Source organism: Mus caroli, unplaced genomic scaffold, assembly GCF_978045245.1.
Source record: "Mus caroli unplaced genomic scaffold, Mus_caroli_1 scaffold_1, whole genome shotgun sequence".
Lineage (NCBI taxonomy): Eukaryota > Metazoa > Chordata > Mammalia > Rodentia > Muridae > Mus > Mus caroli.
Genome location: NW_028227256.1, coordinates 191,662,609 through 191,734,697, shown reverse-complemented (window position 1 = coordinate 191,734,697; position 72,089 = coordinate 191,662,609).

Here is a 72,089-nt window from a genome sequence, read left to right as displayed (position 1 = left end):
GCTTACTTGTATTGTGAGACAGAGGTTCATTCCTACTACCAAATTTTGGTTCAGGAGTACTAAAAGACATTCAGTGTATGACCTGGGTATTGAAAATACTTCTCTATTCTGGCTGCATAACAGTACCCCCAGATGTTGATAAGGAGTCATAGATGGAACCCACTAAAATATGGATCACTTTAAATCTGGTATCCTTTCCTGTTGTGAAGTGTGTGGGTCAGGAATGTAATACTCTGTTCCTACAACCCAAAGAGCCCCAGCAGGCACTCTGCTTCAGTTTTCATGCTGGAAACTGAAGCTTTAGTAATCTGATCTTTATATTTGAGAAAGACATGTAATTCTCATAAGGTTACAAACCAGAGACATTTTATGATCACTTTGGCAGTATTTATTAAAATGTAGCCTGGGATTTTGTTGAATCTATAGATTGAGTTGGGGGGATTGATCTCAGAGCAATATTGAGTCTTCAGATCTATTATCAGTTTCTAACTGTCTGGGGCACATGATTCTTAACAGAGCCTTCAAACAGCATCTGCTTCCTGTTCATCAGGTTCTCTAAACACACAACACCATCAATGTAGTGAACAAATGAGGTATTCTGCCCAGACTTCCAGATGGTGTCTGCCTCTTCATACCATATTTTAACAAAGGGCAGAGGAGTTAACACAGCCCTGGAGCAAACTCATAATGTATCTCATTGTCTGTTTTAAATAAATGGAAGCCTATACACTTTCCTCTCTTTCTAAAGATGGAAAAACATATTTTCTAGATCAGTGGTTATGTAGCATTTATCTGGTGCCATGTGCTGTGGTTAAATGTAAAATGCCCCCCACAGGCCTGTGTGCTTAAATACTTGTTCTCTAACTGGTGGTGATGTTCTGGAGAGTTGTAGATACTTTAGAATATGAAGTCTTGCTGGAAGAAGTAGATCAGTGGGAGTAGGCCTGATGTTTTACAGACATTCCCCACTTCCTGCCTGCTCTGTGTTTCCTGACTGTAGACACAATGGAACTAGTTGCTGCATGCCCCATGTGCTTGTGCCTGCCCTACCACAACGGATTATGCCCCTTCTCAAACTGTGAGCTAAAACATTCATCTTTCCTTTAGTTGCTTCTTGTCAGGATTTGGTCACAACAATGAGAAAAGTCACTAATACACCATGTTAATCTTCACTAGCAAAATCATGTCTGCCTTAATCTACACTCAGGCTGTGTTTGCAGTTGTCCACTCTAGTGAGCCAGGGTGGTTTTTTTTTTAAAGATTTATTTATTTATTTATTTAATGTATATGAGTACACTGTCGCTGTCCTTCAGACACGCCAGAAGACAGCATCAGATCCCCATTACAGATGGTTGTGAGCCACCATGTGGTTGCTGGGAATTGAACTCAGGACCTCTGGAAGAGCAGTCAGTGCTCTTAACCACTGAGCCATCTCTCCAGCCCGCCAGGGTGGTTTTTGTAGGACCCATTCTGGTGAGGATAATGAGGACTGATGAGATCATCATTCCTACATCCTTTAACAGACTTTAATGTAGCACTCACTCCAACCACTCAGATATGACAATGATTTGCTACTATATTTATTGGTTGGATAATGATGGATAAGGTAGCTTTATAGTTTTCTACTTGCCCCACTAAAGAGCTGTGATACTATAAGACGTAGGATAAAGTCTATGATAACTGCTAGGCAACTCTATTATGGTTAAAAATTATGAACTGGGTAGTTTCATAAACATGTTGGAATATCTATGACCTGGCCTTGGGAGTCCCAGATCTCCAGGATGGCAGAGGGACATGATGACATGTTGGTATCCATGACAATTGGGACTCCATGGAATGTCTGCATATTCATTTCATGTATGTGGGGTTGGGTGCAAATGTACAAATGCATATTTGCAGAAGTCTGAAGCCAACCTTAAGTGTCCTTGCTCAAGACACTCCCTGTTATTGAAGACAGTCTCTTACAGGCCAAGTAGCCAAGGGTGTTGGCTAGTGAGTGCTAATGTCTGCCACTTTCCATGACCCTTAATTACCAGTTCTGTAGGAGCTTCAAAAATAAGAATGTTGAGAGCAGTGTAGACAATGGAGGCCTGGCTTGTGAAGTTTCAGGGGGAAGCAAAGATTCTTCCAGGCCTTTTGTGTGATGAATCTGTGATGTTTGGTCAATGAAGCCAAGGAACAAGCTGTGATTAAAAAGAGACAAGAACCACTAAAGTAAAACTTTTGTCTTACTGGGACTATTGATGCTGTTTGCTGGAGCTAAGAAACTAGTGGTAATTAAGGAGAAACCAGCTTCTATGCCCCAGTATAGGGGACTGCCTGGGTCAGGAAGCAGGAGTGGGTGGGTTGGTGAGCAGGGGGAGGGGGGAGGAGGAGAGGGATAGGAGGTTTTCTGAGGGAAAACTAGAAAAGGGGATAACATTTGAAATGTAAATAAAGAAAATATCTAAAAAAATATATATATGAGCAGGGAGGAGGTGGAGGAGGAGGAGGAGGAGGAGGAGGAGGAGGAGGAGGAGGAGAAGAAGAAGAAGAAGAAGAAGAAGAAGAAGAAGAAGAAGAAGAAGAAGAAGAAGAAGAAGAAGAAGAAGAAGAAGAAGAAGAAGAAGAAGAAGAAGAAGAAGAAGAAGAAGAAACCAGCATCATTAAGGTGAAATGTCTGGGAAGTGTTTCCTTAGAGTAACACACAGAAGGTTATGCTGCATACTGGCAGCCAAACTTAGAAAAGAGTTACCCAGATTGTACTTGTTTTGAAAGCATGAAGGGGTCATGGAATGCAAATGATATGTGGCACTATGAGAGGCCAGGAGAGGCCATTGACAAAGCTGCAGCCTCTAGAACAGTTGAAGGCTCAGGTCTGAGGGGGTCATAAATAGTTGAAGCCTGGCACCATGAAGATAGCCTATGAGAGGCTATTGGTGAAAAGTTCACCCCAGTTGCAGCAGAAGACCCCCATCATTTTGGAGATGCCAGCATTATGGGATGATTACCAAGAACAGCAGCATTAGGAAGTGAAGGCTGCTTCAACTTAGAAGATAAGCTCTGTGTACTGCAGAGGGCAGAGCTGGAGAAGTGTCACAGCCCTTTGGAGGAGCCCAGAAGATCATAAGTGAATCCCAGGCATTGGACATTGCTTTGATCTGATTGTGACTATGCTCTGGCATTTCCCTCTTGCAAAAAGGAAGTGTTTAACTTATTTTTTGCTTTACAGGAGTCCACAGTTGAAAGAATGGGTTTTAAAATGAATTTTAGTTTAAGAGACTTTGGATTTAAAAGATTGAATTGGTAAAGAGTGGGAATTTTTAAATTTATAAAATGTTTTAGATTGTAGCATTATTAATGTGTGATCTTGGAGATAAAAAAATGAAAGGTTGTGACTTAACATGGATATGTGTTTGTGCATCAGTTTGACAAGGGGTCAATTGCGCTGGATCTGAAAGAACAGAACCTCAAATGAAAAAATGCTTCCATAAGACTCAGCTGTAGGGTTTTTTTTTTTAATTAGTGATTGATTGGGAAGGGCCCAGCCCATTGTGGATAGTACTAATCCTGGGATGGTAGTCCTGGATTCTATTAAGCAAGCAAGCTAAGGAAGCCAGGAGAACAAGCCAATAAGCAGCACCCCTTCATGACCTCATCAGCAAGTACCTCCAGGTTCCTCCTGCCCTGTTTGAGTTCCTGTCCTGACTTCCTTCAGTGATGAACAATGATATGGAAGTGTAAGCCAAAATCCTTCCCTCCCCAACTCCATTTTTGGTCATGGTGTTTCCTCTTGCTAATTGAGAAGTTGATTTCCATTCTATTTTCCTTTCTCTTGAGCAGTATTTCTATTTATAATCTTAATACACACAGTTGACTGAACTAAGACTAACCAGTTTCTTTCCAGTATTATAGAACAAAAAGAAGTTTACAGTGATTTATCTTTGAGCATCCCTCACCTGATGCCTGGTGCTCTTGTATCATAGCTTGTTCTGCATTGACACACATCTCTGCTTCAATTGAGTGTGAGAATAACATGCCCCATTTGTTTACCAATCCACTGTGGTGGCAAAGACTTGTCACACCCATCTCACTTCCAAATTCAGCTACATCATGTTCCTTTCTATCTAAATAAGCACTGAGCACCAATAGAGATGTTTTGCCATTTGGTTGGTTCATCACAGTGACTAGAAGGGTCCTCTGTCTAAATGCTCCTGCATCCTTGAAACCAAGTAGCACTTAGAAAATCCATGTCATTCATTCACTTAAGCCTTTCATTCATTCATAAGCTGTCACTTGGACATTTACCTAAGAATGATGTTACCGTTGGAGTTGGAAAACTCACTTCTGTGTATCTAGAAAGTATTTATTCTGTTTCATAAATGGTAGGACGGGGTATACTTTGCCTGGGGCTTTTGTAGTCATCCATTTCAGTTAAACATCCCTGGGAATAAATGCTCCCCTGAAATAGGACAGGCCAGTGAAGGCTCTGCAGCCACTCTGTCAGAAATGATAGCAGAGTTTTGATTCTAGCAGGGGGCCTTAGGGAAAGAAAACCTGTGCAATGAAATTTAACAAGAAATTGAAAACTTACTGCAACCCATGTGCTTTGCCTTCAATTTAACCTGTCCTGTCCTCATTCCTGATGGAATATACCAGGCCTTTCAACATAGCTCACTCCTTTGGGATGGTTCCCCAGAGCCCATGGCTCCACTCAGGACACTGGTGTGTACTTATATCTCCTCAGGAATCTGTGATTGATCTCTAGTGAAATGGGTTGAGATGCTGTTTATTCTGATTTTGTTACTCAGATTTCTTTCCCAGTGTTCTCACTCACTAAGTGAGCATATTAGAAATCACTGTCTTCAGTTATAATCTAAGGTTCTCTGGGAAATGAGCAAGGGAACAGAAGAACAGAGGCACACCCCACACCCCTTTTCCAGGGCCTCCTCTCTACACACTTGACCCCAGAAGCACATGACCTTTCCTCAGCTCTGAAGCTGGACCTTGGGCTCCTTGAAGCTTCCTGTCAAATCTCAGTGGACTGGCTTCTCCTTCTCAAGTTCTACTTCAGCTGGGTAGATCTTAAGCATGGCCTCCTAAGGGATAGCACCTCCTGCCCCCCTGATATCTCTGTCTCCTTAGCAAAGCCCTGTGTACTGCAGAGGGCAGAGCTGGAGAAGTGTCACAGCCCTTTGGAGGAGCCCAGAAGATCATAAGTGAATGATTAATGCTTTAGCAAAGCAAAGTAATTGAAGCTTCTTGGATCCTGAGTTCCATACACATCTCCCCTTACTCTGCAACAATTCTCTCTTTTTTTTCACTAAACTACTCTGTAACTAAACTCTCACTTGATCATACCCAGGACAGTACCAAAGGCTCATCATAGTTTATTTCTAGCCTTTGACAGAGAAAGAGAAGTTTCTTTTGAGGGGTCTTGACCCAGGTGGCCTAAGGAGTTTATCAACTAATAACACTGAGATGTCAATTTGTTTGAAGAATTGTACATTAAAAACTGAAATGTAAGGTCATTGTAGTCAATCTGCATTTTAATATGATACTGTGTTTAATGATAATCACAACAGCTAAATGTTAATGATCTATGTGCCAGGTATTTGCTAAATGGTTACATTGCATTATTTAAGTTCACCCTCACAAAAGATTTGGGAAATAATTGTTATTAAGCTCACCTGAAGAAAAAGAATACCTTTTTAAAGAGAGGAGAAGCACAAAGAAGTAAATTATCCAATAAAATTCCCTGTGAGTAAAGAATTTTGAGTTTAAGACCTATGGTCTTTCATTGTAACCACCTTCAGAAAGGACAACTGATATATTTTTCCAGACAAAGCCTATTCTAGTACTAAACTCAGCACAGTATGTGACACACTGTCATTCCTGGCAGTAAGCAGACACCAAAAATGACTGTGAGCTTTCAGGTTTTCAAAGTGTCTGAGACCAGAGGCTGAATAAGCAAAGGCATGGGTTGTTCTCCATTGAAGATCTTGTGGGGTCTACAGAATGCTTCTGTCATGGGTTAAGAAATTCAACTGCAGGACAGGGGACAGCAGTGTGAGGATCTGGTGTAGGTGGTCACTGCAGTTGGGCAGATTGTTTCTGGATATATAATGTGTTTAGAGAGACCATCTTGACATGTGTCCTACAGAGGACACAGCTTCAACTCTGAAATAATGCAATTAAATCTTGGTAAGCCCACACTGTTCAGACAATTCTGGTTTCTGTGGGAGAAAAGTTCCATACTGTGCTAAGGTGTTAGAACCAGGTAGATTGTGGGGGCCTCTTATGCTTTATGGAAGATTGATTGACATAAGATAGGGTCTGAAACAAAAATCAAAATAAGAAGACTTGTTACTCAAAAAACTATGTATTATAATGACAGTTGCTAAGGATTTTCAGCCAAGAGAACAGAGGCCACCACTTGAGGATATGTAATATAGTTGTCACAGTGATGTGCTCATAGTGAGAAGTAAGCAAATGAGCATTGGAGTGCAGAGGAGAGACACAGCACTCATGGGGAGCTACAAAATGGGCTCAATATTTAACTGCCATTATCAAGCAAGGCTTAATTTCTTAGGGCTTCATTTTTCCTATCATCAAAATGAGAACTTTGGATTGTATCCAAGTTCTCAGTTTTAAAATAAAGTGACAGAAAATGCAATCATTTATGATACCACTGATTTAATAGTGCTTGATTTACAAAATTTAGCACAGAAATGTAGGCTAACTTCTCTGAAAACACCCACTTTCTTTTTTTATTATAAATTTGTATCTTAAATAATGAACACCAAGATAAAATGCAAAAATGGTGTGAATATAATCTTCAAGAAAAAATGAAACCAATGCATGTGTAGGGAAATGACATAACTGAAGTTATCATGTTCAGACAAATTCCATGTTTTCTTACACATGATGATAGATGATATATGATATATGATAGATAGATAGATAGATAGATAGATAGATAGATAGATAGATAGACATATATGTATGTAGTTTGATAATACAGCCCTCCACTCCTCCAAGATTCCCTACCCACTCAACTTTATGCGCTCTCTCTCTCTCTCTCTCTCTCTCTCTCTCTCTCTCTCTCTCTCTCTCTAACGCATGAGTCCATAATGTTCATACTTTCCAGGACTAAGTCACCAAACCAGAAAAAGGGGATCCACGAAAGGAGAGGAAGAAATCCTAAGGAAAGTGTAAAGCACGGGAATAGGTTATATACAAAGCAAGAATGTCTAGGAGAAGAATGGGAACCAGGAATGGATAAGAGCAAACTACAGTGACACATATGTGTGAAAATGTCATGATTAGATGAGATCAGGCATTTAAGACCATCAAAGGAAAGAAATGATTACAAATCATATCCATCTTTGTACCCTTGCACACTATGAGCTATAATAATGACTGAACTGACAAGATATGGCCTCAGATGCAAAAGTGGCACAAATATTATAGAAGTAACCAGTCACTTATGATTGAATTTATGAGTCACTATGTGAGGTGGAACCCATACCTGGCACTGTAGCTAGATGGGTCATGAGCCTAGAGGAGAACCCATTACTATTCTTCTGCCAAATGAACACAGCATTAAAATGACTCCTAATAGCATGTTGCTTTACCCATAGATCAGTGCATCTTTCAACTCTTATCACAGAAGTACTTATTGCAGTAGAAAGAGGGACCTATAATTGATAACCCTGCAGAGAATATGAGATGTGTTTACCTCTAAACAGGATATATATCACATACCTCTCTAGTTGACTATGCTCCAGGACAAGCTCAACACCCTAGAGTATGTGACCAACACAAATTGGACTTTATAGAAATCAAAAGAGAGAGCATATAAAGTTGAGTGAGTAAGTGAGTGTACATGAATCTGGGAGGAGTTGGGGAGAGGTAAAGAATATGATAAAAATACATTGTATACATTTTCCAGAGAATAAAAATATTATTTATAGAAAGAAAATGATGTGAAACCAATTACTTTATTTGCTATTTTAAAAAAATAATAAAAGTTTATTAAAAGAAATGAAAATGTCCATACTTAGAGAAGGCACTAGGAAGGGGCATTAAAGAGTTTCCTTTACCCTTTCTTCTTATAACAAAGACACATCAAAATAGTTTGTGACCTTTGTATGCATCTGAGACTATTCACAGAGGAATTAAGGTTCCAACAGATGAACAAGGAAGGACAGGATTCCAGAAAGAGGGCATTAATAGCATGAATAGGGGTATATAGATGACCCTAGAATCTCTACCATGTCTGGAATTTGCTCTAATTAAAGACCCCGCAAAGTCCAGGAAGCTTAGGAAGCTAGCTGGTGCCAAATTGTATTTATTGAGTCTAGTAATTTCATTTGTAATTTTTCTAATTTGAATTTGCATATTAAATTGAGATATAAAACAGTTGGATAAAAAATAAATAGGGGAAAATCAGTAACATGGTGCTGGATCAAGAGAAGGAAAAAAATGTTAACAGTCCACTTGGAAAAGTATCCAGAAAGTAAAGAGAAGTGATACAGGGAAAGTATGATACAAGTCACTGGGCTTTGTGCTGAGTCATCATTATGGCCCTTGCTGAGTCATGAGATCACTGTTCCTGAGTCATCACTGGTTGTTTGCTAAGTCATCATGTGATCGTGATCGTTTTCTGAATCATTTGGAACTTTGCAAAGATACCTTTCAGACTTTTACCAATTCATTTTTTCTATTTTGATGAGTCATCATTGGACTTTCTAAGTAGTCATTTTGCCTTTCTATGTAATAGCAATGAATTATTCTAAGTCATTGATAGGTTTCAGGGTGTGATCATTTTGCTGAATCAGTTTTTCTTTGGCCTGGGCTACTTCCCTTAAAATTTTGCTCCCATAACCTAAGGTGCCTTAGAATTATCTTTATCATTTTCTTGAGAGAGAAAAAAAAATGCCATACAGCTATTTTGGGTGAAACATCTCAGTTCATCCTTAGTTTATGTGTAGGCATGCTGGAACAGCTATCTGGTTTCTGCTTCCTCTAGCCTACAATCCTATCCCTTGTAGTAAAGACTCTAAGTGAACAGAATCACTTCAAATCTACACATAAAGGTGATGAAACCCAAGTCTCAGCAATATATGACAATTCACGGGATTATAAACTTGGCTTGCATCCTCCATTCATGGTGTTTTTTTCTACCAGCTTGTGTTTAGCTCAGGTTCTAAAGGCAATGGATCTCTGGCCATATACACTCTACCTCATTCACAGTCTTGTATTCCTAACTTCCTTCAGTATTTTTGAACACATGCTCTAAAAGGATGTGTAATAGGATGAGAGTTTGGCTCTCAGAATTTCTAGTGATAGTTTCCCAGCCCACTCAAGCAGCACAATTGCTGCTTCTGAGCAAAGCTATGAGGTGGATTAGTCTCCTGGTCCTAGAAAATGACCACAATAAATGGCTTCTTGCTTCAATTTCCTTATCTGTATAATGGGGATTAAAAAATTGGATCTACTTCAGTGTTGCTGACAACATTGAATGAGTTCATATACAGTAAAGTGTTTAGAATTTCTGGCATTTGACATTAATAGGAGGCTTACAGATCCCACATCTTTGTTTTATGCAGTTATACCTATGCATTACAAACCATAGGGTAACCACTAAAAAACATTTTTAGTGGCATAAATAATAAACTAACCAAGGAAGTAAAATGGAATTATAAAATCACTCAATGTGAAACCGAAAAAAAAAAAAGAGGTTTTAAAAATAGAGAACTTGTGAAAACAACAGCAAACCCAAATGCAGGACCCATGTCTATTCTCCCTCTGTGTAGCCAGGCTGATTGCATTGTGAGCTGGGCTACAGGAGGCAAGGAAGCTTAACCTGGTGCAGATGGGTACAAGCAGGACCTTGGTCAATGATGAGTGCCCAAGCAAAGAACACATGCCCAGGAACAGCTCTAGAGAACTGTTTCAATTTAATGGAGTGGAGAAAGGGTTATTTACATCCCTGTGGGTAGGTGGTCATGGGGCAAGGTTTGTGAGGCCATGTACAATTGGCCAGGACAGGGATATCTGCTAGGTATGGTGATGCATGTCTTTATTTAGAAGAAGCTCCATCTGCATATTCAGGGGCTATAGGGCGTGTGAAAAGGGTGGTGGTGGTGGTGGGTAATAAATTCTAACTAAGGTTGATAGTGGGACAGCCAACTTTATGGTGTCAGAATGGGAGGGAGTAGGAAGCCAACTCAGCTATCCTCATCTGAGATATTAGGTTGAAGCTCTCCTCTCCCCTTCCTCAGTAGTCCTGGGCCATTATTGTCCCACACCAAAGCAAGATGGCATATCAATAACTACATCTGCTAGGTATGGTGATGCATGTCTTTATTCCCAGCACTTGAGAGGCAGAGGCATGTGGACCTCTGTTAGTTTGAGGTTAGCCTGGTCTACATAGCTAGTTCCAGGATAGCTACATAATAGATAGAACCTGTGTCAAAAAATTTTTTATCAACCACATCAATAACCACATTAAATATGAATGATTTAATGCATCAATTAAATAGCAAGACCAGCATTTTGACTCAAAGAAAGCAATCCTCAACTATACACTCCCATCAAGAAATCAATTTTAGATAAATTTAAAAAATGAATCTAGATTAAAGGCTAGCAAAAGGAGAAGAAAATGTGATCCTGACATCAAGCAAATCGACTTCAAAAAAGAAAGACTGGAAATAAAGAAGGACATTATGTATCAATAAAAAAACATTTAATCATAAATGCACATGGTCTTAATATCAGGAGGTAAATCCACATGGAGCCAAGAGCAGACTCACTACCACAGGTTGCTGGAGACACACCTGCCCATCTCTGCTACTGACAGTGCATTCAGAGAATCAGTAAAAATGATAAGTGGTGAAGTTGTCAATTAATTAGGCCTCCTTAATGATGTTGGGACATTAATCACCAAGATAAATTGTGTAAAGAGTAAAATTATACTTTTGCTTTTATACATGTAATATTTGCTAAGCAAGATCATATCTGAGCAACAAATCAAACTCAACAAATTAAGAGAAGAAAAGTTGTAACAAGTGCATTCTCAGACCATAGAAGAATTAAACTAGAAATGAACATTAGGAAGAGGCAGACACACAACTGCAGCCAGATGCACTCTCACCTGTCTATCACATGAGTCTACAGACTCTTGTAAGTGAACTGCCCAGTCACAAATAACCTGTGGTCAAAGAGGAAGTCTCTAAAAAAGAAAACGTCTAAAATGATTTTTAGCTGAGTGAAAGTAAGCATATAATGCCTCCAAATATGGGGAACTTTCCAGAGTATCATTTACACTGGGTATGTGTGTTAGAACCACCAAGTGGCTTCCATAAGGAGAAGGAAGTGGGCTGACACGATGGTGTCACAGAGAAAAAGACCAACTGCCAAGCTTGGAAATCTGGGACCTGAATGGTAGATGGAGAACTTGAGTGTCATAAATTGTCCTCTGACCTCCACCCAGGCTCTAGCATGCCTATCCCCCAAACCCAAATAATTAGATGCCATGAAAATACTTTAAACTAAAAGAAAAAAATTCAAATCACTGGCATAAGCTCTTACCTTGAAAAACATGGGGGAGGGAGAGCTAGCCAAACCTAAGGCAATCTGACAAAAATATATAATAAAAATAAGACTGGAAATCATTAAAAATAAATAATGAAAACCAGTAATCATTAATAAATGTAGAAAGATTCAATAATTCAACAAAATCCAACCTCTTTTTATTGGTAAAACAAAACAAAAACCTTTGAAAATGAGGAATAAAAGAAAATTTTCCTAACCCCCAAGTGTTCATGGAGCATTAAACATTCCAGTGAAGGAGGAAAAATGCACCTCCCCCCTGGCCAACCCACTACTACCAGGACAAGCCTAGTATCTCTCCCAGCTGTTTTCTGGAAGTCCTAAACAGTGCAATAAAGCTAGAAAAAGTGTAAAAAGTTGCACATCAGATAAAGGAAATCATGTGTTCAAAGCAATGAGATGCATCAGCAGATGTCTAGTGACCTGAGTTTGGTCCCTGGGCACTTAGGAGAGAATCAACTAACACAAGTTGGTCTCTAAGTACCACACATAGCATGAGTGCATACATAATACACACACACTCACACACAAATAAAAATAAATATAAAATTTAAATGTCACTTTAAAATCAAAGTCATTCTTTTACACTGCAAAGAACTAAAACCAGATGCTTTGACTAAGAGATGGGGTGGTAAACTTGAATGCTTTGCTAATCACTTGGATATCCTTGGAAATAAAGAATTCTACTTAAAATGGGATATAACAAAAAAATTAAACCATGTGCATTTACAAGTATGACATTGACTAGGCGAAAAATTCCCCCAAAGAACTCCATAGACATATTCTCAAACTAATAAAGGACCTTGACAAAGTCACAGGCTGAAGTTAGCTATGCAAATTCAAAGTAAGAATGGTGCTCTCTCACGATGCCAAAGCATATCTAAATATATATATATATATATATATATATATATATATATATATACATATACACATACATACATAAATGATCAATATGTTTCAAAACCACAGAACACTGATGGGGAAGTCGAAATGTAAATCCACTCGAAGCATACTCCATGTTAAGAGCTTTGAAGGTTTGATGGGGCAATTCTCCTCTGCTCAGCCCATGGATTCCACAAAAGCTGAGCACACACCTTTGTAACATTGCCACCGTGATTCTGACATAAGGAAAGCAAAGGGACCAGGAAAGCCAAAATTATGCAGAAAGAAGACATGAAGAAAGAGGAAACATATTTCTTGATTTTCTGTAAAGCTACAACACTCAGCAACCCTGCGTACAGAAAAATGATAGACACATAAATCAGTGGGTAGACAGAGAAAGGAAACAGATGGAACAAAAAATGCAGAGGGATGATTAGGAAGGTACACATTTCAGTTGACAAAGGAATTATAGTGTTTTCAACAAGTTCAGAATACTTGCAAATAAGCAAAAATAATGTCACCTCTCACCTCACATCATATGTGCCATTAACTCTAAATAGATTCTAGACATAAATATAAAACATGGAACTAAAAACTCTTAGGCTCACCAGGGGCAGGGTGGGGGGAATCTGTGAAAACTTGCATTAGGGGAAAAATCTCTAGCATTGAAAGCCTGGTCTTAAGTGAGGAACCTGGAAGCTCACCAGAATTAGAATGGTATGAAGCTCATCTGGGCTGCACAGCATATATATATATATATATATATATATATATATATATATATATATATCAGTTTGGTCAAGTTTAAAATAGACAAGAGATCTGAAAACACATTCAACCAAAGGAGATTTGTGAATGGCAAATAAACCAGGAGCAGATATTCAATGTGTTAGTCATGGGGAAATGCAAATTAGGGCTGCCATGAGAGTCTGTGATATGCACAATTAAGACAGTGCACATTCTAAATTTTTTTTCTTTTCAATCATATGTATGCATGTGTGTCTATGAAGGGGAATATTTACATGGATGCAGGTAACCAAGGAGCCCAGAGGTGTTAGATCTCCTGGAGCTGGAGTCAGATCTGAGGAGGGTGATGGAAACTGAACTGTATCTCTATAAGACCAGTGTAGCTCTTCCTGCCTAGCCATCACTCCTGCCCATGTGTCACTTTTTTTAAAACATAGCTACCCCAAGTGGTAAAAACCAGCTATCACCCTAGCACATAGGCACTGAGAATGCAAACAACTGCAACCTCTTTGGAAAACAGTTTTGGAATTCCTACAAAATGAAATGCACGTCCACCATATAATCCAACAACACTATTCTAGTTATCAATCCCCCCAAAATCAAAACAAACAAACAAACAAACAAACAAAAACTTGTATAGGATAATTCTCAGAGAGAATAGCCAAAGTCATCAAAAACTGGAAAACAAATGCAGACACCCTTCAGTCAGCAGATAAAATTGGGTATGGTACATTTCACAGTGGAATAACACACAACAATAAGAAGGAGCAAGCTATTGATTAACAAACCAAAAGATCAACCTTAAATACATTTTGGAAAGTTTGATGAATTTGATTCAAAACACTCCCTGTGAAATGATTTCATGTACATAATACTCCAAGGAAGGGATATAGAACAGTGGCTCCCAGGCTTCCCCAGTTTTCATGATGGGGAAGCATTGTCTATAAAGTGGACAAGAACATTTTGGGGGTGAAGAAACTAGTTTGTAGTAAACTCAACAGACACATGATATCTTCACCTCAAAACCATCCACACCTTCATCAAAACCCATAAAGCTAATTACCAGAAACAATAAATTTTATCACATTTAAAAAGTTTTGTTTTTCAGTATCAAAATTATTATGCAAAAAAGTTATTACATTACAAAAGGCAACTAGAAACTATACTTTCCATGTGGAGAATCCTAGAGACTAGGTCTTCAGCCAGTGACCAAGATTAACACTAGTATAATTAGACCTATTTACTTCCCACCTAAGCCCTGGTATAACAAAGGAACAAGATGGGCACATAGTTTCTCAGATATGCTTCCCTACATTAGAGTCATAAAACACAGCAACATCAAACACTCTGATATAAGGAAGCAGTAAGATGGCCATCACATCCTTCAGATACCCTTCCCAGGATGTATGCCTTCTACTGACCTGGGAGAAAAACTCATATAAATCCAAGTCTTTCCTAAAAATATCTCATGGACATTCTTATATAATTATCAAGATCATAAAAGACAAAGGAGGTAAACAAGAAAATCAAACAACTTGAAAGAGACTGAGACCAGTATGCAAAGTGGTACCTGGAATGATAGATACCCTTGGACAGAGAATAGAGACCAGTGGGAAAAGTGGCTATGTATACATTCTGTGGGTTCTACTTCTGTGGGGGAGCCTTTGCTGACAGAGAAAATGAAGCTGATTTTGAGACATGCACTAATGGGTGAATCTCTACCTCCTATTGCTGATCCTCACTTGGCCCCACCAGACACTACAAGGCTAACAGCTGTGACATCCATGCTCAAAAATATGGTTCTGCTGGGAAGTGGTGGCAAACACCTTTTTTCCCAGCACTTGGGAGGCAGAGGCAGGCAGATTTCTGAGTTAGAAGCCGGCCTGGTCTACTGAGTGAGTCCCAGGACAGCCAAGGCTACACAGAGAAATCCTGTTTCAAAAAACAAAAACAAAAACACAAACACAAACACACAAAAAAAATGGTTCTGCTCCACCTGGGTCTCGGAAGAATAGTGGGAATAGGACAGGTCAGGCTTTTATTTTCTATTGATTCCTCATTATTCCATAGATTTGAATGCTGCACTGAGTTCAGAAACAACTTGGGAAGAAAAAGCTATTTCTATGGGGAAGATACAAACATTTAAATAAGCAATCCCATGTGTATTCTACCCACAGGCTCCCTTTCTTTCGCCTCCCATGGGTCCTCTTCTCAAAAATATCTTCTTCTTCAGATAGCACTGATTCAAATCCTGCCATTCTGTATGATGAGTCCCATAGGATTTAACCTAACATGGAAGGTGCTCTACCATCTCCTTATGTCAAGGTAACTCATGCTAATATATAACAATACAACCCTTAAATCTAGGTTAGTTCTATGAAAAAAAAAAAAGATAGTACTACTGTATGGACATTATTTCCACGATATGACATAATTTACAGAGACAACCCCCAAACCTGTAAAAACATACAAGATTTTTTACTGTACCTTTCTCAAGCCACACAGTGCTCCTGTGAACTGCCAAGTCAGGTTGAAAAGCATCCATCCTGTACCTTGATCTGTATGCTTTCTTCATGGAAAAATGCTCTCCAAACATTCAACTGGCAGGAACCATTCTTTATACTTCATGCTGCAATCATTGAGGTCCTTGATATGGTTTCCTTGGGAATCTGAGGAGTGATAACGGATTAAAGCCTCATGCTTTGGATTATTTCCAACTCAGATAAAGCTTCCTTAATATCAGGTTAAGGTAACTGATCTTGTGACATACTTCATGTATGGTACAGAACACTAAACAAACTTTCTTCTTCGCCTGGTATCTTGCTCTTCCAGGAGATTTAGGCAGCCTCTCCATTCTTTGTGGTTTTTTCTCTCTCCTAGCACTGACCCACTGTGCCACGTTCACCTGTCTGGTGGTCTTTTCCATTGATCCATGTATACATCATACTCTCTGCATGCCATCAGTCTAGCAGAACAAGTTCCCTATACTCCTAAACACTGCAGTCCATGATGCTCCTAAGCAGGGCAAACAACTGCCATTCTTCTGTTTGAAGCAAAGGAGCTCTTAGCTCTAGCAATTTTCCTCCAGGCATTGGAGACACTCTTGTCTGAGATTAAGAAAGATTTTTAAAAATAACTTCTATCTGAACCAAGATTTATGCTTTATATGCTCTAACACACTATTGAACCTTCAGTGCAGATGCCAGGGTCTAACCACCTATAACAGAATCCCAGACATATGGCCTACAAGCTGGGTAAACTTAGGAAAGTTATCCAGATGTTGTGCATCAGCAAATGAGATTGCTGACTCAGTCTGTTGCTGGGAATATTACATTATTGCTCAGAACATGTCGAACACCTGCCCAATAATCTCTAGTGAGTTACCTGCAGATATTAGCACTGGACAGAGACTCAGCTTTCTGTGCCCCTCTCTATGCCATAAACCCACTTGGCTGGTTTATAACATACATCATATGTCTTCCCTATTTCTATATCCAGTGGTGTATTTTGGGAAAATCTCATCATTAAGGACGTATGTCTTTCATGGACCCCAGGATGACCAAGAAAGAACAGGTAAGCATTTAATAGCAGGAATTACCTTCACTATCTTTCAAGTCCTTGAGTTCATGTGCAAGTTGGTCCGTGGGATCAACAAAGAAAAAAATCCCTCATCTCACCATATTTGTTTTTGTGTTTTAAAAATAACTTTGCAGTTTAAATGAATAATGATTTCTACAAATTTAATGATGAGTGCTATTGCCCAAAACCCTGCCTTGATACCTTTACCCTGGGCAGCCCAGAAGGCTGCTTGGAACAGTCTTCTTCTATCCGTCATATTTCAGTTTTCTGATATAGGAACCCTAGGAACCCATTCAGGAGCTGGACCACAGCACCCAAGAGAGGTTGTGCAGCTTACTCCTGAGTATAATGCACCCTGCAGTCCCTGACTGATGTGTATAAAGTGCCCCGCAGTCCCTGACAGAAAGATGCCATACAAATGCAAAGAATTCAGTGTGATCTTATCTGTGGGGTTAAGTTTAGGTCAGAACATCAGGCAGGATTTAAGTCGTATCTCCTGCTCCCTTTGCAATTGTGGATTAAAGTCAGTCCATTTTAATGTTCCTAAATGTAATTATTTTTTTCTGGGGATAGTGAGACATGCAGCGCTGAGAAGGATTTAACGCATTGTGCTGTCACCAGGCTGACGCTGTGCTGGGTGTTCAGAGGAAGCTGTAGGATGCTAAGTTCCCTCTATTGCGATTCTAGCGATGTGATATAATTAAGGGGAAGCAAGAGGGCACCTAAGCAAAGTTAAGATGCTGGACAGCTTGAGAGAAGGGTCAGAGAAGGTTGAACTCAGAGAATGGCTCCCCGGTGTGGGGTGTTATCAGCCCAGAATGGATGAGGATGGCAAGACAGACTCAATCAGCAAGAGGATTGCTCAGTGTGGCTAACGGCTGGAGGGAGATTCTGAGCAAACCACAAAGTATTAAAAAAAATTTAAAAAGCACCAAGGGATTAATTGTCATTCCACTGGCCTGTGAGGAAACTGATACCAAATATAATTGAATTACTTCTCAATTATTACTTCGGTGTGTTTAGCTTCGGCTAGTCTTTGGAGAAAGGCTTCTCTCTTTTTTTTTTTTTTGTTGCTTCCCACTGCAAATGGATTTTGCATTACGGGCGTTGTTCCTCCTTACTGTATTATCTTGTGCAAACTATTCTGGTTTGTTTCCCCCTCTTCCTTGCCAATGGGGTTGTTTACTTATCGGAATTAAAGTCAGAAGTGAGCATCTCTTGCCAGTAGGACAGAATTTCTAATAAATATGTAAATAATGCCTCTCTCTCAGCCATGGCCCCGGGTATTGCTCTCACGTAGTCCACTCAGGTCACTGTCTGAGGCTCCAGTAGGATTGGAGATGAGGAGAACATTTTTATCAATCTAAAGATTGGTGAAAAAATGAAATTAAATTACGTGGCTAGGAAAAGGGGCTTACATAATCCAGGGAGGATCCAGACAGGGAGGGGGAAAAAGCTTTCTTTGGGGGCAGGCTCCAATCATTTCTATAACAATGTAAGCATTACATCAGTTACCAATCAGCAGTCAGCTACAGCTGTCTCCTTCCAAGGACTTTGTGTCTGTGGTAATTAACACCTGGTGTTCACACTACATCATGAACTCAAAACCTTTTCCCATTTATCCTTCTGCAGAAGACAAAATAAAGACAAACCTCTGAAGATGTCAAGGGCATATTCTTTTATGAATAGTAGTAGTAACTATAGTAGTAGTAGCAGTGTGTAGGTGTGTATGAGTGTGTGTGTGTGAGAGAGAGAGAGAGAGACTGTGTGAGTGTGCACATGAGTGTGTATGTCTGTGCATGAGTCTGTGTGTGTGTGTGATCCACATAGAACACATGTGGAAGTTAGTTCTCTCTTCTATCCTTATGTGGGTTCTTGTAATTGAATCAGCTCACAGATTTGCACTGAGTACTTTTACTCGCTGAGCCATCTCTCCAGACCATGGACTTACTCATGAGAGAGTTAAGAATATATACTATGAAACCAGGATGGAAAAATTTTGTATTTTACTGTGGCACAAATTATTTCTGTGAAATGGGAATTCGTGCAGTCAACACTGTTACACTGTGCATGCTCTAGGATATAGTGATACAGTGGGTTACAAGGTAGAGTTCTGCCTTCAGAACATCTACTGTAGTTTGCCACAGTGGCAGCTACCACAATGAGCTGTCTTGTAATGAATCAATTGGGCCCTAGGAGTCAGTAAGTCCTAATCACTCATGTAGAAGGGCAGATTCCACACAGAGGGCTCCTCAGCTTAAGGGCTAATCACTGGTTCATCAGGCTCCAGACACATTGTAGAAAGACCTGCCATGAAGTTGTAAAAAAAGGATCCACTGCTTTTTTTTTTTTTTTTTTTTTTTTTTTTTTTTTTTTTTGGCCTCCATTAAAGGGCTCAGTGGGCTTTGGTTACTGTTAGTCTGTATCTTTGTGAAAGAAAGATAGAGCAAGAGAGGAAGAAGAACCTCCCTGCCTAGTGCTTTGGATCTTCTTCCAGCTTGATGGGTTTTGCAAAATGAGTTTCCAACAAGGAGATCCAGGGTCGGGTGGCATGCTTGAGTGACTCTCTCTCCATGATAAAATGAAGAATTAATTAGAGCCATAAATTATGGATTACTAATCACTGCATATTACATGGCAGAGACAGGCAGCTGACTAGGGCCTCTTCCCTTCTCTCAGGGTCTGACCTTAGTGATATCTTAGAGGCATTACTGGCTTATCCTCTAGAAAAACAAGTATACATTAGTGTCATAAACTGCAAGAAAGGAGGGATGCTAGAAGTGCTAGAGACATCCAGCTAAGTTCTGTTCCATTTTGGATAGAGGCCATAGCTTGAGAGAAAGACAATCTCGTTACATATTAAACAGAATCTTCGAGTGTCACCAAGCCATAGAGACAGGAGGTAACACTCCTCACAAGTAAAATTATTCATTTTGATATTAGGCATGAAGTCAAATTTAAAAATGAAATTTCTAATATCATTGAATGTGGAACAGCTATTAAAATGATATTTACATAGAGTTTTTAATGATATGGAAAAATCATATCCTTAAGCAAAAATAGGGGAATAAAAATTACATTAATATACAGAATGATCTTAATATGGTTTTAAAGCATGGGGGAAATGTTTGATGGAAATAAGCCCAAATTTCAGGATGGGGGAATTAAAGATGAGGGTTTTTTTTGCTCTTATTAAAATGTATGCATTTTCTAAATTGTTAAAATATTACTATGTATTACATTTCAAAGTAATGTAAGGGTATGAAAAAATTAAAACTGGTAATAATAACCAAGTTGATTTGAGGCAAAAATCTGTTCTCAGCCTTAAACTGAGATGCCTACATTGAAATGAAAAGGACAGCAAATGCAGAAACTCTCCTTGTTTGCTTCTTGTTGCTATGATAAACAACGTGACTATAAGAAATTTAGGGAAGAAGGGGCTTGGCTTACAGCTCTATTTCACAACCTACCTACTATTGGGGCAGGGGAGTCAAAGCAGAAATTCAAGCAGGAACTGAAGCAGAATTCATATGGAAATGCTGCTTACTGGCTTGCTTCCTCTAGCTTGCTTGGCAAGCTTTCTACTATACCCCAGAACCTCATGCATAGGGATTATACTGCCCATAGTAGACTGAGACCCTCTTATTTCAAATTAGCAATCAAGAAAATGTCTCCACATATATTCTTACTAGCTATTCTAATTTGGACAATTGCTCAGAACATATTTGTACAGGTCAAAAGGTGGGTACATATTTTGGATAGATGCTGTTAACTTTCCCCAAGTAGAAATGAGAGGCCTTTCCCCAATGGTTGGTAGCAGAATGGGACAGCTGGCAATATTTCAGTCAGATAGCTAAGAAGTGGTACTCAGGGCTAGATTTTGTTTGTTGTTTTGTTTTGTTTTTCTTGTGCCACTCACTATGAGGAAACCTGAGTTTTTTACTCTATTATTATTATTTACATTTTTTATCAAGTTTTTAGTCCTATTCTCAAGTTTAAAAGTTGAATATTTTGTTAAAGAAAATTCACTCTCAGTCTATGGCATGCATATGCGGGTTTTTTTTTAAATTACATTTTTGTGATGCAAATGTTTTTAATGTTTATGCAGTTAAATATACAAATCCTTCTTTTTGTTTCTTGAGAACAAAAGAATAGAATTTTAGACACTTGTTAAGTCACTGATTTTAGTCACTTGTTATGTATTTATTGACTTAAATTGTTTTCTGTGCCCCAATCAATGTTAAATTGTCCCTTTCACTGTTTCTAATCACCTAGGGCAGAAACTGACTATATATTTAGCTCTTGAAAACTGACTCCAGCAACAAGTTAGAAATATACTGGTCTTCAAGCAGAGGCTTTACCTGGCTACTGATGTTGACCCAATCGTGCCTGTTTGCAGACTAACCTTGGATCTGTACTGCACAGAACCTTGACTCTATTTAGTATGTTAGTTCACTGTAACTCATAGCCATTCTGCCTCCTTGAAGAACAGATGTACATTAGCAGTCAACTGCGATCAACTACCTACCTAAAAGTTGGCAAAATACATCTTTAACACAAAATATGGCCAGTAGTGCCCATGTATGAATTCAACCATATGCTTTATAGAATACCACAGTGTTCACAGCAGTCCATCTAAACTCATTTGTCACTTGAATTAAGCCCATGCCAGGGGCTGAGGGCCCTATAGACAAAAACTACAAATAGTACCTTCCCAGATGGAGCTAAGACTCATCAAGAAATTAAACACATGAAGGAAGTAAACTAGTAAACTGTCCATGATCAAGAGACTATCTATAGCCTGTATGCACTGGCTGTGAGCATAGAAAATATTGATGCAGAGAATGGAAAAGGGGGATCCTGTACTTGGCCTGCAAATGTGACTACAGATGGGTAAGGAAAGGAGGGGTAAGCAGGAAAGGATCATTCACACATTTTTCCAAACCATGTTGAGCTGAGCACCTACTGTGTACAAAACAATAAGCAGTGGCTTCATATAAAAGGCAACGATGTAACCTCTGACACTGTTGAAGTTGTATCATGTGCAAGCAAATGTCATTTTTCTCACTTGTAGATTCTAGGAGCTATCTACCTCTACCTATAAATACATTTATCTATATCTCTCTTTAGATAAATAAATAGAGGATGATTGATTGATAGATAGATAGATAGATAGATAGATAGATAGATAGATAGATAGATAGATAGATAGATAATGATAGATAGATGATAGATACATAAATATATAGATGATAGATACATAGATGATAGATATATCCATAGATGATAGATAGATAGATAGATAGATAGATAGATAGATAGATAGATAGATAGATAGATAGATAATGATAGATAGATGATAGATACATAAATATATAGATGATAAATACATAGATGATAGATATATCCATAGATGATAGATAGATAGATAGATAGATAGATAGATAGATAGATAGATAGATAGATAGAGACAGTTATGCATGTGCATATGACAGGAAGGTAGAAGTAGAAATAGGACTGTCTAGAGGACAAAGATGAGTAAGAGGGTGGGAGGAAGGAAGGACACAGGGTATTTGGCTTCATTTCTGTTGTTGTCATAAAACACACCCTAATAAAAAGCAAGTTAGGGAATAAAGGTTACAGTCTATTATTGTGGAGAAGTCATGGCAGGAACTTCTAACAGCTAGAACACCTATAGGTAAGAGTAGAAGGAAAAGAATGCATGCCTGCTCACCTGTTTGCTTATGTTCAGCTTGATTTCTCTACTCTTCTGTAGTTCAGGACCTCCCACCAGTGATCTGGGTCTTTTCACATCAATTAGCTTAATGAATTCAACCCCCCATAGACATACCCACAGGTCTAGTTGACAACTAAAGCTAACCATGGGGGCAGTGATCGGTGGATAGACAATGTATACTTGTGCGTAAGTGTCCTTATGCAGCACAGTACTGTGCACCATGAGTATACACAATGGAAATAAGTTGGTTTTTATACCTGGAATCCACTTTAACAATATCATTATATAGAGTATAATAAGATCCATGAAGCAAAATTCTGTAAACAGAAGAGGTAAAGGGCTCAGGATCAGGAATAGTAAATTAGCTCGTGCTTATTCACCTTCTCTTGATCGGGGATGGCAACTTTGTAATTTGAGTCTAAGATGGTCCAGTTCAGAAAGACATTCCCGGGTACCATCTCTGTTGTGTATAGCAAACTATGCAGAATCTTATTCAAAATGTTACCTGCTCCTGTGATAGGAGGGCATCTTTCTCCCTTGCTAAGTCTCAGACTCCCTGCTTATCCAGAGACTTTGGAAAAGCACCTTCCACTTGCTACTCCTGAGTATGAAATTTCTGTATCCAAGCTTCCAGCTAGTTCTTACCACTTTTTAGTGACATAGACTGCTTAGAGAGGCAAACCCAGAGACAGCTGACCTCTAGAAGACCTCTGCCTCCAGGCTGAGACAGTGGGCCTGACTACCAGGCTGCCTTCACATCTAACTCTAAGGTTTTGACATACCAAGCTTCAGAGTGTGGAAGAATGCACCAGAAGCCACTTTGCCTCTGATGTGGCTGTCTGAGACTTGAGGGTTTATTCAGTAGCAAGAGTTGTTCTGAAAGAGTCACTGGGGAAAGTGAGTCTTCTAATCCTGCTCCACAGTGTGGTGGGCACTGAAGTGGAAAACTCAGAACTCACAGATCATCCAGGGAAGCTGAAATCTAGAGCATATTAAGCACAAAAGACTGGAATTGAACATGAGATGTTATTGGTTTGGGGAGATGGGCTATTTCCCCAAGGCCTGTAATTAGAACTGGGAACCTTTTGCATGTAATTAAGATTGGTTTAACAATCATGACTGAAGCAAGTCTGAAAAAAAATTTTCCCAACTAACATTTGGGATTAGGATTTTTTTTCTTTCTCTCTTCCACGTGTGAAATGTGAGGTTCCAAGTTTCCTGGCTATTTAGGAAATGGAGGCTAATTCTACTGCCACAGCATTTTAGCAGCTAATAATAACAAGACATATTTTGCATACTCGATGTGAGATCAACAAGGCGCCCCACTGAAACATAACGGCCTTTGCGACGCCTTTTCCCCCTCAAGGAAGCTGTCACAGAGCAGCTGATTAATTACTGTAATAATCATAATTTTTTAAAATTAAAAAAATCCTCTTTCCATTCGTTAAGTACACTGCAGATAGGTGCCAGAGGTAATTATTGTCTAGAAGTACTTCCAAATTATCTTTTCTAATCCAGCCATGCTGACATTTTTGAGAGGAAAAAAAGTGTTTTGTCTTTTCTCCCGTGATCAGGGTGACATTTGAATATGCAAACAGTGGGATTGGCTGCGTAGATGCTCGATGGAGGTATGATTTATGAGGCCAGCCCATTGTAGTTGCTATCTTTCTATGGGAAAGGTCATTAGACAGAGAAGCTCCACCTACTGGGTCTAAGGCTCAACTTAAGATATTTTAATTGTTGATCTTACACTGACTTCTAGGCAGGCTTGGAGGTATGAGCTGTGAATGCTGCTCTGTCCAGGCTCTGCGTCTGCTCTTTAGCACTCGTTAGATGGTCAGGTCTAAGGAAGGCCCATAGAAAATCCAAGACTCACGTTTCTCTACAAGACATACTATCATTTCCGAATAGTAGCAGCTCTGAACTTGAACTTTATGTGATGAAGAAGAGCTGTCTGTTGGGCATTTATCTTCAAAGAGACTGACAGGCAGCAGTGTCTTTCCTAGGCTTTGTGGTGAGTAGGAGAGTGAAATCATGCAACCTCACAGAACGCCCTCAGATACTCTCTTCAATCCTTTCCCACATGACTCTTCTCTCGAACATGCCTGAGGTGGTGTTTTAGTACAATGTCAAGAATTCATCTCCGTAGTCTATAAGAAGTCCTACTTATTTTTTAAGCTTTATTATTTTAGGTGTAAAATTTTTCCATAGAAATTTAGCCAGCTTCATCCTAGCTACGTCATCTAGAACTATTAAAAAAATTCTTCCCAATAAAACTGTATCTGACCTGAAAACCTCTTACCCAGCTGTAAAACCTGTGAACCACAACAATGATCAGAATGGAAAGATTTCACTTAAGGTATAGTAATGGAACTCAGATCTTGGTAGGAAGCAACAGCATCCAATTGGATTTAAGGTCTCCTCAATAAAGGCAAATTGTGCCTGACACTGGAAACCTAGCCAATTATCCATAGCTAGTTGAGGTCTTGGATCTTATAGGAGAACCTACTGCTACTATTTTACTAAACCAGCATTATTCTCAACTGCATGCTGAATACGTATCCTTATACCTATATGTATAAGGAAAGCTCTCATCCCTCATCAAAACAAGCATTTCTTTACAGTAAACAGAGACCATTACAGAAAGGCAGAGCTGGTTAAACTTCAGAGAAAGACTAATCATGGGATGTTTGCCTAATCCCGATGAATCAATCTATAGCAAGCCCCCACACTTAAGGCTCAGTAGATTGAGGAAGAGGGGGTGGAAAGATTGTAAGAGCCATAGGACTAGGAAGTCTTCTGCAAGATTCTGGCTCCTGGAAATTATAGAAAAGCTTTACCCATGTTGGGCTGAGTGTCTGTCTCACTGCTGGGGGTGCCCAGAGCACCACTGCCAGCTAGCTACTCAGTGAGGCAGAACACAGTCTGTAATGATGGGGATCCTCGGTTTGTGGGGATTTTTTTCTTTTTGGTGGGAAATATCTGGGTCTGGTATGGTTGCAATGGTTCCCAATCTCATGTGTATCCAGGAGCCACTGAGATACCACTGGTGGCATTGTCCACTTGCTCCACAAAGCCGCCACATATGGCTGCTTGAATAAGACCAGACAAGAACAGTATCAATAAACATGCTCATAGGGAAAGATGAGATCTCACTAGATGAAGAGATACAGACAATTAATAACTGCAGAGAGGGGTAGAATTAGACTTTCCTAGAGATGAGCCCCCTAATAGATTATCCAAGTGATCAGTCCTGAACTCATATATACAAACATTAAATTGGCTTAGTAATTATACATATACATATATATATATACATACATATATATATGTATATATATAGTAAGTTATGCATTTATATACTTATGTAACAATGATAAAGAAAAAAGGGCCATGAAGTTTAGAGAAAGTGAAGGGGAGGGAGGAAATTATGTAATTATTTTTTAGTTTAAATGTTTTTTGTAAATAAAAGAAAATCTTCCTCTCATATTTCAAAGACTTCAGAGATGGTTCAATGAAAGCACTCCTCACATCCATTCAGCTCAGTAGATAAATAGTTCACCAGATGAATGTTGTTGTGAGGTATTCACCAAATAAGACTACTTGGACATCATTTTAATGCAGTAGAAAATCTTCATTAGTCAACCTGCAATGATACTGAGTGTTTAAGAGCCCAGTGCAATCCAAGCCTTTCTCAGGGTGAGTTTTTAAGCACAACCACCATATTCTGGGTTGACACACCTCAGTTAGCAAGAACAGTTAGCCTAAAGTGGAACTACAGAAGCCACAAAGCAAGGTTAGTACATGGAGGAACTTCCCCAGAACTATGGACTTTGATGGATTGGGTCTTTGTTCTCAGTTTCAGTGGGTGTTGCTTCCTACATGCTGGGTTCCATGGGCTGGATAGTACTTCCTTTGGGAGTCAGTTGTGTTATGGTCTGGGGCCTATTACAATGTGATCTTTCATTGTCTCCAAATCTGTTACAATATATTTACCTTTTACTTATTTTGATGGTATTATTTTAAACATGGTAGTGGGTATAATAAACCATGAGAACACAGACCTGCCTAAAACTCTTCTAATGTGTTAGAAGCAACTCTATACCATTATCTTCCATTAGGGACATTTATTGAGGAAAACTAAATCAGCAGCACTATTATAGTTATAGGTTTGAATATGTTTATCTATTATGATAATTGCAGCCTGGAGTAAAAAGTCCACATCTATTTAAATCAATTTAAAAATAAGAAAAAAAAAGTATCTGTGCATATCCTAAAAATGAAGGGAGAGGGACTTTGGGATTTGTTAATTTGATGACCCAGAGATTTTTATAAAGGACACTAGTTATTTCCAAACTGTTTGGCCAGGCACACTACAAATTTCAGTTCTGATTCCAGGCATCCAGAGCATCTGCCAGCAGCAAGAATGGGTGTTTAGTGTTTTGAACAGGTATGATGAAAGGAGAATGCATGACTTCCCATCACTGTTGCAAGGATGAAGACCTTCTGTCAACTGACCATGCAGAAACATCACCAGAGTGCACTATATTTCCATACTACCACTTGCTAAACAGACCCCAGAGCCAGGTTGAGCCCAGCAGATCCACCTCATAGTTGTGAATGAGATTCTTCTTGTCCCATGCAGATGGGAGTCTTAATCTATTCTGACTGTTGTATCAAAACAATGATTTATAAATAGCTTTTTCCAGTTTTGAAGTTCTAGAATCCACTATCAAGGAGATGGCAGATGTGGTAGCTGGTGGGGGCTCACTCTCATTTCTGAGGTTGCAACCCTCTGTTAGTCACTTGGATAAAGAAGGCTACATTCATACACAAATGAAGAGATAGTGGCCAGGGAGATCTCAAGCCTCTTTAGTAGGTACATAAATATCTGTGATCCATTTACAAAGGCCCTTACTCTTATGACCACCATAAATAGGGATTAAATTTCAACATAAGGATTTTTAGAAGAACACACATTCATCCAGAGAGTGACTAGATCACTGGTAGCAAGAAGGAAGTAACCACCATCATGTAGTAAACTGCTGTATGACCATCAAAGCTGCATCAAAGCTAATTGCACAAACATCAGTGTCCTGTAGCTGATATTTCTCTGGAGTTACTTATTCTGGAACTACATTTTTACCTATTATTGTGTTGTTTGTTTGTTTTGTTTTGTTTTGTTTTGTTTTTAATTCCTGCATGACACAGAAGAGGGGAGTGAGCCTATACTACACATTTCCAAGCTTCTTTCCTAGCTCAAAATTAGACTTTACCAAGTACACAACTTACAGGATGATTGAAACAGAGAGGAGGCAGAAGCAATGTTTTGCTAGGTTTTAATAGGGGCTCCAACAAAAGCAACAATAGACAGGAATTAGCCAGTCTCCTATTCCATAGACAACAATGAGTATCCCTGGTCCCAACTATCATGACCCATAAAACAATCAGACAAAACAAACAGAATTAAAACAGTATTAGAGAGATCTGGGTTCAAGTGTGTATATTCAAAAACAATTCTAAGACTATGATATAGTCATGGGTACTTGTCGATCATATAAAAGACTCAGGGTTTGATTCCCATCACTACAGAATAATGAGAATAATAATGATCACTATTATCTTGCATGTTGTGCTAATACAACATTCAATACCCATCCCATTGATGCTAATGTCCTAGCTTGAGAAGTAGAGACACATGATAAATGAGACACTTACAGGATGAGATAAGGTTCTTGTGTTCCTCTGGCATTTTTCAAATGAACCATGCCAAGATATAAGATATGCTTGATACCCCCACAACCTCTTACAGGAAGCTTTCCAGAAAAACTATAAAATGTATTCTGTTATTTACTTTGAAAGATTTTTAAAGGACCAAAGATATCTCCATCAGCAGGACTGTCCTGTCTCAACACAGCTGGCCCACTGACAATCCTTGTCTGGTTCTTCCTGCTGTCTCCTTATTTCCAGAAGGTTATTTTTCTGTGTATTTCACCCATGCCTGTAACCATACAGCAAATTATTTATTGGCACTCATTAACTCTTTGTATCATCTCTTCCTATGTATGCATGTCCTGGGTGGCCTCAGCATCTTCTTCCTTTCACAGGAGACCCCAACCAGTGGCTGGTTTGTGATACAAAGCTTTTGTGTATTCTTGAGATGCCTAATGATGTGGAGAAGATAAAGTGACTCAGTACACACTGAAAATGCCATTTGTAAACCAGGTCAGGCTAGACTCACTTAAAGATGACAAGTGACCCAGTAAGCCCAAAAGCTACAGCCTCTCTCTGAGTGTGATCCTTCAGCTTCTGTTTGTTCAGGGTATCTGTGATATGTCCATATTCCTGCACCTCTTTAGAATTTCACTTATACAAATAAACATTTCAAAATCCAAGTGAAGGTCTCTAGGCTACCTTCCAATTCTGCTGTGCCTCTTCCTCTTCTAATGAAGACCCCCTTTCTTTTTTAAAACTTTTACTCCTTTTTACCTTGCACAGAATAAAGGATCTTGTGCTGTTTGCAGTACTGTCTTATCATTTCAATTGCTATTTACTTTTCTCTCCTCTCCCATTCTTCTTTTCCTTACACGTTGGTATGCCTCATTTATTATCCTTTTTATTGTTTCTTTTTTTGTTGTTTTTGTTGCTATTTAATCTGTAGAGAAAAAAAGAGCAAATTTTGACAGTGAGAAATTCAACTTCTAGTTATTCAGTTGAGATCAATTTCCACCTGGGAGACAGAGCATGCCATATCCATGATCCTGTCAATAGGAATGAGATCTGCAATGTGCAAAGCAACAAACATCAGTACCACAGGGACCAATAACAAAGACAGGCCCTCAGGGAGGCTCCCAAATTGCCCCCAGTCCTCCCAGAGGCACAGGTTGCTTACATGCTCTACAGGCCTCAGAAATCACTCCCATAATCCCAACATAAAACCTGTTAACTGAGTAAAGCATGGTTGCACTAAGAAGATGCTCATGGGAGCAATGTGATGTTCTGTCAATAGACAGGAGCTATGTAACTCCATATGGCAGGTCACAACAAAACAGAACACGAACTTGAAGGAGAACACTAGACTCAAGAACCTCATCAACTGTGTAACTACTGGGCAGTTTTGTAATCAGAGTAAAGCTGGGCAGGAGTGCTGGCTGACTGGTTTGGTATGCCTTTGAGGCCTCTTGGTCTGGAAACAGAGCCTTTAGTAATTCATTAGGAAGGGATGTGAATATTAAGAACTCCTGAGCCTGGCGTGGTGGCGCACGCCTTTAATCCCAGCACTCGGAAGGCAGAGGCAGGCGGATTTCTGAGTTCGAGGCCAGCCTGGTCTACAAAGTGAGTTCCAGGACAGCCAGGGCTATACAGAGAAACCCTGTCTCGAAAAAAAAAACCAATAAAAAAAAAAAAAGAACTCCTATTCACTTGTTTCTTTATTAATTAAAAATAAACTATCCATAAAGCACCTATTGTGTGACAGATGCTGTCCCAGTCCCTAGAGACAAAGCAATGAACACAATAGAGATAATCTCTTTCCTCCCAGAAATCCCCACAAGATTATATTCAACTAAAAACCAACCAAATGACCAAACAACTAAACAAACAAAATACAGACAGTAAAGAAGAAATATAAAATGTCAAAATAAGAAAAATAGATGTGACAAGGTAGCGCTGTTACCTGAAAAAAAGGTGTAGGTAGTTTTTTTTTTAATTTTTAATATTTTTATTACATATTTTCCTCAATTACATTTCCAATACTATCCCAAAAGTCCCCCATAGCGCCCCCCACTTCCCTACCCACCCATTCCCATTCTTTTGGCCCTGGCATTCCCCTATATTGGGGCATATAAAGTTTGCAAGTCCAATGGGCCTCTCTTTCCATTGATGGCCGACTAGGCCATCTTTCGATACATATGCCGCTAGAGACAAGAGCTCCGGGGTTCTGGTTAGTACATCATGTTGTTCCAACAATAGGGTTGCAGATCCCTTTAGCTCCTTGGTTACTTTCTCTAGCTTCTCCATTGGGAGCCCTGTGATACATCCAATAGCTGACTGTGAACATCCACTCCTGTGTTTGCTAGGCCCCGGCATCGTCTCACAAGAGACAGCTATATTTGGGTCCTTTCAGCAAAATCTTGCTAGTGTATGCAATGGTGTCAGCGTTTAGAAGCTGATTATGGGATGGATCCCTGGATACAGCAGTCTCTAAATGGTCCATCCTTTCATCACAGCTACGAACTTTGTCTCTGTAACTCCTTCCCTGGGTGTTTTGTTCCCAATTCTAAGAAGGTGTAGGTAGTTAAGAACAGAAACCCACATAGAGAAAGAACATTCTGGAAATAGTGGCAAAAAAGGACACAAGCAGACTGTCCTATGTGCAGGAGCCATAAGAAGTCAGTATAGAAGGTGAAAAGAAAGGACAAACCAGCAAAGTTGGGAACAGGTTAAGTGACAGTTTACAGATCTTGGCAACCAGTTTAGACTTGATATTGGTCAACTTAAGGTTGCTATAGTGAAACATCCTGTATCAGTAATAGATGAAGAGAAACAGGGATTCTTAGCTCAAGATTGACTCACCTCATAGCTTTTGATCTCTTGAGAGACAATACTTAATGGCACAGACATATGACAAACTGTCTTACCTCATAAGTCAAGGGGCAAGATGAAGAGATGAGGGTCCCACAACTCCCTCAGAAATACACTTTCAATGACCTAATGACCTCCCACAAGGCCCAAACTCCTACAGGACCTCCCAAGGAAATAAGTCTTCTTTTAAGATTTATTATTTGTTTTATGTATATGAGTACACACTGTAGCTGTACAGATAGTTGTGAGTCTTCATCTAGTTGTTGGAAATTGAATTTAGGACCTCTGCTTACTCTGGTAGACCCCACTCGCTCCAGTTGGCCCCACTTGCTCAGTCCCTACTTTCTCCGGCCCAAGGATTTATTTATTATTATAAATAAGTACGCTCATCCTGCTGGATCAGCGCCGGGGTAGCGGGAGCACAGGGTTGCCTGACACCCGCCAGCTACCCACGACCCCCGCCGCAGGATTTTGGGACTGAGACTGCATTAGTTAGGGAAGCAGAAACCGGCCTGAGTAGGGCCACAGGCCTCATCCGGCCAGATCAGCGCCGGGGTAGCAGGAGCGCAGGGTTGCCTGACACCCGCCAGCTACCCACGACCCCCGCCGCAGGATTTTGGGACTGCTGGTGAGTGGAACACAGCTTCTGCTCCAGTCCAATCACGCGGGACCTGAGACTGCTTTGGTTGGGGAGAGAGAAATCCGGCCTACATAGGGCCACAACCCTCTTCCGGTCAGAAAAGCACCGGGGCAGCTGGGGCGCAGGGTCGGCTGACACTCACCAGCTACCCACAACACCCACCACAGGATCTTAAGACTTCTGGAGAGTGGAACACAGCTTCTGCTCCAATCCAATTGCACGCGGGACCAGAGACTGCATTAGTTAGGGAAGCAGAAAAACGGCCTGAGTAGGACCACAGGCCTCTTCCGGCTGGACCAGCACCGGGGTACCGTCAGCTACCCACGACCCCCGCCGCAGGATTTAGAGACTGCTGGTGAGTGGAACACAGCTTCTGCTCCAATCTTTAAACAGTGACAACGATAACAACTAACCCCAGAGATTACCAGATGGCGAAAGGTAAACGTAATAATCTTACTAACAGAAACCAAGACCACTCACCATCATCAGAACCCAGCACCCCCACTTCGCCCAGTCCAGGGCACCCCAACACACCGGAAAAGCTAGACACGGATTTAAAAGCATATCTCCTGATGATGATAGAGGGCTTCAAGAAGGACTTTAATAACACACTTAAAGAAATGCAGAAGAACACTGCTAAACAGGCAGAAGACAATAAAGAGGAAGCACAAAAATCCCTTAAAGAATTGCAGGAGAACACTGCTAAAGAGTTACAAATCCTTAAAGAAAAACACGATAACATAATCAAACAGGTAGAAGTCCTTACAGAAAAACAGGAAAACACATCCAAACAGATGATGGAAATGAACAAAACCATACTAGACCTAAAAAGGGAAGTAGACACAATAAAGAAAACCCAAAATGAGGCAACACTGGAGATAGAAACCCTAGGAAAGAATCTGGAACCATAGATACGAGCATCAGCAACAGAATACAAGAGATGGAAGAGAGAATCTCAGGTGCAGAAGATTCCATAGAGAACATCGGCACAACAATCAAGGAAAATGTAAAATGCAAAAAGATCCTAACTCAAAACATCCAAGAAATACAGGACACAATGAGAAGACCAAACCTACGGATAATAGGAGTGGATGAGAATGAAGAATTTCAACTCAAAGGACCAGCAAACATCTTCAACAAAATTATAGAAGAAAACTTCCCAAATCTAAAGAAAGAGATGCCCATGAACATACAAGAAGCCTACAGAACTCCAAATAGACTGGACCAGAAAAGAAATACCTCCCGACACATAATAATCAGAGCAACAAATGCTCTAAATAAAGATAGAATACTAAAAGCAGTAAGAGAAAAAGGCCAAGTAACATATAAAGGCAAGCCTATCAGAATTACACCAGATTTTTCACCAGAGACTATGAAAGCCAGAAGATCCTGGACGGATGTTATACAGACACTAAAAGAACACAAATTCCAGCCCAGGCTACTATACCCAGCCAAACTCTCAATTAACATAGATGGAGAAACCAAAGTATTCCACGACAAAACCAAATTCACACATTATCTCTCCACGAATCCAGCCCTTCAAAGGATAATAACAGAAAAAAACCAATACAAGGACAGGAACCACGCCCTAGAAACAACAAGAAGGTAATCCTTCAACAAACCTAAAAGAAGACAGCCACAAGAACAAAATGCCAACTTTAACAACAAAAATAACAGGAAACAACAATTACTTTTCCTTAATATCTCTTAATATCAATGGACTCAACTCCCCGATAAAAAGACATAGACTAACAAACTGGCTACACAAACAAGACCCAACATTTTGCTGCTTACAGGAAACTCATCTCAGAGAAAAGGATAGACACTACCTCAGAATGAAAGGCTGGAAAACAATTTTCCAAGCAAATGGCATGAAGAAACAAGCTGGAGTAGCCATTCTAATATCTGATAAGATTGACTTCCAACCCAAAGTCATTAAAAAAGACAGGGAGGGACACTTCATACTCATCAAAGGTAAAATCCTCCAAGAGGAACTATCAATCCTGAATATCTATGCTCCAAATACAAAGGCAGCCACATTCATTAAAGAAACTTTAGTAAATCTCAAAGCACACATTGCACCCCATACAATAATAGTGGGAGACTTCAACACACCACTTTCACCAATGGACAGATCATGGAAACAGAAACTAAACAGGGACACAGTGAAACTAAGAGAAATTATGAATCAAATGGATCTGGCAGATATCTACAGAACATTCTATCCTAAAACAAAAGGATATACCTTCTTCTCAGCACCTCATGGTACCTTCTCCAAAATTGACCACATAATTGGTCACAAAGCAGGCCTCAACAGATATAAAAATATTGAAATTGTCCCATGCATCCTATCAGATCACCATGGACTAAGGCTGATCTTCAATAACAAAATAAATAATAGAAAGCCAACCTTCACGTGGAAACTGAACAACACTCTTCTCAATGATACCTTGGTCAAGGAAGGAATAAAGAAAGAAATTAAGGACTTTTTAGAGTTCAATGAAAATGAAGCCACAACATACCCAAACTTATGGGACGCAATGAAAGCATTTCTAAGAGGAAAACTCATAGCTCTGAGTGCCTCCAAAAGGAAACTAGAGAGAGCACACATTAGCAGCTTGACAACACACCTAAAAGCACTAGAACAAAAGGAAGCAAATTCACCCAAGAGGAGTAGACGGCAGGAAATAATCAAACTCAGGGGTGAAATCAACCAAGTGGAAACAAGAAAAACTATTCAAAGAATCAACCAATCAAGGAGCTGGTTCTTTGAGAAAATCAACAAGATAGATAAACCCTTAGCCAGACTCACTAGAGGGCACAGGGAAAGCATCCTAATTAACAAAATCAGAAATGAAAAAGGAGACATAACAACAGATCCTGAAGACATCCAAAACACCATCAGATCCTTCTACCAAAGGCTATACTCAACAAAACTGGAGAACCTGGATGAAATGGAGAAGTTCCTAGACAGATACCAGGTACCAAAGTTGAATCAAGATCAGGTTAATGATCTAAACAGCCCTATATCCCCCAAAGAAATAGAAGCAGTCATTAATAGTCTCCCAACTAAAAAAAGCCCAGGACCAGATGGGTTTAGTGCAGAGTTCTATCAGACCTTCAAAGAAGATCTAATCCCAGTTCTTCACAAACTATTCCACAAAATAGAAACAGAAGGTACTCTACCCAACTCATTGTATGAAGCCACAATTACTCTGATACCTAAACCACAAAAAGACCCAACAAAGATAGAAAACTTCAGACCAATATCCCTTATGAATATTGATGCAAAAATCCTCAATAAAGTTCTTGCTAACCGAATCCAAGAACACATCAAAACAATCATCCATCCTGACCAAGTAGGTTTCATCCCAGGGATGCAGGGATGGTTCAATATACGGAAATCCATCAACGTAATCCAGTATATAAACAAACTCAAAGACAAAAACCACATGGTCATCTCGTTAGATGCGGAAAAAGCATTTGACAAGATCCAACACCCATTCATGATAAAAGTCTTGGAAAGATCAGGAATTCAAGGCCCATACCTAAACATGATAAAAGCAATCTACAGCAAACCAGTAGCCAACATCAAAGTAAATGGTGAGAAGCTTGAAGCAATCCCTCTAAAATCAGGGACTAGACAAGGCTGTCCACTTTCTCCATACCTATTCAACATTGTACTTGAAGTCCTAGCCAGAGCAATTCGACAACAAAAGGAGATCAAAGGGATACAAATTGGAAAAGATGAAGTCAAAATATCACTTTTTGCAGATGATATGATAGTATATATAAGTGACCCTAAAAATTCCACCAGAGAACTCCTAAGCCTGATAAACAGCTTCGGTGAAGTAGCTGGATATAGAATTAACTCAAACAAATCAATGGCCTTTCTCTACACAAAGAATAAACAGGCTGAGAAAGAAATTAGGAAACAACACCCTTCTCAATAGTCACAAATAATATAAAATATCTTGGCGTGACTCTAACTAAGGAAGTGAAAGATCTGTATAATAAAAACTTCAAGTCTCTGAAGAAAGAAATTATAGAAGATCTCAGAAGATGGAAAGATCTCCCATGCTCATGGATTGGCAGGATCAACATTGTAAAAATGGCTATCTTGCCAAAAGCAATCTACAGATTCAATGCAATCCCCATCAAAATTCCAAATCAATTCTTCAACGAATTAGAAAGTGCAATCTGCAAATTCATCTGGAATAACAAAAAACCTAGGATAGCAAAAACTCTTCTCAAGGATAAAAGAACCTCTGGTGGAATCACCATGCCGGACCTAAAGCTCTACTACAGAGCAATTGTGATAAAAACTGCATGGTACTGGTATAGTGACAGACAAATAGACCAATGGAATAGAATTGAAGACCCAGAAATGAACCCACACACCTATGGTCACTTGATCTTCGACAAGGGAGCTAAAAACATCCAGTGGAAGAAAGACAGCATTTTCAACAAATGGTGCTGGCACAACTGGTTGTTAACATGTAGAAGAATGCGAATCGATCCATTCCTATCTCCTTGTACTAAGGTCAAGTCTAAGTGGATCAAGGAACTTCACATAAAACCAGAGACACTGAAACTTATAGAGGAGAAAGTGGGGAAAAGCCTTGAAGATATGGGCACAGGGGAAAAATTCCTGAATAGAACAGTAATGGCTTGTGCTGTAAGATCGAGAATTGACAAGTGGGACCTCATGAAACTACAAAGCTTCTGCAAGGCTAAAGACACCATCAATAAGACAAAAAAACCACCAACAGATTGGGAAAGGATCTTCACCTATCCTAAATCAGATAAGGGACTAATATCCAATATATATAAAGAACTCAAGAAGGTGGACTCCAGAAAGTCAAATAACCCCATTAAAAAATGGGGCTCAGAACTGTACAAAGAATTCTCACCTGAAGAATACCGAATGGCAGAGAAGCACCTGAAAAAATGTTCAACATCCTTAATCATCAGGGAAATGCAAATCAAAACAACCCTGAGATTCCACCTCACACCAGTCAGAATGGCTAAGATCAAAAATTCAGGTGACAGCAGATGCTGGCGAGGATGTGGAGAAAGAGGAACACTCCTCCATTGTTGGTGGGATTGCAAGCTTGTACAACCACTCTGGAAATCAGTCTGGCGGTTCCTCAGAAAATTGGACATAGTACTACCGGAGGATCCAGCAATACCTCTCCTGGGCATATATCCAGAAGATGTCCCAACCGGTAAAAAGGACACATGCTCCACTATGTTCATAGCAGCTCTATTTATAATAGCCAGAAGCTGGAAAGAACCCAGATGTCCCTCAACAGAGGAATGGATACAGAAATTATGGTACATTTACACAATGGAGTACTACTCAGCTATTAAAAAGAATGAATTTATGAAATTCCTAGCCAAATGGATGGACCTGGAGGGCATCATCTTGAGTGAAGTAACACAATCACAAAAGAACTCACACAATATGTATTCATTGATAAGTGGATATTAGCCCAAAACTTAGGATACCCAAGATATAAGATACAATTTGATAAACGCATGAAACTCAAGAAGAATGAAGACCAAAGTGTGGACACTGTGCACCTTCTTAGAATTGGGAACAAAACACCCAGGGAAGGAGTTACAGAGACAAAGTTCGTAGCTGTGATGAAAGGATGGACCATTTAGAGACTGCTGTATCCAGGGATCCATCCCATAATCAGCTTCTAAACGCTGACACCATTGCATACACTAGCAAGATTTTGCTGAAAGGACCCAAATATAGCTGTCTCTTGTGAGACGATGCCGGGGCCTAGCAAACACAGGAGTGGATGTTCACAGTCAGCTATTGGATGTATCACAGGGCTCCCAATGGAGAAGCTAGAGAAAGTACCCAAGGAGCTAAAGGGATCTGCAACCCTATTGTTGGAACAACATGATGTACTAACCAGAGCCCTGGAGCTCTTGTCTCTAGCTGCATATGTATCGAAAGATGGCCTAGTAGGCCATCAATGGAAAGAGAGGCCCATTGGACTTGCAAACTTTATATGCCCCAATATAGGGGAATGCCAGGGCCAAAAGAATGGGAATGGGTGGGTAGGGAAGTGGGGGGCGCTATGGGGGACTTTTGGGATAGTATTAGAAATGTAATTGAGGAAAATATGTAATAAAAATATTAAAAAAATAAATAAATAAATAAATAAATAAATAAATACGTACACTGTAGCTGTCTTCAGACACACCAGAAGAGGGTGTCAGTCTTATTACAGGTGGTTGTGAGACACCATGTGGTTTCTGGGATTTGAACTCAGGACTTTTGTAAGAGCAGTCAGTGCTCTTACCTGCTGAGCCATCTCACCAGCCCCAAAATAAGTCTTTAATACATGGGCCTTTGGAAAACTTCAATATCCAAATAACAATTTGTTTTATGTGGCTTAAAACTCATATAATGTCAGTAGAGAAGCACTAAGATTATGATATATTATGATAAGGTGGGTATCAAAAGTAATGCAGTACTTGGTAGAGCCAAGTTCTATGCTGCCTCTATAAAATGGGGCCATATGACAATTCTATACCCTGGATTTTTGTGATGATTGAATTATACTGCACGCAAAGTCCTTGAAGTTGTTCTCAGTAAGCAAGTGGGACCAAACTTTAGGCTCTGTTTTTCTCCTTTTTACTCCATGTTGACCTTCAAATGCATTTCAACTACAAATATTTTAAGTAAAATTATGCTAACATCAATATATTTTTGTGGAAAAAGTATGTTTCCATTGCACTCCATTAAACCAATTTGGTTCCTTGATCAATGTTCCATGCTGCACAATTTAATCATTTGTAGAGTTTCCCATTTTCATTAGCATTATGTCTTTTCCATTTCAATTTTATAGCAAGATTGAAACATCTCTGAAACTTCAAGGATGGAGTCAAACCGCAGTTTCAATCTAGTATGGCTAAAATGTCCTTTTACTAATGATTCCTGAGATTCACAGGGTTAACTCACTTAAAGATCTGCAGCTAGTAACTGATCCAGGTGAGACCCCAGCAGTTGTCCAGCTCATTCTAGTATCAGGACTTTTCACTACAGTGCTTTTCTGTAGAAAACATAGAGAAGGAATGGAATAATGCACTGATTATCAACACACCAGGGTTAGCAAGAAGCATAATTATGCAATACATAGGAGAGCAAGTTTGTAAATTGTGCACACCTGTGTTAGTGCTAGTGCTAGAATAAAAATAAGACACACCTCTGTGTTTAGAGAAGTACAAGGAATGCATTGCACAGAAGTCTTGATTTGTCACAAGAACCATACACCTATTTTAGTACATTTTGAGAGCATCAACCACAGAGAATGAAACTCATATTTGGCCCCAGGAAGGTCTAAGAACCATAACTGACTATGTGACAGAGGTGGTTTTTGAAAGGATCCTTCAACTGGTGTATGAAGTACAATTGAGGCTTGCTGTCTATAAACAAGAGTCTAATTCAAAGAATTCAGCACTTAGGCATTGGGGCAATGATAGTTCTTGATATGAGGATCATTCTGTAGCCCTTCTGTGAGTTCTTAATATCTTGAGGCTCTGCACTAGAGGCCAACAATCTTAAAAGACACTACTTGGCTTCAGAAAGCTCAGGGCTTCCTACAGGAATAGATATTTTTGAAAAGCCAAGCTTCGTATGATATAGCAGCCATGGAGGAGGCATAGGTCAAGGGAGAAAGACTTCCTACATGAAGTCTACTTTATGGTAATTCTCAAAGGAAAATTAGAGACTAGATAGAGGGCTCATTCCAGAAAAACAAAATTGTATGGACAAAATAATAGCAAAGAAAGGAACTTTGCAAGCTGCCATATTCAAGGATATATATATAGCACTAAGATATTCAGAGGCGCTCCCAGGTCTAACCTACCTCTCTCAATTATTAGCCATTGGATTTTGAACCCAAGGGAGCTTTAGAGCCCTAGTTTCTTAATAATGTTATTGGGCTAAAACTCCCCTTTCAGGATTGCTGTGAGAAACATAAAATAGTCATCGCAATTGATGTCAACCACATTCCAAGCATGCTACATGTGCTGATTCTCACATCAACTCTACGAGAAAGTGTCCTCAATCAGAAGCACACACTGTCCTAAAAGTTTCCTCTAAATTGAAACTTTCTTTCCAGGAGGCAAAGGGAGGCTCATGCCACTCAAGAAGTAAACAAATTTCACGTGTCTGAGGAAGCTGAAACTTTCAAGATTCAAAGGATCCCATTCCCAGAGTTGTGGAAACAGTAGACTTAAGACTGACCTGTCTAGCTGCCTACAAGTTGTTCAGAGAGCTCCAAGGATGCAGCTTTTGTGAACTGTCACCTTTCTTAAGGTAAGTTTTTTAATGATGGAGATGCTTTTGAGTTATCCCCACCCCTATATAGCAACAGGTTAGATGGTTTGATCAAGGTCATGCAACCAATAAGAAGTAGCAGAGCTGGGATTTAAAGTCAGGCATTTAAAATCTAGAGAATCTGCCATGTTGCTTTATGTGAGAAAAAAAGGCCAGCAAATAATGATTATTTGTATGTCACTTTTGTTTTTGTTGTAAAGGTCAAATGTGTTACTTGAGGACAGTGGGAAACTAACCTGCCCCACATCTTCACTGTATTCGGAGAGTGTATTAAAATATTTACCCCACAGAGAACAGTTTGCATGCTTTACTGAGGTGCTTCAAGAAAATGGAGTTCAAGCACATCACTTAAGCTCTCCCACACTGTCCAGGGTAGCTCATCTACCTCTGAGTTCCACCTACCATAAGCCACAAAACAAAGGGAAGTGTAATAATTCATTGACTCCATCTCCCTACAGCTTGCAGCAATTGTTTCTGTTCACACATATCCTAAGCTTCATAGTCATTTACTTCCAACCACAATGGCTGCCTCCTAGAAAGATAACCTGTTAATGGCCAGGTCCCTTGGCATTTCCAGGAGTATGACCTTTCTGTTCAGGTAGCTGCCTAGCTGCCCTCTCCTCAGTACACCTCATTAGTGATCCACAGCATAGAAAAGAGCATTCAGAACCTGCCCAAGCTGAACACAGAACAAGCCTCAGGTAGGAGTAGCTACATTTCCAATGAGATCAGAGAATTCCTCATATGGTATAAAGGGAAGCTGGAGGTAGGGTGGGGTTGGGGGAGGTAAAAAGAGACATGGATAATTAGAAAAAGTGGGCTGAAAAGTTGTAGACACTGTTTTATCAGCACATCAGAAGCCAGCATGTTCTGTCCCACTTCTCAGAACCTCTATATTTACCCTTCCCACGTTGTCTAAAGATGGGAATGCTAGAAACCACCCAGTGACTCCTGATCCTGTGTTTCCTGGGGCCCAAGAAATATTGCTGACATGCCCAAGCCTGTTGAGTCTATATAGCATTGACTCCATAGCACTATCGTGGTGGTCATCTCCTGTTACTGGGTAGACTGAGAAGGCTCAAAATCTTGTTTATTCCGGGATAAAATGGATGCCAACCTAGAATCAGAAATGTTTACTCATCGAATAGGCCATAAAGTAAATCTTTCTCTCACTTCTAAGGATTAAGGCAGAAATTCTCATGTACCAAGTATTTTCATATTTATGCTATATTACAAAATAACCTATTTATATCAACTTAACAAATTTGGTTTATTAATATTAATTTCTATTAATGAGCGCTTGGCTGGAAATGTAAGTATGGGAGTGCCCTGAGTTAGTATTGTAGGCTGGATATATTGTGAAATATGCTCTGTACCTCTTTAACGGATAAAGGGAAGAATGATTTTCTCTTGTCTTGTGTGTGCTATATTTCCAACTGTGCCAAGGACAAGTCTTGGTTTGGAGAGGGATTCATGAGAGAAGGGTTTTTGAGAGTGGCAAAAAAAATGATTAAAAGTGAAATCATGGGGTATGAGCTGATAGCCTGTGTTCATTCAAGGTAGGTTTCTCTGGAGAACTCCAGTCGGCTCATCCAGATAGCTCAGTTTTTGAAGACAAATGCTCAGTCTTTTATGTATACATCAATTCAGTCATTTACTCCAGGTTCCCTTTTGATATTTCCATGAACCAGCATTCCATGACCCTAGCCCCCTGATTCTTAGAAGCAGACAGCAAGTATATTCTTTTTTTTTTCTTTTTAATCTTAACCTTAAAAACTAATTTATATCTCTGCCTACCTTTGTAAGCAAAGACAATAAGCTAGCTGGGTAAGATCTCTCTCTGAGATTGCTATTCCTACCACACCTGGGCCTAACCTTGCTCTGTCCCAGGCTAACCTTGAACTCAGGAATCTGCCTGCCTTTGTGTCTTTCTGACAAGCTGGCTCATAGTGCAGCTGCCTCTTCTCTTCTATGTCCATGAAGCTTCTTATAGAATTCATATTGCATCCTTATATTTTGCATAGTTGAGAATATATATATATATATATATATATATATATATATATATTCTGAACTCATGTTCTCGGAGTTCTTTCTCACAGCCTTAAGGGCTGTCCTGAAGGTCTCAGTGTTCACCACTTTTCTGAGATGTGAAACATAATCTTGACTCCCAGACTCATGCTGTCTCTGATTGCCATGGAACCATTAACCTTAGCAGAGAGGACATTCCTTGAAGAAGGAACATGAAAATATGTACATTATTATACAAAAGAGCCTTATACCCACAGCAACTGTCAGCATTCATGGAGGCCTACACCCTGCTGGCTCTGTTCCAGGGACAGTAACTATGTCACTTCATCCCTTGAGTGAGCATGCATGACTCAAATGATTAAAATATAATATTTGTAAAACATTGCTGTTTAAATTTTCTATGAAGCCATACTTTGATCTAACATATATCCTGTTCTTTTACTATTCCCAAACAGTAAAGTTTCATAGAATGTATACAACTTCTTCAAAAGTTAGCTAGTAAATCTCTATTTATTTTCATGGTTACAAGAGAAGGTAGCCTAAAAGACTTTAGTGGGTAAAGTCCTGTCAGCTCCCTAACTGGCCCAATCTCAGCATTTGTTGGTACACCTGATACCTTCCCAAGTAATCATGAAGTCTGAGAGCCTGTGAGCCTGATGCACTGTGCTCCCCAGTACAGGGTTAAGGCCACATAGGTTCTAAGAACATTTTGTTTTCTTGAAGATTTCTATTACTGCTATAAATATTTCATTGTGGCTTTTATGTAAATGCAGCAAGAAAGGCAAGACAGAAAAATTTATTTGTAAGCTTTAGGGAGAAAATGAGGAATCTGAAAATGTTTATTGAAAATAAATGAATATGGAATGTAGACAGGAGGCCAAGAAAGAAATGAATATTTTTCCCTAAGTAGCACATGAACAGAATCCCAGATATTAAGTGATAGCTGGTAGGGACTGTGTCAGGGCATCCAAGCATGCTTTGTCTCCTCTTCTGCAGACAGGCCATGGTAAGCCCCAAGTCATGAGTCCCACTGAAAGCCCAGCCCTGGGCTATTTTTCAGAAAATTTAATTTGAGTCTTTGTTTCTCCATCATTTGAAGCAGCATTTCTCAAGCTTCCTAATGCTGCAACACTTTAATACAGTTCCTCATGTTGTAATGACCCCCAAATGATAAATTATTTCATTGCTACTTCATACCTGTAATTTAGCTACTGTTACAAATTATAATGCCAATATCTGACATGCAGGATATCTGACATGTGACCCCACAGGTTGAGAACCATTAATTTAAAGTCTTCTCCTGTCAGAGAAAAAAAAATTCCATGTTTCACCTCATTCTGACAAGTCTTTATGATTAGGTTCTTGAAAAACAGAAATAGATATTACTCTTATCTAGATATACAGGGACTTCATAGAAAGTATTCCATGGGGATCTTGTGATATATGAAGGTTACTGGGACCTTTACATATGAGTGCTTTGTGAAACACTCTATGATTTGTGGTATAGACCATATTATTTTTCCTATTTTTGAGATGCCATGTCCTGGGGAGCTGCCACTGAAGATGTACTTGTCCTTTTACAGATTTTCAGAGACAGTAGCACAGAACTCATAGACATGAGGAAGGCACCAAGCCTGGTTAGGAGGCAGAGAAGTGGGAGGATACAAGCAACAGCCTTTACTCTGGCTTCTTGGACAGAATGGAAGCAGAAGAGAAGCATAGCATACCTCTAAATTAAGCTACGGCCAAACCCCAGTGGTAAAGTACTCATCTAAATTATATAAGACCCTGTGTTTAATCACTACTCTCTCTCTCTCTCTCTCTCTCTCTCACACACACACACACACACACACACATACACACACACATACATATACAAACACACGAAATAAACCATCTGTGAGTATGCATACACTCTTTAAAATTAAGCTTTAAGCATATTTATTGTACATTTTAATGTGACAAAATAAATCTGAAAATGACTGTGAAGTTGAGCCAAGGTTATACAGTAGGTGGAGGGACTGAAAATGCAATGGAAGTCTGTGTAACCCTAAGCAAATGCCAGCAACCCTGGTTTACTGTCTCCAGTTTAGATACAGTATACCTCTCCTAGCTACACTCCCCCCACCCCTCTGTCTGCCTGTCTGTCCTCCCCTTCTCAGATACTACATAGGAAGACAGTTATGACAACATTCAAATTTTAGAGTGGTGACAGGAAGATCTGAGAGAAAGTGAAGTCATTTAGCATTTTGCTGCTGCTAGTAAGTTGAAAGCCTTTGAAAAAGTCATTTGGCCACATAGGCCGAACACAATCCTTTACACACAGCAGAAAAGTCAATAAATCCTTACTGAATTGATTTGAGTCTCAGCTTCCTTATCTATGACAGGAAGGGATTAAAGCAGATATGTTTCAATGCTATTTACATTCTTAAATATGATCATCTTCTGATGTCTAACACTGCCCCAAACCCTAATGTTTATATCATCTAAAAAATGATCCAATCAAAATTGCATTACCCACTAGCTTACCACAGATCATCTCTCTCTCTCTCTCTCTCTCTCTCTCTCTCTCTCTCTCTCTCTCTCTCTCTCTCTCTCCCCCCTCTCTCTCTGTCACACACACACACACACACACACACACACACACACACAAAAAAAAAAAAAAAAAAAACTGTGGATCAGAAGTATAGTTTGGGCTCACTAAGCCAGCATTCATGGCCACAGGAAAGGCAGGCATCCTGGACTATGTTAGGAGTGAGATAAGAGGGACCTGCCAGAATGCAAGGCTATCAGCACAGAGGAGGATTTTGGGTAGCAGTGTCACTACATGCTTGCAACCCTGCTGCTGTAAGAAACACTGTTAAAGATATGATTGCAGGAAGTCATTTGGCACTGAACAGTCCTGTTGACTCATCACTCTTGTTCTGATACAAGGCTGATTCTTTTTTTTTCTCTAAATAAAAAAGAAATGCCCTGACACCATAAATAACCCCATGGGGCTGGGGTTTGGGGAACAAGAGGGAAGTAGAGAAGCCTGCTCAGCATGGCCAGCCTCTTGTAATCAATCATTTGTCCTGGGCTCTTGGGCACACAGCAGTGCTCTGAACCCTCTCCTTACCTCTTAAGGCAAGAGAGGAAAGCAAGATAAAAAGGAGGGAACTGTTCCTCTCATAGTACTAAAGGGAACAGCCAGAATGCAAGGCTGCCAACAGCTTGACTTGGAATGTGATGAGCTCTGTGGCTCACAACTAGGCAGAAGACTGGGAATGAGGGGAAACAGGCGCCTGCAGGCAAACACTGCTGCCCTTTCTTGACTCAACAGGACACAATCAAGCTTTCAAGTCCTGAAATTTTCCCTCAACTTGCAGTTATTTTACCATATCCTGTTGAGCCAAAGTCTTTACTACTCCGAGTTTCATTTCTCATAGGATTCCACAGAGACAAATAGACATTCTTCTTCCCTTTGCCCATCTGCTGCTTCCGGTCATGAAGGGAAAGGCCTCCTCTGGAGAATGTGTGGTCTACAGTAGACAGAGTCTAGTCTGAGATTCTATGTTCTTGATGATTTTGTGAATTCCAAACCAAAGTTGCTCTCTTCAAAGAAGCTGTGGATGTCTGAGTTCCATGACTCCAAATATGAGATCCTGGACTCCATTCAATGCTTTGTAATATCACCTCATTAGAACATCTAATCTTGTGAAAAACTGAAACCTTTCTAGTAACAGTGCCACTTGTAGAATTCCAATGTGTGTGTCAGTCAGAAAGGAAACTGCCTAGTTGAAGCTGGCACAGAAGACCTGTGCATTCTTGCTGAGGCTATTCCTGGGACTCCTTGCCCTGACTCATATTTGGGAAGTGGTTTGAAAGCTAGTACTCTATTACCTGTCAAGAGCCGAGGACTCAAGAAAGTATGTTAGAGCCATCCCACTGCCTCAGTTCTTGCCTTAGCCTACATTCATCCGGAATATAGGTAGAGGCCCATGTTATGTGTGGACTGATTCACAGACCCTCAGTATGTACAATATAGGTGGAGGCTCATACTATGTACATGATTCGCAGGCCCTCAGTACGTGACATAGGTGGAGGCCCATGCTATGTCTGGACTGACTCACAGGCCCTCAGTATGTGTGAAGCACAAGGAAGAATCAGATCCTCTTTATCTCCACTCTGTCCACAATGACTTACAAATTATAGGTATCTGCTAAGTGACTTTTAAGTTCAATAGTAAAAGGTAGTATGTAATTGCAGTTTCACCGGGGGAGGACCATGGTTAAGAAATCTATACCTTCAGAAGTCAATCTTAAAGATCCATACAAATAAGGCATAACCAGACCCTTTGAAAAGTGAAGTTCCAGCTCATCAAGGTAACCATTTTGAAGTTCCTTTCTTCCTAGCACGAATCTACTTCCTGTCTGTGGACTGCTTCTTTACTCTATCAGCCTCCTCTCATGGGCATATGTCTCCCTCATTACCTCTATGTGCACACACATACATATACCACACACACAAACACAGACATACACATATACACACACATACACACGTATACACAAACATACATGCACACAACATATACACATATATACATACACATATACACATACATGCATACACACAGATAAATACAAAAATACACACATAGATACACACACATATACATACATACATACATACAAACATGCACAAACACACACACACATATACATACATATACACACACATACACACATATACACATACATACATACAACATACACACATATATACATACACATATACACACATACACACACATATACATACACATACACATACATATATAGACACAGATAAATACAAAACACACACACATAAATACACACATATACATACATACACACATACATACATACATACATACATACAAACATGCACACACACACATACATCTTTAGAATCTCCAAATGCTAGGCCTCCATGTTCTTCCTTTTCCTCCTTGCTTCTTTGTTCCTGGCCCTCCTAGTGACAGATGTATTTCTGATACCACCAGCAGCTAGATCTAGCCTTTATCCAGCTTGGCTCAGCAACCTGGTTCTTGTGGTGTTTCTGAAAGAATAAATTAGAACTTAGTAAAATAGGATTAAGAGTTGCAATTATTTCTTCTTCCAAAAAGCCATCGACTAAATTATATACTAAGTGATATTTTCTCTTTCTAAAATATTGCTGAATTAGAGATCTCTTTTCTTTCTTTCTTTTTTTTTTTCCTTCAAAGCAAGGAGATTGGCATAGATCCAAGAGTGAAAGGGTTGAAATAAATGGGAATTCTGTGATAAAAATGTTAATAGTAGTATCACCAAGATTTTAGAATCCTGATCACTCTCATTTAAGATTTTAGCCAATTAAGTAGAAGTGAAAATATCTAGTTAGAGCCCCATGTCTATAGATAGACTCCTCCTATGAGGCACTTCTGAAAAGCATAAGAAGAAACAATGGGGTGGCTGAAACGTGGTGACATATTTTCACACAGGAATAAGGCAGTGACTTTGGGAAAAATTTCTATATTTGAATTATCATTAGAATGTCAAAAGAGGATTAGGGAGACACTGATATCACTTCCTGAAGACATTGCAGTAACCTAATAGCATTGCTGTGTCCTTATATACACCATAAATCTTTAGTGACAATTTTGGAATTTTGGTTTCTTTACAAAATAGAAATATTATAAGAATATATTTTCATTTTAATCCCAGGTGTGGGATATGGGGATGCTTCGGGTTGTCCACAGCAGCTGACTATGATTTGCCTGGTGCTCTATCTAGCAGGGGTATGGTTTAGCTGCAGAGAGTTTATACAATTGTGAGACATTTGAAATTCTGGGGACTTTAAAGGATATATAAATGCTAGGGCCCTGAAAGGTGTGGTGGGTATTTGGTTATCGATGGGTTGTTGGTTGTTGTTGGTCATGGTTTGTTAAGAAGTTGTGTGAAAAGAAGAAAGAACAAGAAGAAGAAATTAGATATCCTACCAAAACTTGCCCCAAGGAACTCAATGCCCCTAATCAGTAGGAAGTAGTTTAACAATAACACTGCCCACTTTCTGACCTCTGACATTATTCAGTGATCTCTACCCTCTTTGCTCTTTATCCTTTTTCCTCTATTATTTAGTGTTAAGGGATTGAATGGGTGGAAGAAAAGGAGTGGAGAAGGGTGGAAAAAAGAAGAAACCACTAAGTAGCAAAAACCGGCTAAATTAATCTTCCAATTCCTGCATCCCTTTCAAGCTGTCTCCACCACCTCATTTTATAAATGATAAACTAACAATCCTCCAAAGCTCCAGAGAAAACAACTAAAATTATCAACAGGATGTATGAAAATGAACCAGAAAGACTAGAACAATCTGCAAAGAAAAAAATAGGAGGGGTGTGTGCTTAGAATCCTTTAAAAGAGCACAAGGTGTGAAAGATGCTGTGTCACATGACGAACCTGCCAGCTGTAAGGGGTACCCAGGTGAGGCAGGAGCTAATGCTGGAGTCTTAAAAAGGAAAACTGAAACTAGCAAGACTTGATGCTTGCCAATTTTGAGTCTCATTCTTTCCTCTCCTAAAGATTCGTTGGAACTTGCTATATGTCAATCAGTTAGGTAAGCTCTTAGGTACCCAGACAAGATAAGACATGTCTCTGCCTATGACAGTAGGTTTCACTGAAGGGAATGAGAGCTACATGAAAGTAGACATGAGATAGTTACAAATGTGGTTCTAAGAGAATGGGGTTAATGAACTTCACACTGAGGTGACATTTGACCCGGACACTGAAGAATGGCTGTGGTTATGTCATTAGATAATGAGCAACAGAACATTCTAGACAGAAAAGCTTGAGAAAACAAATAGGGTGACAGAAACCAGTAAATATAAAGGCATACAAAGACAAGAGGTAGACTTAAAGGGGTTGTTCCTGCCCAGAAATAAGAAGTCCCTGGAAGCAAGACTCGGGAATTCATAAGTGAAAGGGCCATTAGCATCTTGGGCAGTGAGAGAACATGATTAGACTGGCATTTTAGAAATACAGCTTAAGCCGGGCAGTGGTGGCGCACGTCTTTAATCCCAGCACTTGGGAGGCAGAGGCAGGTGGATTTCTGAGTTCGAGGCCAGCCTGGTCTACAAAGTGAGTTCCAGGACAGCCAGGGCTATACAGAGAAATCCTGTCTCGAATCCCCCCACCCCCCAAAAAAGAAATACAGCTTAGTGTTGGTTACCCTATGGGACTCATGTGACTTAGGCAAGATCTTTCTGCACTCAAAAATGATCTCATGAATTAATGAATTGTAAATTAGAACACTTGACGGAAGATCCCAGCCCTGCTGAGGTCAATGACTTTAGAACACTATGACAGAGTAACCTGTGTGCTGGTTTTATTTTTGCTGGGTTTTATTTTTGTGGATTGTGGGTAGAGTTTGCTGCCTCACTTGATCAACTGTGGAATAAAGTCTTCATAGGCTGGAGAAGTCTATGAGCATATTAAACATAAAGACAAAAACTGGAAGCCCTTATCCAGAAGGAAAGCATTCTCTTCTGCCTACATTGAACTTTTGTAAACTGCATGACCTTTGCCCAGCCTGCCTTTCTTACCTGTGAGGGGTATGCAGCTGCTATTTGGAATCTGTCAAAGCTGTAGTGAATATGGAGGTCAGCATAGCAAGGTCAGGGAGAAAGAATCTAACATTTGACAGAGGCTGACCCCGGAGTATAGAGCAAATCATTTGGCTACTAGCTCAGGATTCTTTTAAAAAATGCAACAAATACAGGTTTGGGGGAGTAAAATATAATGGTCACTTCTGTTAATGTTTGCAGAAACGGGTCTCACACCTGTAGGTAACATGTATGCTGAAAAGCTGCTGAAGAGAGATGATTAGCATACCAAAAATTTTCACACCCAGACTAGAGATTGGGAAAGGAGAAGTAACAAGATTTAGGGAGGAAATTTAGAATAAAAGGCTGAGTGAGACAAGATCAAAGATGTTTTGTGAACACAAGTAAGTCACACAGAACCAGCGGGAAACTATTCCCAGTGACATTTGGGGATATTTGTTTGTGACTATCCTATCTTTTAAAGAAAGATTTTCTGTTCACAGCTCCCACCATTTTATTAGAATACCCCAAAACTTGAAACTTCCTGATATCTGAATTAGTCTTTTTCTGAATACACACACACACACACACACACACACACACACACACACACACACATTCCCCAAGTCTTGCGATTTACTTGACTTAGCTTCCAGTTTTAAATGCTCAGGCATGATGTCAAAATTAGTTTAGCGTGACCTCAAGGCATGGAAAAAAAAATCAGAAAGATAAAGAGTGTCTACAGTATATCCTGAAGACAGCCTTCACAATGACCTAAAGGCTTCCCACTAGATCCTACTTCTTAAAGATATTCCCATCCCGTTACCACTGCCTTGCAGGGAAACAAGTTCCCAACACATACAAGCTTGGGAAAAATAAAATCTGATCCAAATCACAGAAAAGACAACATCTTAGCCAAGTTTACTCCACTGTTGCCAGCTGGTCTCCCTGACCTGGTTTTATACTCTTTGCCCTGTGTTGCTCCTGCTTTGGTATGAAATATGTCTGACTCATCGCATCACAGGGCACTTGGGAATTCAGGCCTCCATGTGTGTCACTGTTGAGAAGTGTCAATATAAGCAAAAGAATAGGAATAGCCAAGAGCTAATAAAATGGTTTTTTTTGTTCTCTAATGATAGCAATTAAGTCAGAAAGATTGCTTCAAAGCACCTTAAAATTCCTAAAGGACAAAATTTCTCTGCCCCAAAGGCTGTGAAGTAAGATGAGCAGTTGCCTAACTTTGAAAAATATGCTACTCGCATTAGGAAACACTAGTCTTTCTTCTTCCTGCTGCCTTTGGAGTCAAGGAAAGGACACTTTGCTTGCTAAGGAAAATACTAAGCAGGTGAAACAGGTGATCCAGCAGGTCTTCCGCAGTGGTAACTATACATCATCTAAATTTTCTAGAGCAGTAAAGTAGACTAATGGGAGATAAAGGGGTAAGGGAGAGGAATGGGCTATGTCAAGATATGCTCAAAATCTATTATATACATGTATGTAACCCAATATAATACACAGTGACAAATAGAGCAGCATGGTTAAAGGGCATGTTGTCTAACCTTCTGTGATACCTGGGTCTCTGTCTGTGGCTTCTTACTCACGTTACTGTGCTATGTGCAGTTCTGAAACACACAGAGTGCATGTCAGTGCACACACTGCTAGTGGTGTTTGATGTCTGCCACTTTAGGAACCAGGAAATAGCCATGCAATGATCGTCAATTAATTTCTTTAAATCACTTTTTATCAGCAGACGAATCTTTGCAGGTCTATAAACTGCTACCACTTTAGGCAAAGGCAGTTCTAATTCTCCATTATTTTGCTGTAATAGACCTAGTGATAGCATTTACCCTACCAAGGGGCACCTTTTCTGCAGCCTAGCTCTGCACATGGAGAAATAGGCATTATAAGCCACTCTGATCTGGCTCTGCTCTGTCCATCCATATATAGAGCCTTTGGTGCATTTAAATTGCTTTTTGCAGCAGTTGAAGGGATCAATAGCTCTTAGACTCTTTAAGGAACGAATAATATACAAGATGGACATTTTAAGCTCTTTAGAAAATATATTCATGAGGTCATCCTGTTTCCCTTGGTACCCAACTTTGCTAGTGACATTTATTAATGTTTTTGCAGCAAACAGGAGGTGGAGTCCTCTAAAGGCTCTCGTCTCTGTTCTTCCAGAAAATATTGATTTTATTACAAGAATTGGGGGTTGGGCAGTGTTAGAAAAAAAAAAGATGCTCAAAGAAAAAAAGAAATCTTACAAAGGATAACTTAGCTCAAAGCTGGCTTGACAAAGTAACATTCTCTAAATTGCTTTGTACCACTTGATAGAGACAATTTCTCCTGATTTTCCCTTTGAACAATTTCATACCCTTTATGAGAACTTGCTTTAAGAATGTTATGTTCCTAATGGTAATACAGGACTTTCCACTGAATCTTTGTATTGGCAAGAGAGGACAGCTTCACACTGCCACAGACTTGGAAAGCATTTGAAATTCCAATTAATTAGGGTTAATTAACTACATGTTTGGTAAAACCACTCTGAGATGCCAGACCGGGGGAAAATAACTGCTACTTGATAGCTGCTTTAAAGAAAAGGCTGGAAACCATGAGAAAGCTCAGTCTGACTCACAGAAGTCTGGGTGTATTGGGGTGTGTGATTAAGTTGGAAAGAAATCAAGTACTGGAATGACTTTCCTCCAAAAAGGGGAGGTGATTAATTCTGTGGACAGTCTTTCATTAAACTGATATAAGACTTCAGACAATAGAAGTGTGGCTGGGTGTGTAGGGCCTGACTGGTTAGAGGTGAGGTCCTTGGGCACCCATGTGCCCATACATATTGGAGACAGAGGTCCCAGGTGTTCTAAGGCACTAAAAGACCACAGTAGCAAAGGCAAGCCCTGTTCCCTTTCCCATGCCTCTGGCAGACCTGAGCTGATACTATAATATGTGGCTCATAGCCCCAAAAGGGTATTATCCAGTGCTCAAAGCACTTTTGTCAATGGATGGTACTATTTAGGAACACTTGGAAACGAATTAATTTTTTTAATGAAAATTCAGTTACTGAGATTTTGTTGAAAAACATTTCCATTTGATACTAGTCAGCCCTTGGGAGTCTGCAGGAGCCCTCTCCAGGCCCACTATCCTTCCTGCAGACATTGATCTTCTTACTGTTTTCATAGACTCACATTCAAAATAACATACCTGTGTGCAGTGTACCAACAAGGCTCAATGAACTGGTGTCTAAACATTGGGAAGCCCCTTGTCGTACTGTATGGACCAGCTTTTGCTGCCCACCATCGTCCTCTTGCTCTTCTTTCTGACAGTGTGTCCAGACTATTGGAGAACCTCTTTCTCTTCAAGGTTTCCCAGTCTCACTAAATTACTTTGAAACCCCCAACTGTTATGGATGATAACACATTATCTAATAACCTCTGTTGCTCTACCAAAAAGTCTCTAACTAGGTACACAAGATAACAACCCCCACTCTTGTGTCCTACAATGGCCAGGAAAGAGAAGCCTGAGTACTGTTGCCTAGAAACCAGTGAGCATTTGCAAATCTTGGTGCAGCTACCAGCCAATCCCCTTTAGTTGCTTCTAAGACAGCCACAGTGCCAAACATGCACCAAGAAGCCCTTTCCTAGGTAATCACTATAACACATTTTCACTTTCTAGATTCTTACCTCTTCATACAGGTTAGAGTCATGCTTTATTAATTATACTTTATTTTAAACAGACTTAGTTCACTTTATTTTTCTTGTATAAAAACCCTTATGTGGTAGTAACAGCTGGATCCTGGATCTTCTGAACAGTCTCTGGTGTGGGTTTTCACAAGATGATCAATGAATTCCTGATAAGGAGCGTTGGTGAACAGTCTCTTTTCAGAGGTTAAGGGTCAGGTAGCTGTACATTTTGGAGATGACATCAAAGGTGGCCTTGGCAAAGTTGCCCAGGGTAGATGCGTATCCCCTGGCTTAAGTGTAGCAGTCATCTATACTGGGCATCATCAGTAGCTTCTTCAGTACAGAGGCAGAGACAATGCCAGTGCCTCTGGGACAAGGATGAGACTGAGAAGTACCAGCACAGAGCCACTGCTATCTGTGCCCTTGCATGGGACAATGTGGGGCTTGCCAATCTTTTTCCCCCAGTAGCCTCTCTGCACAGAGATGATGGAAAGCTTGGCCAAGATTGTGGCTCCTCAGATGGTGTGGCTACCTCCGTAGAGTACTTAATACCAAGACCAGTGTGATCATCATAGTCCCTGATAGTGACCAAAGCCTTGAACCTGGTCCCCTGGCCAGCCCAAGTCTGCTTCCACACCGGCATGATCTTCAGAACCTCATCATTTAGGGATGTGCCCAAGGGAAAAAAATCAGTAAATTAAAATTCCTTAATGGGCAGGGAGAATAGGTAGATCTCATTCAAGGACTTGATCTTCATGTCCTTAACCAGGCACCCCTGCTTGGTGAAAGGCATCCACTCCTTGTCTTTAGCTTTACCTCCACAAGCCACACACCCTCAACCAGGGCCACAGTCTTGACCAGGGTCACAGTCTCAACCACGACTGACCACAGGGCCCTAAGACTACTGCTGAATCCTCCAAGGAAGCTGCAGCAGCCCCCTATTCCTGCCCCCTCCCCCAACTTCCCATCCCCACTCCCTATCCTCTGGGCCCTCCCACTACACTGTTGTCATCCACCATTTAGTGTTCCCGAAGAACAATTATTAATTATATTTAATATTTTTTCACCAGCTGGATTGTGGGCTCAATAATGGTAGAGAACAAAATCATTTGCCCATATGACATATTCAGTATGAGGGAACGCCTAGTGTATGGAAGCTACTCAATAATACATGCCTGACCAACAAAGCCCAACATATTGAAATATGAAAGACTCCTCAGACAATTACTAAAGAACATCAAAGAATGTCCTCATGGCTCAGAACTCAGACTTTAGGTACTCAGCCAAACCAGAGTATGAACCTCTTCCATCCTCTGGAAATGGCACTCCAGACCTAAGTCCGATCACACTTGGTGAGAACATCTTATTCCCACTGGTCACTGAAGATGTACTTTTTTTTTTCTACAAAGATTGGCTCTGTTTAGAAAATGCCAACCATCTTATATCACTGGAGTAATTATTCCCAACTTGCCTCAGTGGTTCTTTTCTGTGGTGCTGGTTTTAAGATTGTTGTAAATCTTGTGACATCACTGAAGAAGTGATGTCAGTAGAGAAGGAAGAAGGAGGAGAGCAGCGAGAGGAAAAAGAGAGAGAAGAAGGGAGGAAGAGAGAGAATTACGAGCTTGTTGATTCTATTTACTATCAGGACCCCTTTAAGTTCTCTTTCTCTCTGTACTACTGAGAGTTGAACCTAGGATCTCTTACATGTCGCCATAACCCTAGGCCTTATTGTCTCTTAAAGGGGGGAGGAACTGGAAAATTATCTAATATTTTGGTCCTTTCATTTCCAAAGACAGCTCAGTCATTTTTTTTCCTGCAGGTGAGATTCTAAGCAGGAATCTGCTGCATTTCTTTCAATTCACTGCATTTTGGATGCTGTTGTTTGACTGAAGCTAGATACCAACAGACACAAATGGAATTGTAAGAGCTGTTAGTGCCCAAGGGAAACTATGCCCCACGATACTGAGGGCTGCAGAGCTCTTGTGTAGGTCTAGAAGGTTGGAATGGATGTAAAAGGACCTGGGGCATCAGAGAACCTGCTTTCATCAAAGGCCTTGGGATTTCCTGGATAGGCAAAGAAGACAGGAAACGTTCCCAGGAGGGAACCAGCTCAGGGCTCCATAGAGCAATGCTTATAAGAATTGAGGATTCTGTGTAAAGATCCCTGCTGGTCAAAGAAGACCCCTGGGTAAGAGGTAAGGATTCAGACAGCCTGCCAAGGAAGATATCAGACAGAGAAGCCAGGCCCGCTGTGTGCTGAAACCAGCTGTGCTCTGTGCCATTATTGGCCTCCAGCCTCTAGGGCCCTGTCTCTTTGGTGCCACACGACTGACCAAAGACAAGCTGTAACAAAAGACCTCCTAGACAGGACAATTTCTACAATAATTAAATGCTGTTCAGTCTCCCCTGATCTTTACTAATTTCCTTCTGTTTGATCTGATTCTCATTTTAATTTTTGGACCTAGATAGATTATTCATATCCTCAAAATGAAACAATAAATTCTTGCCTTTGAACTTGCTGTAAGAATACAATGTATCTAGACCCCCCAATTTCCTGTTACACTCATAGGATAGAAAGAATGATTATTTTAGAAGAGTCTTGTTCCAAGGGGAGTTCAACATTACCCCAGCTTCAAATTATTTTATAATCTAAACTAGTATGGCAGCACATGCCCATAATCTAGGCAATCAGCAAGGTAGAGCAGGAGAGTAAGTAGTGAGTTCAAGACTAACCTGAGCTAGGTGCATAATGAGTGTCAGGTCAGCGTGGCCTACATACAATGAGATGTTATCTTAAAGGGAAAGAGAGGAAAAGGAAGGGACAAGGGAGAAGGAGGTAGAGGGAGAGAAGACAGGTTTCAAAAAAATAAGAGATTTTTTTTAAAGGGCCAAGAATCATAATAAATCAAGGCAAGGATGGAGACATAGTCCCTGTAAACACAGCACTGGGGAGGTAGAAGGAAGAGGATCGCAAGGCCAAGGCCACCCTGAAGTAGGAGATCATATTACAAAATGCCAAAAAAATGTAAATAAATACTCATGAATTTCACAGGTCTACAAGGCAGTGGGGAAATTACTATCATATTACATAAACAAATTACTCCAAAGAGAGATATCATCAAAACATTCATACAGGAAAGAAACCTTACAAATGTAGTGAATGTGACAAATGCTAACACAGAAAGGCAGTCTTAGAAGTCATTAAAGGGGCTGGAGAGATGGCTCAGTGGTTAAGAACACTGACTGCTCTTCCAAAGGTCCTGAGTTCAAATCCCAGCAACCACATGGTGGCTCACAACCATCCATAATGAGATCTGACGCCCTCTTCTGGTGCATCTGAAGACAGCTACAGTGTACTTAGACATAATAATAAATAAATCTTTTTAAAAATAAGTCATCAAAGAATTCATACAGGAGAGAGATACTATATTTGGAGAGGTGTAAGAAAAGCTGGTTATTAGGATATGGGAGGGATTTATAAAAGGTTTATATAAGGTACAGTCAGGAAGGAAGGCCTCATCCAGATGAGGGGTTCAGGAGGACAGAGCCAAGGGAAGCAGCACACCCAAGCTGAGGTACATGCCTTGTCCTGTTTCCCAGGAGTCCTTGGTCTCACTGGCTCATTACCATCCCCAAAGTACTTGTCTTAGTCAGGGTTTCTATTCCTGCACAAACATCATGACCAAGAAGCAAGTTGGGGAGGAAAGGGTTTATTCGGCTTACACTTCCATACTGCAGTTCATCACCAAAGGAAGTCAGGACTGGAACTCAAGCAGGTCAGAAAGCAGGAGCTGGTGCAGAGGCCATGGAGGGATGTTCTTTACTGGCTTGCTTCCCCTGGCTTGCTCAGCCTACCCTCTTATAGAACCCAAGACTACCAGCCCAGAGATGGTCCCACCCACAAGGGGCCTTTCCCCCTTGATCACTAATTGAGAAAATGCCTTACAGTTGGATCTCATGGAGGCATTTCCTCAACTGAAGCTCCTTTCTCTGTGATAACTCCAGCTGTGTCAAGTTGACACAAAAATAGCCAGTACAGTACTCCATTATCTTATTAGTTCCCCGTGTAAATTATTTATCTGAGCAATGGCGGATACTGACCAGTTCTGAGAAGTAATGTCAGCTCTGGGAAACGCTGCTGGGGCCCACAGGCTCAGTGGCTGGCCAAAACCCTGAAAATCTATTTTAATTCCTTTTTGTGAGTGTTGAACGTGTGAGGGGAGGTCTTGCAGAATAGGGCTGTTCAAATGGCAGCCACCCTTTCTAGAGGGTCTCCATCAGATCTACAAATGAGATGTCTGGGAGCAACATTAGGGAGCTCGTCCGCCAAGGGACACAACTTGTGGTGTTGTTTGGAATAAAGGAAGCCATAATAAGTCAGCTCAGGGCAGGATATTAAAAGGTTGCTTGATTCTTATCTCCAATATGCTTCCTTTGAAAAGAGCCTCCTTGCTGCCACATTGGGAGAAAGATTTGTTAGGGTAGTTGCCTTCTCCCCATCGCTAGGGCTGAGCTTGCAGAGACAGACTGTGCTGACGGGTCCAGAAATCCCTAAGCGCTTAACTTTCTTTACTATGCTTACTGCCATGCACCCTCCCCCCCCCCTTAACCATTCAGTTGTTTGATGTTTACTTTGGTCCTCCATGGGAGTGCTCTGCTACTGAAAGCAAGAATTAATCACCTGCAGCATGCACATGTAAGAGGACCTAAGCTATGATGGAGAAAAACACAACGTGCAGAGCAGATATACGACTTGACAGGGCATGGGGTGAGGAAAGGCAGGGAGTGGGGTATGAATAAGATACCAAGTTAAGAGAGCGAGCTCTTTGACTTCTATGTAAAATGTTCTTCCAGGAACCTGGAAAACTTCCTTTCTGCTGATTAAATTGAGCCTGATTCATCAAATTCAACAGGCATCACTTCCTCCTGTGTGAAGATGAGAAACCAGGAAGACTTCCCTAGAGTGAGCAAAGTTGGTTCTGTAGGAAGAGTGCTTAATGTCCATACAGGTGCAGTGGTATCTTTTCAACAGTCAGATATCCACAAGCCTTGTCCTTTCTACACATCCATGGTGTGGCAGTTTGTCTGGACAACTGGGCAGTCTTTCTGTCTTCTGAATCCCATCCCACCTACCATGATGATGAGCATGAAAATACCTAGCAAGGCATAAGAAGCTACTCAGAGCAGCATGACTATCTTGCTGGCATTTGTCCTCAAAGGGTGAGCAAGGTTTCTAGCCCAAGCTTTGAGGCACTGCTGCGCTTTATAAATCATACCACTCTAGCAGTGATGGGTTGTTTGCTGCAACTTTGAGCCAGGAGAGAGCAAGGAGTGAGGGGGCAGCCATCCCTGTGTGAATACCTCAGGCAAAAGGCTATACACTCCTATCTACGCATCCTCAGGTAAGGTCACAGAGAATATGCAGTATTCAGTATTTCATTTTATTTTCTCCATACACGCCTTAAAATACAAAATCACCATTGTCTCAGAATAGTCTTAAACTTCAAGAAACAAATTCCCAAAGATTATAAGGGGTTACATTTTCCTCAAGGCCACAAGGGAGCTTTTGACCGGCCTGTTCCACTTCCTAGCAGAAGGCAAGAGAGTGAACATTCAGAAATAAGCAGGAGCTGGCTAACCTGTACCCCTCCCAAGGACACACTTCCCAGAAGGTCCATCTAGGGACTTCCATTGGTATTCCTTTGACCAGAACAGTGTCATTCTGACCTCCCTATGTGACTGGGATATCTGGAAAACAGCCAGACTCATGATCATCCTGAACAAGCCAGGGTTGTCTGACCACTGTGGAAATCAAAGGCAGCACCAGGCAAACCAAACACCACCATTAAAGATCCTGACCTTTAGTTCTCTCTTTAGAACTAACCTAGTGTGCAAAAATTAATGTCTGTCGCATAAGCTCCCAATGAGAAGTAGTTTACTTCATTTGCTTCTTTCTTTCTTTCTTTCTTTCTTTCTTTCTTTCTTTTTTTTTTTTGTGTGTTTGTTTGTTTTTCTGTGTAGCCCTGGCTGTCCTGGAACTCACTTTGTAGACCAGGCTGGCCTCAAACTCAGAAATCCGCTTCCCTCTGCCTCCAGAGTGCTGGGATTAAAGGCATGGGCAGTTCGTTTCTTATAAAGCTATGAGAAGCTCCCTCTCCCAGCTTCTCCTAGGTTGCCTTGCACTTTTAGGCAGTTTGTATTTACTGTGGCCAAACCTAATTCATTCATTTATGAAGCGATCTCAGCATCAGCAGCAATCATAAAGTATTCATCTCTTGGTGGTTTACACTGGAGAAGGTCATAGTATTGAGTGTATGTATGCCCAAGGCCCCTCTCTCCATCAGGGCCTCCTGTGGCTTAGGCCTGATATTTTCCTTTAAACAGTGAGATAAGGTATACACAGCTTTAAATACATATTGGTGTTTTCTCACAAACTCTGGAGACCTTGCTATGTGGGGCTGGGATCCTCTTCCCATTCTTTGCAGTATTCCTTACTTTCTTTTGCCTTGTGGCAACATTTGGTCATTAGAATTAATTTTCTTCCTATGTTTCTCACACTGAGGAATTTTCTGGTTTCTTCATTTCAAAATCCAGAAGATAAGATACTGCCTTTTCTATTGTACCAAATTTCTGAACATAAAGGAGAAAGACAGAAGGGACACAGTGGCTCTTAGCCACCTCTGGTCACCTCTGTCACCTCTGGTGACAGGCATGGGTATGGAGCTCCGAGGTAGGGATACACTGCACTTATGTTGCTGACTGACTGTGAGCTACGAGTGTCCATAAAGCAGAAGTGCAAGGGAGCTGAGTGACAGGATGGTGCCTTAAAATAGGGTCCCCTACAGTCAGAACAATGGCCTTGATGAATGTAATTGAGCCTCGCAATATAATGACAATGCCATTGAAAAAAGTGAAGTCCATCATCTAACTGTGGGCAGGTCTGACCTTTACCTAATCTCTCATTTCCTGGAGTGGTCTCTTATTTCTCCCAATTTCTATTCATGACCCTGGCCCCATCCAGTGTCCCCAGGCCCTCTCTTGTTGTCCAATCTGCCCCTCATGGCTCCCTTGCTGCCCAGTCAGGTCATGTTCCCTGGGTCATTCACCTGCTGGTCAGAACCCTGGCAAGTAATTCCCTCATCTGGGTATTTCCAACTACAAGTCTTGAAGGAAAAGGCCAAAAAAGCTGTCCTCTTTTTCTCTGCAGAGGCTATGTATTCCTCCCTCAGCACAGTTAATGGGATGCAGTGTTGTGAAACTAACCTTTCCTCAAAAGGTCAGTGAGAAAAATACAAGGATAGCATCGGCTACTCTGCCTAGAAAAGGTCCTCAGCCTCCTGCATCGGATGGGTTTACTTATTAGCAGAGTTGGGCGGTGAAGCAGAAGGTAATGTTAGAAACAGGGCACGGAGATGGAGTCAAAGTGCCCACGTTGCTGAGAGGAACAAAGAACCAGGTCTACCTTCAGGGTACTGGTAGGTAAGACATTAGCATAACTGAGCAGTGCCTGAGCAGCTGCAGTTCTGGTCTCCCATCTCTCCTGGAAAGCAGGTGGACAAGTCAGCTTGTGAATCTCTTTCCAGAAGTCACACTGGTCTTCTATCTGACCCCAGGGTTCAGGCTGCTCCTTCTCTCAGCATAAGACTCCAGGGAAATAATAATTCCTTTAGGACCCATTCCTTTAAAAGCTTCAGAGCTGAATGGAGAGAAACAATTGTCTTCTTAGAATATTGTTTTTCCTGTCAGGCAAATTACGCACTGCTCTCTTCCTGATTGGGGTCTGCAGTCCATCCTCATTCATTCAAGCAAGCATGGTCTCCCTCCAGCCACAGTGAGCCAAGCAGAGCCCATCCCTGGAGAAAGTCCATCAGCACACCCTCCTCAGTCAGATGAATCGAAGCGACCTCTCTGGCCCTGGAGGGAGTGTACTTCTACTTGATGTAGTTTTACAGACAACTGAATGTCCCCATTTCAGATGAGACCCAAGGCTGTGCCTTTTATGACCATAAAGAAAAAAGAAATAAAGTATGTTCCTAAACAAAATAGATTTTCCCCTGAGGTAAATGCTGTGACTCTCCTAAAATGGAAAAAGGGAAGAGAGCATCTATATTTAGCTCCTTATTTATTTAATGCTCAGTTCCCTCCACAGCATCTGCCTGGGAGCTGTGACTGCACACGCAGAGTCCCAGATTCCAGGTCAAGAATGACAGGAGGGTGATTTGGAAGGAATATTTCTGTTTCTCTGGGTCTTAGTTTGTGTGCTTGTGGGGAGTCACTGATTCCTTTGGATCTAGCATTGTATATCTAAATTGTATTCAAGAGTAATGGTCTCAAAGACGATGGACACCTGGTTTAAGAAGGCTAAATTTGCCTGTGACTTATTCAAGAGAAAGGCAGGGTTAGAAGGCTGGCTCTCCAGTGAACAAAGCCATTTCAGCCACCACAGGGGTCCAGCTGGGTCCAGCACACCCAGCACTGGCCCCCTACAGAGCTAGCTGTGTTTCCCAGGGATGCTGAGAAAGAGCCCAGGGCAGCATAAGCAGGAAGTTTATTATTATTGGCTTCACAATTTGTTCGCATTTTGCTGTCATTTGCCTTAGTGGCCAAGGATCTGTACATTAAGATTTCGATTTTATCCCCTGGGGCATCCATGTTTTATGAAGATCGCTAGCGTTTGCTGTCTTTATTGCAGTTTTTGTACGGCCCCTGGCTGCTGTGTTGAGCATAATCAAATGTCATTTATGAAGTCTTCCTGCCAACGGAGGATTGAGGGAGAGCCCTGTGGCCCAAGCCTGCACAATTTGAAGAGACAAAAAGCTGCAGAAGCATTCTCAGGTGCTAATGCTACAGGCTGAGGCTTGGTGGTTTCCAGCCAGCCTTCCCCTGCTGTGATCTACAGGTCGCTGACATTTCTGTGGGGGAGTCAGGTGCTGCCCATCAACCAAGTCCCTCTCCTCCCCCTGCATCTCTGCAGGAATAGGTCCTCCTCGGAAGGACTGTGGGCAGGAAAAGTGTTGGCTAGTCTGTCCCAGCTCCAGGTATGGCTCTGTGGCTCCTTTGCTTTGTAATCCTGACAGACATTTCTAGGCCTCTGTTTATTCTTCTGTAGAATGGGGTTTTGAGAAAGTGACTCTTTAGGGTCATCCTCCTCTCCATTGTTCTTTGCTCTCTTCCACATGACCTTCCATTCTGTGTACCTTCATTCTGACTTCATTCTGTGCACCTGTTCTACTTCCTTCTCATTCTCATGTTTTGTCTATGTGATCATGAACGCTGTCATTTCAGTATTTGATCCTCAAATGATGGCTTGCTAGTTACTCAATACTATTTCTCTTCTGACTTCTCCTATGGTTCCCCTAAAAGTCCTCTAGGCTCTCTTTGTTCCCTCTCTGACCTGATACCTCTTTAGGAATCAACAGATGAGACCAGGTGTTTCTTGATACAATGTCTTTGATAATGTTACATGTCACTGCTATGCAACCTTTAAATGATAAACTACCTACTACCAGGTTCCACACAGAATTCTCTTCTGAATTCTTGACTCCTGCATCCAGCAGTACAGCACTTCAAAAAGAAAGAAGTCCAGAAGATGACTCATACTTTGTGACTCTCGAACTAAACTTATCATCCTTCTGCCTAAAACTTGGTTCTGTTCCCCTTATCAGTGGATGATATCTCCAGCATCTTCTGCCTAAGAGAAACCTTAGAGTCCTCTATAGAACCCCATCTCTCTCATCCCAATTCTTTCTACAACCTCTTGTTTATGCACACAAAATGTATTCCAAGTAAACTGCCTACTTCGCATCTGTGTGCATAATTAAGCTCAGTCCAACACACACTTCTAGAACTCAGTACAGCTGGGTTAGTTTTGCTTGTTGACTGGACACAATGTAGATTCACCTGGGAAAGAGTCTAAGTGAAGAACTTAGGCTATCAACATGCCCATGATGAATTTTCTTAGGTAAGTTATGTAGGAAGACCTGAAAGTTAAGTGGTGTCAGCTCATGAGCTGGGTCCTGGACTGAACAAAGGGGAGAGGAAGGGCAAGCAGAGCACCAGCATAAATTCATTCTCTCATTGCTCTCTGCTCATGATTGTGGATATAATGGAATCAGTTCCTTCAAGTTCTTGCCACAGTGACTTCTCATCAATGATGGGCTGTAACCTGGAATTGTGTCCTTTTAAGTTGCTTCTGTTGGAGCATCTTATTAACACAGCAATGGAGAATGAAACTAAGACAAACCACATCGAGAGTTACCCTGCTCTGCACATCTCATCTGCGGTAGTTACTGTTGCATGGACATGATTACTCACTGACCCATTTTAAATCATTCAATAAATTTTCATACATGTAAGGATTAAGACCTCAATCTTGTACATAGCCTCCAAGGCACAGCATCATCTACTGGGTAAATTTCAGAATAGTAGCCCCTACTCTTTGAATTCTTCAGATTTGCTATTTACCAACTTCAAAGATCACCAGCTGCACCACCAACAACAACAACCACCACAACAACAACAACACCCAACCTCCCACCATACCACCCTGCCTACAGCACTTCCTCTCCCATTTTCTCTCCCACACCTGCACTTGGCACCTCCTTTTGGTAATGATGCTTTGTTACAAAGTATCCATTGATATAAATTGTTTCCAAGGTGCTCTGCAACATTCCTTTCTGTCTCTCTCACTGCTAACACATTGTGTGGTTGACAATTAATTAATGTTAGCCCCACTAAGGCAATGAAATATATATTTTCTAACCACTCTGCCTCTGATACTGTGAGGTTCAAACAGGGGAGGAAGGCAAATTTTCAGAGGCTAAAATGGAAACAAAACGATTAGAAACCTCATGCCACTCCCCACTAAGTTAAAAATACACCCACTAAGTTAAAAATACACCCGTGGCAAAAGCACCTGTAGCTAAGTTCAAGGTTAAAGGGAGACAGCAACCTAGCAGCTGCCAGTTGGTCCAAAGCTCAACAGTAAGCACGAAACAGTCAATGTGGAAGCTATTTCCTGTCTTCAACACACATACTGGGTTTGGGAACACAGAGCAGCTCTTAGCTGACTACAAAGTTAAGCCAAAACAGTAGAGTGCTATTGATTATTTCTTCTTGGTTAGGCTTTCTCCTGAAACCCAGAAACCCAAAGTCCTCTTCAATCTTCCTTAGCCCTTAAAAAAAGAAAAAGCACAATCAAATCAAGCTAAAGCACTGGCTCTTGGCTCACCCATCTGGCCATCCTCAAAAGGTCCTCTTTCTGCTCTCATCTACCAAAAACTCCTTTAGCCTTTTTTCTAGTCTCCCATCTAGAAAGGTGCTATCTCAGAGGCATTCTTAATCTTAGGCTGCCTTGCCCAGTGAAGAACCAAACATATTCTCTGACTCTCTGGTAATAAACCCTTTTGTTGAAGTTGTTATTTAATGGGCTTAATGTTTATTAGGTAAGTAAATTATAATTTCTAATTTTCTGAAACCCAGAACACTTGTCTTCATTTGTATCATGCTACCACAATTTACCTCTACATACCAAGATGTGAAGGCTTCATATGAGTTAAACTTATATTAGATACCAGCTTTAGGTATCTAACCAAAATACAAACTATAGAGGAAACAATGAGAAACCAAGTCTTGACTTTTTGGGAGTTCCTCCCCTCCCTTATTAAAAACATGTAAAGCTCAGACTAACTGAGGAAGAGAGATCTATGGTGAGGCTTCCAGTTTGGCTATCAATCTAACTTCAAGAGATGAACTAGGAAAGATTCAGTGGTCTGATACGTGGCCCTGTGGTTAGATGAAGCTGCAGGACTCAGTGGGCCTATAGCTTACCCTCATTCAGGAACTCTAAAGAATAACAGGTGAACTGGCTGCTTTGTGGTAGAAGAAAGAAGTGTGTTTGCTTTGTTGACACAAAGCTTGACAGGGCAAAGGGCTCTAGAAAGAAAAGGTCAAGACACTTTTCAAGATAGTTCCCCTGGAAAGATACTGGTAAGACCTTAACAGAGAGAACTGGGGCAGGAGGTAGAATTTTAGGAGTGGGGATAGAGGCATGTATATGTAAATGAGAGAAGTCCAAGTTGAGAATTATCAATAATGGCAACTCTCAAAAGAGTGTGTAAGAGTGCAAGAAAGAAAGGCTCGGATGTGAAAGAATGTCACCAAGGCCAACAGTACCTGTAGAAAACCTAAGTACATGAATACCTCTTAGGCCAATAGTGCCTGTAAGGCAGAATGTCCTTCCTAGTCTCCAACTCCTACCTTTACTCCTAGTACACACAACCTTAACCTACAAAGGTCAGGTAAAATACAAAGCAGTCACAGTGCCATCTTTCTCCAAGGCAGGAAGACTTACTGGCACATGACCTCAATAGAGGAGTTAAAAGTCAACTCTAGGCTGCTAGTGATGTTGGGAGGAGGGGGTGCTTTCTACACATATTTGCAGTAGCCATGTTGAGTCTGCATTGTGGAAATCAAAAGATTACTCCTGCTGAGCAGATGTGAGATGGCAGAGATAAACATAACATGCTTTCTGGGGCTAAGACTATCCTGTCAGTAAAGTACTTGTATAATCAGGAGGACCCACATTTAATACTCAGACCCTACATAAAAAGCTAGGTGATGGTAACTCCATCACTAGGGTGTCAGGGCTAGCTGACCAGACAAGCTCTAATACAATGAAAGTTGTTATCTTAAAATATGATGGGCAGAATCTGAGGAAGAACACCCAAGGTTGTCCTCTGATATCGTAAAGCACATGTATACCGGAACACAAAAACCCTCCCCCACCCAACCCACCTCCACAATTTTCAGATCAAACCAACATGAGTCTTGCTTATTTATAGCAACAGCTCCATAACGTAGCTGTGAGTAAATAACCCTTTTGAGGAAATGTGTAAGAGATACTGTATGCTTAAAAGAGTCTCATAATGTTTGAAACACACTAGCTAACTGCTGCAACAAATGGCCCTACAGCCTGCCTAAGATACACAAAAATGTGCTTCTTGCCTGGCAAATGAGCAGTACTATCTATGAAGGGCTCAGCTTAGGCAGACTCTGCTGTGTTGAAGACACTGTGCCGGTCTTCACAGATGCCTTTGGTGCCTAGAAAAGGTGCACATGAGAGAGCCCCATAGGAAGTTCTCAGAGGCCCAGGCTGCTAGGGGAAACATCTTGTACTTTTTCCTGGTGCCACAGTCGCCTACACAAAATGGGAAGGCTGGGGATTTGGTGGGAGGCTGGCAGTTTCTGTTCCACGGTATGTTATGAAACTGTAATTATAGGCTACACTGTTATTCACAGCCTCGTCCGCCTGTGGGTATGAATGAGGTCACATTAATATTTATGTCTAAATTTGCAAAGATGCATGAATTGACTGATTGACTACGGGTTCTTGACACCCTCTATAAAGACTTAGGCAGGTTGTTTGTGGGAGCTTCGGCAAGATCTGCAATTAGCTGAAAAATAATTCCATTAAAACTATTGTATTCTCATTTACCTTATAGTAGCACTAAAATTAACCACTAACAGCAAACACTTACTGGAGCTTTCTACATGTTAGCCACTGCTCTGTGCTCTTTGTATTTTAATCCTGAAGCTATTGCATCCATTTTTTTTTTCAGGCAAGGCAAAGCACAGAAAGAGGTAACTTGCCCAATCTTACAGAACAGATGAGTGGCAGGGCAGGATAAAAACACCCTCTCTGTCTACAGAGTGCTGCCCCTTTGTTGTTCACTCATCTTGGAAGTTCTAAGCATCTTCTCTAAAAGCAATAATATCTGTGGCAGGCTCCACCTTAGTCTGTAGTATCTGTCATGACACAATACCACCAGCTGGTGCCTTAAAACACAGGAATTGAGTTTCTCAGAGTTTGGAAGCTTGGAAGTTCAAGAGCAAACTTGTGAGCAGAACCACCTCCTAGTGAGGTCTCTTCCTGGATCAAAGACAACCACCTTCCACCATGCCCCCACCACAGTCTATTCCTGTTTTGCAAGGTAAGCAGTTCTGTCAGATTCAGTAGGGGCATACCTTATGACTCACTTAACTACAATCATCCCTGGCAGGTGCTCTCCTGATAGCTGGACACTTAATATATGAACCTGGCTCTGTCTCTTGAAGATGTTCTTTTCTGATGCCTCTTAAGCCACCAAAACTAGGGAACCTGAGCTCTAGACTAGAAAAAGAGTTCCTCTTCCGGAGTCTGTCTTCCCTGGCTACTTGGGTCCTAAGCAAAGTATTCATGCACAGATTTCCCCAAAACCAAGCAAGAACACAAGGCCTGTAGCTTTCTCCAATCTAGGACCAACCCTTCCTGATCTCAGTGCTTCCTGGGAAAGCAAACATACCCATCTTAACTCTCCTCTTTCCATGCCTTTCTCCAGAGGATTGCGTACAGGTTCCTTTCCTTCCTGTATCTCTTGATGGCTGTTTCGAGGGTGATCTTATGCACAGATACCAGTCTTTCACATTCCTAGCTTTTGTGTGGCTTGGCTGCCCTTGAGGACCACTGTCTCTAGAGAAGCCACCTTCCTGTGCAGCCAGTTTGACCTCTAGAAGTAGGCAGAGCTGAGTAGGAAGCAGCTTGTCAGTCATCCCATGCTTCAAGTCAAATGAACACTGGCTTCATCCCTCTGAGAGGAAAAGGAAATTTAACAAATGGATGACCCAAAACAGAAAGAGACAAGCTATCGCGGACATCAAATAAAGCTGTCCAGAGGCAGACATGATGCAGGCAAAGCAGTGCTATCTAGGACACAGGAGCATTATGTATGACAGCTGCGTGTCCTGGATTTTCTAGGTCAGTCCCAATTTCAGATCTTCCCTCACCTTGTCAGACCACATATCCCGATTTCCTGACTGGAAAAGGTGGACCACCAAATCTTCAGGACACTTGATCAGCACATTAACTCAGAGATTGGAACCATCCCGAAACAATGTTGATACCTGTGCTTGTGGAAACTAAACCATATTAAAGGCAAAAATTAAAGTTTACAAACTAAACTACATCAGCCTATAGAAAGAGGAAGCTAATGGGTAGAAAGTCAATGAGGGAACTTCAGCTGCCCTTAGGTGTATTTTGAAACCAGACATGACAGGGAATGGTACTGCCCTCCTCAAAGTGTGGAGAGGAAACTCAGGAGAAGGGTAGCCTCAGAACCACTGTGGGCATCCCTCCTTAAGGAGCCACCTTTGTAAAGATAGGATGACTTGAGCACCAGGAAGGGCACCTGGCCATGGACAGGATGTTTGGTAAAACACCAAGGACCTCACTGCCCCCTCAGAGTTAAACTGTGTGAAATATAAGTAGGGTGGAACTTGAACATGTTGACAGATGTTCAAATATTCATGTTCACTCAGTAGGTTAACATCCTTGGTCAGAGCAGAGGACCAGAAGTCAAGGCAGTGGTCTCTACCCTATGTTGATGGTGTTGCCAAGGAGGCCTGCCTGGCCAACATGTTAAGACCTTGTACAGAGAGGCATAGGGTGGAGGGAAGGAGAGAAAAGGCTCTTTATGGAACTTTGATTAAGGTACTGTTAGTCTCAGGCTAAATTTATTGAGTTGTGCTCAGATGACTATTTTGCAAAATACATTGAAGTTGTTTGTAGAGTCTGCCTTGTATTTCATTTTTCTAATACAGGTCTCTTGTTAAACCACTGAACTATTTTTCCTGTGGAAGAGATCGTATTTCCCCCCCCCCCCGTTCTGAAAGGACTTCTGGGAAAGAAAATCTGCCATGTGTTAGTGAGTTTGAGGGGAGGACTTGGGGACACAGCAGAGCTTAGACTATGAGTCTATGCTTGTGTTATTCCTGTATACCCAGCTTGAGGAGAGACACCATGGATGGGAATATACATGGAAAAGGTTGACGAGTGGGGATGATGACTCTTCTTCACTTCCAGAGTGAGATCAGCTAGATTTGGCAGCTTGAACCTTTCTTCTCAGATCCTCCGAGCAAGGAACTTAAAGTGCTTTGACACTTCAGTGCCTTACAGGAATCAACACTCATTCACACACCCGTCAGTGTTGTGCTTAAGTAAATAAAACATTCTCCAAGGACATGATCACTTTGTTGTAGTAAAAATTTTTGTAGGAGGAAAGCCACCACTGATGGCAGTGTCTTCTTTCAGAGTAACTGTTTTCATTCTGACTTTAAGCCCCATCCTCTGGTTCTCTGCTTAGCTGTGAAGTGTTCTGTGCAGATTAGATGGTACCTTCCCACTTCAGGTGCACAGTGAGGAACCAATGCAGCACTGTCCTATGCCCTCCTGTGCTACACTTGGCTGCAGTGCTGCCCAGGACCTCCCACAAAGGGAGAGTGGCACTTGTAATCATTAGCTGGTCCTCACCCACGCCTTAGGAATTTGAGTAATATTCACTATGTCCAAAGCAATTCAAAGACATGAATAAGAAATCATTTTCACAGAAGGGCAGGTCAGTTCTTTTAAAGACCTCAGACGTTTTTGAATCAATGGGAATGCTGGAGCAAGCCATTTAACACCAATTCTATGAGACATGATGGGGAACAGGGTACATTTTTGCCTTCTAGATTTGGAATAGTTTCACATGGGTGGTGGAGGATGCATGCTTTAAAAGCCAATAAAAATGCACAGCTGTGGAAGATCGGATGTCAAATGAGTGGAACTGAGATATGCAGAAGTTCAGAAGTGGAAGAGAAACCACAGAGGGTTCCTGCTGACATCAGATATATAAAATGAGAAACAGGAAGGGGAAAGTAACATGTTTGGGACAATGGAACAAAAAGTGTCTTGTCCCCAGTGTGAGGTAGCTGAGGGCAAAGAGGATGCTGAAGCATGACTGGTAGTTTGAAGTAAAGATCTGGTGCTTTAGCAGGGTGCTCAGGAGAAAAGGTAATAAATATTTCATAGATACACCACAGAAGTAAATATTTAAAAGGCAAGCTTATTTAGAAAGACTGCCTGATGAACTAAAAGAATAAGATGTTTTAGTAAAGAATAAGCAGAGTTCATAGTCCATCATTGATTCATTACATAGCCGTGGGTTTATTCCTTCCCTTAGATGTCATATTCTCATTTGTAAAATCAAACATTCCTTTCCTATTTCTATGAATATTTCAGAAATGTAATTAAGAAATTGTGCACCTGTCAGATAGTAGGTGTTCAAGTACCAGGAGATCTTGGTATATTACAACTTCAGAATCCTTTAAGCATGAATAGCATGAATTAAAAATACTGCCTTTTGGTTTGACTTCAAAGACTTTTGCACAAATCAACACATTGGTTATATAACAAAAATAGCCAATTGTGAATAGTACTGAAGGTTAGGTTCCCATGTGGACTCTCAGTCCTAAAAATAAGCAAACAAACAATAACAACAAAACAGATTCTTGTGATTTCAGGCAGAAATTAAGCTCACTGGAAAGATGTCAAGTGGCTCCATGAATTGATTGACAGGAGAGATCCTGGTAGAACTAAGGCCAAGTAGAGTCATACACAGGTGAGTCCCAGAGAAGAATGCCACCAGCATCCCAGGAACTCAATGACATGCTACCAGGCAGTTCCTGTACTCTAGCTTTTCTGTGGGCCCCTGAATGAAACTGGCTCTCAGGCATCTGCTATATCAAAAATTCTCCCATTACCCCTATACCATATTCTGTTGGGATTTAAAATCCTACTAGTAACATTCCATTGAACAAGCTTAAATTATATGCCCATTCCCTAGCTGTCAGGAGTGTAGAGAGAAAATGCCTCCTGCTTTATCTTCTGTAATAAGGGGTAGGTAGGAGTCAAACCTTCAGACTCTCCTCAAACAGCAATAGAGTACAGGAGACAAAATGACAGAATTAGCCCTGTTTGATATGCAGCAGCAATAAAAATTTATTAAATGCCCATGTCCAAGTCCAGCAAGAAATATGCAAGACCTGTAGAAGAAAGCCATAAACCTTTGCTCAAGGAAGCTGCAGTCTAACATGAATGATGGGGCCTGTCACATTTCTGAAGGTGCAGCATCAATACTGTGACCCTATCAGTCTGCTTCTGATCCACACATCCAAATCGTGTTCTGATCAGAAGCACATGAACTTTTGTATGTTTGTTTAGCACCTGACAAAGATAGTCTAAAGTTGATCCTGCAATTCCTGTGTCAATGTTGCATTGGCCTGAGGATGCCCTGAAGATGCCAATGTATATGGACAGGCATGTTCCTTATATAAAATAGCACAGTGTTTGTTTCAAATGCCCTAGACTTCAAATCATTTCTAGATTGCTATGTAAAAAGCATACCATAGGTGTTTACTTAGAAAATAAAGAGAACAAAACAGGTATTCACATGTTCAATACAGCCACAACTTTAAAATATTTTTTTATCCACAGTTGGTTGAGCCCACGGACACAGAGTCCAGAGGGCTAGCTGTAAATAAAGCAGTATGTGAGGAAGAGCAGACATCTTAAAAAAAAAAAAAAAAAAAAAAAGGAATACAGGAGGCATTTGCCACATCAGCTACCACTACAGACCACTACAGATTCTGAACCAATCATCATATGGGATACCATTGACCCAAAAATGGATTTGCAGTTCAGTGGAGCAAAATAGAACTCGAGAGGAATCATTACCCAGGATGGCTCTCCCAATACATAAGGAAGTACGGGGGTGGGGGTGAGA